Raw genomic sequence first — 72,089 nt, forward strand, 5'->3', positions numbered from 1 at the left:
CTCTCCTTTCCTCCTGAGCCACTGAAGTTTCTACGTGGGGGGCTTAGGGACAGCCATCGTGCTGGAAAGAGGTGCGGCCGGATCGTGGGGATGGTCACCAAGCCGCGTTAGCAGGCAGTCACCGCAGCAGGCTGCTCGGACTCTGCACTCGCTGCACATGACCGGAGGGAGATGCTCCAGCTGCCTGGGCTCCCTGGTGCCCCCACAGCCGTGGCCTGAGTCACGTCCATTTCGGCTGAGCCCCAGGCAAGGCCAGCAGCTTCCGGCGGCTCTGTGCCCTTGGAGAGCAGTGCAGTATCTCTGGGCCTTGCTTCATCTCTCTGTAAAAAGAAGATAATGGTTCCTACTTCCCAGCATTCTGGGAAGCATTCAGGAAGTAATGAGCGAAAAACACGTACCTCAGTGCCTGCGTCATTGTGGATAGCTGATACATGGCTAATTTTACAATTATTGTCATAATTATTTTTTTAAGTGATGATGAAGAAGGTGATGAAGAGGAAGAAAAGGAGGAAGGAGAGAAGTTGGCAGTGGTGATGGTGGTGGTGATGATGATTTTATTGTTGTTTTGGACCCCATATCTTCCTTGGATACCCCTTGCTCTGTCCTTCCAATTCCGCCTGCCTTTTTCTAAAAAGCACATTCTAGATCCCAGTTGCCGGAATTCCCAGGCTTAGGGCATCAGAAAATCGGGGGCCCAGAGATACAAAGAGTAAAAGAGAATGAACAAGAAAATCTTACAGAGAGAGTGCGTGTGTGAGCGAACGCAAGAATTCATTTATTTTCAGCATAATGTTGGTGGGTACAACTTTGAAAAATGAAATCATATTTTGCAGCCTAATATCCCTCTACTTTAAATTGCATAGGAGGGCAGTGTGGCAGCCTCAGGCCGTGGGGCCTGAAAACACCCCTCCTGGCTTCACGGGCTGTGTCCCTCCCTGCACCCAGGCACGGCCTCTGCTCGCCTGCTGGAAGAAAGAAGAGCATGGGGGAAGGCTCTCTGATGGAAGGAAGGATGCAAACTCAAGCTTCAAGGGGCAAGCCAGAGAGACTAGATTAGAGAAAGAGAGAGACAGAGTGTTCCAAGAGAGGGACACAATGGGAAGTCCTGGGTAAGATACTGTCTTTAACCTGAGAGCAAGGGGAAGCCACGGGAAGGTTTCCAGTGGCAGCCCCATGCCAGCACCTTGGTCTGACCTGGCATTTTTAAGGATCACTCTGGCCTCTGGCAGCTGCTTGGAGAAAGGGTTGGAAGGAGCAAGCATGGACTTGGGAAACCAGATACCACATCCCAACTAAAAGTTCATGCTAGAATTCACTTCGGACACTTTTCTGATTTAATAAAAAGAAAGAAAGAAAAGTAAAAGCCCCTTCCTTTCTCTGGGGCCCCCAAATAGGCTGCAGTGCGTGTGGACCTTCCTTGGAACGAAACTCAGGGTCAGTGAAGTCTGCAGCTGCCTCTTGGCACGAGAGCCGGCCGGGGACAAGCAGAGGACAGTAAATGTCAGAGTCAGGCAATTTGCAAAGGCGTTAAATCCCCAGCCCCAGAACTAGCTGCAGCTCAGCGCACATGAATTTCTATAGCCGGAGCAGGCATGAAGTGTGAAGGCAGGTCCCAGGGCAGGTAATCGACGACAGAGATGAGCGAGTTGGAAGGAGAAGAGAAGCAGCCGAGGTTGAAGGTTCATGCTCTGCGCTCGGTACGCACGTGCATCCCCTCGTCTCATCCTCCAGCCCCGGCAAGGAAGAGTTTTCTTCTCCCCTTTTCTAGGTGGGTTAGCTGAGACGGGGCTGACCGCTCCTCCCCAGCGCAGAGAAGTTACCAATGGGACTTCCTTTTAATCAGTCTCTGATGCTCCTATCTTGGCCCCAGGGTTACATTCAGGGTTTCTGTGACGTCCAGGAAAGTGTCCAGCCCGTGCTCCAGGGGCCAGCCCCTGTAGCTCCAAAGAGGAACAGAAAGGACTAAGATTTGGTTAGCACCCACATACGTGATCCCCAAACCACCCGCGCACCTCCTCTCGCTTCACCCACACCAGACGTTCTGACGGAGGCTCTGATACCACTGCTCCAGTGCGAAAAAAGAAGACCCAGATCAGAGACGGGAAGTTCCATGCTCAGGAAACCCAGCTGCTACGCGTGGGCTCGAACCCACGCTCCCTCATTCTGCCTCGGAGCAGAGAGAGCGCAGCCGGTAGGACAGCGCACTGCTGCTAATGTTCACACGGAACGCTGAAGAGTGGCTTCAGGATAAAGGAATTTATCATTTTTATCTTCTCTCACTCTCTCCATATCCAATTTACAAGAAAAAAAAAAAGTCCTCAACTCCTCTTTCCAAGTATAAAGGAAAACCCAAGCACCTCTTGCCACCTGCAGCGCTCATACTCTCACCCAGGCTCCCTTCATCTCTTCCCCCATCTCTATCTCAACAGCCTCCTGACTGGTCCCTCTGCCCCCCTTTGGCCCCACCCTCCACACCCCGCACAGAGCAGCCTGTTAAAATGTAACCAGATCACATCACCCACTTGCTCAGATGCCATCTCACTGAGAGTAAAACCCAAGGCCCTTGCAATAGCCCCGGAGGTCCCAGGTGAGCTGGCCCCTCCCCCATTTCCCACTGGAGCCCATTGTCCCCACCCCCCAACCCCCTCACTCCCTCTCTGCTCCAGTCTGCAAACATGCTCCTGCCTCGGGGCCTTGGCACACAGCCTGCCCGGATGGTCCCAGATCTCCAGGGACCTCACCTCCTTGCATCTCATGGACCTAGACTCAGCTGCCATCTTATCAGGGAGTCCTGCCCTGACCCCCTGTATGAAATAGCCACCTCCTTCCCCATCTTTCACACTCTGCTTTGCTTTGCCCCATCACCCTTGACGAAGCACATATTTACTCCTTGCCTATCGCCCCACACCGCAAGGTAAACGCCATGTGGGAAGAGAGAGGATGGGGCTTTGTTTGGCTCACTGCCAAATCCCTGGGGCCTGGAACAGCACCTGGCACAGAGCGGGTGCTCTGCCAGTGTTTGTCGAATGAATGAATGTTCAAGGTAGAATCAATCATGTGACGAGGACACAAGGTTCCCCCACATTAAAAGGGGGGGGTTGAACGAGTAAGGGAAAAGACAATGTGCGGTGTGCCAGCCTAGCAGTTGCAATGGCATTCAGACTCAGACAAGCCTGGACTGAGCCTCAGACAATTCCTAGCGGGAAGGCCTGGGCAAATCTGACCTCGGGGCCCGCACCTACTCACTGTGGAGAGCGAGGGCACCTGCAGTGCAAGGCCGCCCTGGGGGTGAGTTGCAAGGTGCTTTCCAAGTGCCAGGAACACAATAAGAGAGGATAAGCATTCCATATCCATATTGTTATACCATGTGACCTTCCAGAGGTGGCAAAAGTACCGATTTCCTAAAGTACCATCGAAACCTACAAAACCTTTTTTTCAGAGACGAGATCATGAGTGTACAGAGAGGAAATTCCATCAGGCAGAAAAATCCAGGGATTGGCCTAAATGAATATTTCTCCCCGATGTCATTTTTGACCTTTCCTATTTAAACTCTGAAAATTATGCAATCTGCAGAGCTCCCGGGCGAATCAAGTGGACAGCAGTCACCTCCTCCGTTTTAGCTCAGATTCCAGACTTTGATGGCCTAGAATAACTCAGAAAGCTGTTTTCCCGGAAAAGAAACTGGTCAGCATGCCCGCCGTTTGCAAACGGTATTTGGGCTTGCATGGCCGTGGAAAGCGAGCAGAGGGGAACATGTCCATTGCAGGGCAGTATTTGGATGGATGGTAATTCAGGCCAGAGACTTCCGCGGGGGCAGTCCTGGGAATTCGCAGGTTCCTTCACCTCCCACGTAGACCCCTGAGGTCAGCTTTTACATTTAGGCTGAAAGCCCCGTGCTCGCACTTGTCACCGTAATAGAGGGCCAATTTATCCCATCCTGTTTCTGCTTATTATTATTATTTATTTTCCATTAAAATCATCATTATCTGAGTGGAAAAGCAAGGCACAAAATATTTCATCTCAGATATCATCTCATTCATGTACGTTATATAGGCATGGATTCTCTCTAAATCCTGGAAACATGCTCTTTAAAATATTGAAAGAGGTTAGCTAGTTATTTAGAGCTGATGATGGGCATTTGAATGCTTCCTGCTTTCCTTTTATTCTGTCATGTATTGACATTTCTAAAATTCCTGCAAATTAGCTGTATAATTAAAAAATAATAAACACTTAAGCTACTTTCACTTCCAAGGAAAAAGTTATTACCATCATTACAAATAAAATTGGGCAGTAAACAAGCTGGAATGCTTGAGTTTTCCAAGATTTATGGCAAGGCTGGAGTCTGGTATCTACTGGTAACCACTCTAAGGAGGCCAGCCGGGAAATCAACGAATTAACCAGTTGGTTTCCTAAAAAACAGAGACCGGAAGTTTTTTCGGACCTTTATCACTGTCACCTAAAAGACCTAAACTGATGTGCCAGGTGCTTGGGTGACTGTTCTCACCTTTCCCACTTCGACGGGTATTTATGGAAGTGGGCCCAAGGGCTGTCCCTCTTCGTTTGGCAGAATTATTCCAACTCCCTTAGCATGGAAGGAAAGGGGCAGGAGAGACATGACAGAGACTTGTGGTCACTGCAGGCTATTCCAGTCCAAAGCTTTCTGGCAGTGCTCTGGGAGGGCAGCAGGTCCAAAGTTGCCTTATCCATTCTTTTATTTAATCAATATCCATTGGGGAGCAATCACGGACCTCAGCCCTAAGCCCTGGGTGCCCACCGGTGGCCCAGAGAGACAGCCTTCCCTCACGGAGCACACCATCTGGTGGGGAAGACAGGTGGTAAATGGAGAACAAGCCCCTAAGTAACTAATAATAGAATTGTCTGTGCTGGGTCGAATATGAGCTGGATGCTAAACCATCTAAATCAGGGGGCAGTGACCCACAGCCAGCCTGTGAGCCAAATCCAGCCCACGGATGGTTTTAGCATGACTTGCAAGCTAAGAATGATTCTTTACATTTGTAAAGGGTTGCAAGAAAACAGAAAGAAGGCTACATAGCAGATATCCCAGGTGATCTGCAAACTAAGGTACTTACGGCCCGGTCCTGTGCAGAGGTATGCCCAAGGCTGGAATGGTGGAGAAGGCAACGAGGAGCGATGTATGTAGGCAGAGCGGTCGGGCAGGTCTCTCCCAGAATACAGCATTTAAGCTGAAATCTGAAGGAGCTGGAGCTGGCTGTGTAAATAGCCCCTGGGGTCCAAAAAGGCAGTCATCACATGCAAAGGCCCTGAAGCATGAAGAAAACAAGTATGGCTGGACAGTCATGGTGGAGAGGAAGGAGAGTGGAAGGTGCAAGACACCAGAGAAGTGGGCAGGGGACAGGCCTGCAGACTGGGGTGAGAAGTAACGGGAAGCAGTGGAGAGTTCTGAGCAAAGCAGTGACCTGCTCTGTTTGGATCAATAGATGGTCGATAGGGATAGATACACGATGATCAGATAGATAGATAGATATTGATGATAAATAATAGAGGATTAATTAGCTAGATAAATAGATAATCAGGAGATAGGGAGATACATTCTTTATTTTGAAATAATAATAGACTCACAGGCAGTTACAAAAATAACAGATTGAAACCTGTGAGCCCTTCACCTAGCTTCCCCCAGTAGTGACATTTTATATAATTTTAGTACAATAACAAAACCAAGAAATTGACATTGGTGCAATATACTAGCAAGCAGCTCACAGTTTACATATATTTTTAATCACTCGGGCTGCTCTGGGGAGAACAGATTAGAGGCAGCCAAAGTGAACTGAAGTAGACGGAGTGCAGACTACCACAGTCATCCAAGCACGGAGGAAAATGAATACGAAGAAAATGGACAGCTCTGAGAATTCCACCTACTTCATTCCCAATTCTGTGTCAGTATTTGGTCTCCTTGTGAGTTTTAACCGTTTCACTTGATGGTAAAGCTGAACTAGAGGGAGGCACGTGAGCACCCGGCCCTGAGCCACGATTCCTGCAGGGTGGGGCGTCACCCACACGAGCCCCGACGACTGGCCCTTCTCCATCCTCCAGCGAGATGGGAAGTGGACGAGCACACATCCTCGGGACAGAAGTTGGTCTCAACAAAGCACTTAATGCTATGATGGGTATCACAAACTCCATCCTGCCGATGGGGACACAGGCTGGGTGAAGCAGTGCCAGCGCTGGGACCAGAGTCTAGGACTCAATTCCTAGCTCAGCACTCTCCCCTCTGCCAGGGAGCGGCCACCCCGTCCCACTCCTCCTCCAGGTTTTCCTTTCCCATGCTGTGTGGCCTCGAACCAGGTCACTTACCTTCATATCTCAGTATCTTCATCTGTAAAACAGGAGGGATGCCCTGTCTACGTGGGACATGACTCCCAGGGGTGTGAACTTTCCTGGCAATGTGGGACAGAAATCCTAAAATGAGCTGAGACTCAGCATCAAGGGATTGAGAAAACCTTCTCCACCAAAAGGGGGAAGAGTGAAATGAGACAAAATAAAGTGTCAATGGCTGAGAGATTCCAAACAGAGTCGAGAGGTTATCCTGGAGGTTATTCTTACGCATAACATAGATATGACCTTGTTAGTCAAGATGTAATGGAGAGGCTGGAAGGAACTGCCTGAAAATGCAGAGCTGTGTTCCAGTAGCCATGTTTCCTGAAGATGATTGAATAATGATATAGCTTTCACAATGTGACTGTGTGATTGTGAAAACCTTGTGTCTGATGCTCCTTTTATCTACCTTGTCAACAGATGAGGAGAACATATGGAATAAAAATAAATAATAGGGGGGACAAATGTTAAAATAAATTTAGTTTGAAATGCTAGTGGTCAATGAAAGGGAGGGGTAAGGGGTATGGTATGTATAATTTTTTTTCTGTTTTCGTTTTATTTCGTTTTCTGAATAGATGTAAATGTTCCAAGAAATGATCATGATGATGAATATGCAACTATGTGATGATATTGTGGATTACTGATTACATATGTAGAACGGAATGATCAAAATAAGAATGTTTGCGTTTGGTGGTTTTTTTTTGGTATTTTAACAAAAATTTTTTAATTAAAAAAAAAAACAGGAGGGATGATAACAGTATCCCTTTCAATGAGGTGGCAGGGGGAGTAAATGAATCTGTGCACATAATATCCAAATAAAAATGTCTGGCCCATAAAAAATGCTCAAGAAATTCTCCTTTCGTCCTCTCTGCTGCCCCACTCCCAGGGGTGGCCTTTCTAAATTGAACGACTTCGAGGGCTGCTGAAGGATTTGTGATCTCTGGTCCTGAGAACAGCAGGAGAGAATGCTACCTCCCTACCCCCACCCCAAGTTGTCCAAGGCCTCTATGGCGGGTGGGCTGAGCCAAAATTAAAAATGCAGATTCTTCTTCTCACTTCCACCTCCAATAACTCACTGAAGAGCTTAGATGTGAAGCCCAGGGAATCTGAATTATTTTTCAAAACCTCAGATAATTCTGACAATCAAATTTTTGGAACCACTCAAAAATGCATGCAAAACACCCTACAAAAATTTGACACATAATAAGGGCTCAGTTAATGTTAGCTGCTTTATGATTTAAAGAAACAACCTTGTATACTACCAAGATGGTTAATTGTATAGTGTTTTGAGCCAGGCTGCCTGAATACAAATCCTGGTATGAAGTGCTGTGTGGCCTTGGAAGGGATTCTTAACCTCTCTGAACCTCAGTTTGCATCATCTCTAATAAAGGGATAACAATAATAGGGTTATTATACAGTTTAAACGAGTTAATGGTTGTCAAGTGCTTTACAATGACTGGCATATGGGTACTTTTCTATAAAATACCTCGGGGGCTGAACTTGTAAAGTTCAAGAAATGATGACATGAAATGGTCCGTAATTTGAGGAATTGTGTACAACCACCAAGATTTTGCGAGAAGGCAGAGAAATGTAATTTTTTTTTCGTTTTCTTAGAGAAAGACTCATAAGAAAATCCCATAGAATCTTTGGAGAATTACAAAAACTGTTAAGACCCTGAAGCAAGATTAAGAAGGAAAAAAATCCCAGCAAATGCTCAATGTAGCAAACTGGGGACAGAATTGTGGTTTGTTTTTCATTGTAGCTGGAACCAGAATTAATCAGCTTGACACCAAGTGGCAATGTTGTTCTTTTCCAAAAAGACAGTAGCTCAGCGCATTCCTGGACAAGTGAGTTGATAAGATCCAATGTGCGGGCACCAGTGCAAACACACACACACACATGCATACACACACACTCGCTCACACTCCTCGACTCAAAGTCTAGTGAATTAACCCAAATGAGCTTCCAGAAAAAAAAGAAAATGAACCAACGGAATGGCATAAGTCCAGGCGAAAATCCCTGGAAAATATTAGCACTGGAATCAGACTGGCGTGGAGTGGGCAGGTCTGCAAGGGAACGAGTGTTCACCATTTATCAGTCATGGCTCCTTCTATGTCATCGGGGCCTTACTGCTCAGATTTGATCCATGCTGGTGAATTCCAGAAACAACTTTGGCTTCCTCTCGCTTATGCCTCTGCCTTTCTATCCCAGCTCAGTCCCTATGGACAATCAGAGCCTATTGTCCCTCTTGCCTGGAGAAGATCCCAGGAACCAACCTTCCCCCTGGTTGGCAGTTGCCTCCAGACGATGCAGCTCTACTACTGCAGACTACTCTCACAGCCACAGCCCAAAGCCCTCGGATGCCTGAGCTGCCCAAAGAGCCTCCCCTCTCTGGGTAAAGCATCGCCCTCCCTCACCTCGCCATCACTCCAAGAGGCCAAGAGCTCACATATAACTACAGGGTCTTGCTGCAAAAGCACTTACCAGGTATCGTTGCTGTGATGCTGTGAATCATGAAGAGGTCTGCTGCAAACAGCAGCAGAGGGGGGCACAGGACTTTCCTACAGCTGCTGCAACAAATCACTACAGATCGGGTGACTTGGAAGAACAGAAATGTATTCTCTCGTAGTTCCGGAAGCCTGAAGTTGGAAATCACAGTCACCGGGCTGAAAGCAAGGCGTCCCAGGGCCAGGGCCCCTGCAGAAGCTGCAGGGGAGGATCTCTCCCTTGCCTTTTCCAGCTGCCAGTGTCAACTGGCATTCCTTGGCTTGTGACCATGTCACTCCAGTCTCCAAGACCTGTGTTTTGGTTTGCTAAGTCTGCCAGAATGCAATATGGCAGAAATGGGTTGACTTTTTCAATGGCACTTTATTAGGTGACAAATTTGTAGTTCTAAATCTATGCAAATATCCAAATTAAGGCATCAAGAGGAAGATACCTTCTCTGGGGAAAGGCTGCTGGCATCCAGGGTTCCTCTGTCACATGGGAAGGCACATGCAACATCTGCTGACTCTTCTCTCTTGGGTTCTGGTCTCAATGGCTGTCTCCAAAATGTCTCTGGGAGTTTTCGCTCTCTTAGCCTCATCAAGGACCCCAGTAAAGGGATTAAGACCCACCCTGAATGGGCTGGGTCACATCTCAATCAAACCAGAAGGTCCCACCCACAACAGGTGTGCCCCCACAGAGACGGATTAGAGGAACGTGGCCTTTTCTGGGGCACATAGCTCCAAACCAGCACAGTCAACGTTTTCAAACCTCTCCTGGTCTCTGTCTTCGCATTGCCTCCTCCTCCTCTGTCTGTCGAATCTCTTTCTTCTAAGGACACACGTGAGAGAGCACTTAGGGCCCCCCTGTATACACCAGAATTGTCATAATGTATTCACAGCGGCAGAGACTCTTGTCCTAACTAAGATCCCACTGACAGGTGCCAGGGACTACACCTGACATCTTTGGGGGCCAGTATCCCGCCCACTCCCATGGGTTACCTGGAGCATAAGGAATGCAGAGCGGGCGTCAGGTGTGACTGAGGGAATGTCTATTGAATACCTATTACGTGCTGAGGTTCTCTTCCACCCAACCTCGTGTGCTGCTAAATATCATAATTCTCATAGTGTCAATGATATCGACATTTAAAAAAAAATACAGGCTAGGAAAAGCAGCAGCCTTTGCTGTTCTCGTAGATGAAATGGGGGTTCATCAGCCCGGCCCGGAGCCGCTGTTCTTTCTGCCTGGTCGAGCATCTTCCTGCCTTTCAAAGCCCGCCTTGGGGCCCTTTGCTGGGGTGACAGGTGGGGGGCGCGACCCTGCACCCCAGGCTGGGGGGTGACGCCTCCTCAGGGGTGTCACCTGGCTTCTTCAGTGCTCTCTGGTCCCCGACATGCCATCTGTCTGTCCCAGGAGACCTGGGTTTGCCCGACAGTAGGAACCGCTTGTCATCTGTGTCCCCTGCACCTTGAACGGGCGCTGAGCGAACACTGAATGTTTGTGAAATTACTACAGTGATGAGACTGAGGCTTACAGAGCTTCAAATAATTTGTCTGAGATCACACAGCCAGAGTTTCTCTCCTTACAATAAATGAATCCATTCTCCTTTCTTCTTACAATAAATGAATCTATTTGCCTTTTTTGCTTTTCAAAATTAGACAGTACAAATCAAGTCCTCTTTGCCTCCAAATCTTTTTCTCCTCCCCCAGGGAGACCCAGAGCTCTGCAGGCCACGCCTGCTCATCCTGGTCTGCTATAGTTATTTGACACGCACGTAAATGTGTCCATAAAATAAATAGGATTTTCTGTGATTATTATTTTTTACATAAATGGCATCATACTGAATGCATCCTTCGACGCCGTCTTGTTTTTCACTCAACAATATGCCTTTGCCATCTTTCTTTCCAGCCCATGTAAATGTGTTCCTTTGGATGGCTGTGTTTTGTTCCTTTATATGACAGTGCCACATTCTGTGTGTTCTTCTCCCAATCGGGGAACTTGGGGGCCAGTTCTTCTGCCTCTTTCCACCACACGTCACTCACCAAGGAATTTCCTGGCTTTTACTTCCCCATTCGTTTTGACCCAAGCTGCTTTTCCGTTTCTCAGCTTGTCACTGGGGACCCCGCGCCGCGGCAGACCAGGTTGGCTGCCTTCTCATCTCTAGGGGTTTGTGACAACAGCCCCCAGAGCCGCTGCACTCAGCTGGAGCCCCAGGGCAGTGACAGCCTGGGATAATGGATGTCGCCACCCTGAGAGCCAGCTCAGTCTATCACTTCCCAAATAGCAGCACGCCTTTAATTATATCAGCTTAACTCAGCCCGGGGCTGGGGGACAGGGGGGGCGTTGGCGACAGACAATCTACCTCTCAAAGCAGTGCCTCTTCAAGCTGCGTGGTGCCGCTGGTGCCCTTAATTCCATTTGTCACCCGCTTGGCAGCTGTCACCCTGTGATGGAGCTGGGGCGGCTGACATCAGGCTTTTAGGCGAAACCGCCAGGTTTTTGCGTTTCGTTATTTGAGCCTATTGATGTCTGACAGCAAAACTAGGGATTCTTAAGCTCTCGGGATCAGAGTTTAAAACAGGGGGAGCCGAAGAGAGAGAGAACTCAGTTTTATTGGCCACCCGCTACTGGGTTTCACAGGCGCCAGAGCTCTGTCATGCTTTTGTGGAGATCAAGTTTCATTAACTCACGGGGTGAGATGAATGAGAGCTGGGTGCCTGGCACAGACTGTGGGCTCTGTAAGTGCAAGTTCCTGCAGTAATATCGGTTTGAACAATAATGTGAATCTTCACAATAAACCCTTGTTTCACCCCTGGACCCTCAAACTTAGCATAGTGCCTGGCACATAATAGCTGCTCAATAAAACCTACAGGATAAATGAATGATTGAATTGATGGGTACGATTATGTCCATTTGCGGTGGGTGTCAGTCTTTTTTTTTGGCTACCCAGCACCTGAAGCTCCTTCCTTAGCATGGAGCCTTTTCCCCACTGTTTGAGTCTGAGCCCATGTACCACTTTAGAAGATGAAAATGCACCAAAGCACACTTTCTCAGGCCTCGGGGACTGCCAGGCTCTGCCAATCAGTGGCACCTGCTCCAGAATGGATTTGGAGCTATGGACACCAAGAAATGGGGCCAAGTGAAACCCATTTTGACAAATGCGGCAGTGGTGGCAGCTTGTTCCGATTCCCAGGGTCATCGAGGTGAGGTGTTCAGGCTATTGGCACCCCCAACAGCCACGGCTGGTGGCATGGACCACACAGCTTCTAGGGCTGATTTCAGCAGTGATGGGTCTGCAGGGCTCTGAGCTGGACTCTCTGGCCCTCTGGTGATCCTGTGAGCTTCCTTGCAACAACCACGGTTAGCTCTTGTGGCTTACAACCAATGTTCCTGACCATCTCACCACTTACAGATGAAAGTGATGCCGGGAAGGCAAAGCGACTTGCCCACACTCATGCAGCTAAGTGTCAGTACTGGGTTACAGGCCTGGACCTCTGAAAAGAAGTGCATTCTGATTAAACTGCTTGGCTGCAGAAGACGCAAATCAAATGGCTGGTTGCAGGAGCCGCTGGTCCATCCCACCATTGGCATGCATGCATGCCATGTAGTTATGCACAAGCAGGTACTTGGGGGTTCGCTGTGCAGACCTCTTTGTGGATGCTTTGCACAGAAGCCAGCTTGGCCATCTGGACCGCCAAGTCCTGGTCAAAAGGAGAAACTCGTTTGCCTTGCATTAATCAGAAGAATCCCTCAAACTCAGGCAGAATGGGATCAATTCTTAATTGGGCTCAAGTCAGATAATTACTCATCTGCCCATGAAATTCATTTTAGCTTATTAAATGAGGCTTCGAAAATAGCACTGCCATGGAGAGTGGCCAACTGTGTGGGCCATTTGTCTGCAGGAGAAGCACATTGGCCTGAAACCTGGATCCTTTCTAGCCCAGTACCCTCCCTTTCCAGCTGAACAACTCGGGCAAGCCACCCAACCTCTCTGAACTTGCAGTTTCCTTATAATTAAACCAGTGATAATTACATCTACCTCATGGTATTGTGGGGGTCTAAATGAGATATTTATGTAAAATACTCAGCACGATGGCTCAGCCCAGAGAAGGTGCTCAGCAAAGGATATAAGAAGGTTCCTCTTAGGAAAGATTCCAAGAGGTCAAATTACTGAGCAAAACCACACAGCCAGCAGTGAAATGGTGACTGAGTGTAGAATTCTCGCCTGTCATGCCAGAGATCTGGGTTTGATTCCCGAATCCTGCCCATGCCAAAAAAAAAAATGCACATGGAACAATTTTACGAGTTCTTGGTTTACATACCAACTTCTTTTCCCTAAAGGATTCCATCAGTTTCTACAGCCAGCAACAATTTATAAAAGTACCCATTTTGTAAAGGATGTTAATCAGATCCTTGCCAGTTGACAAGGGTTGCTGTCAATTGGAGCCAAAAACATAGGCTATGGAACATCAGGAACCAAAAACATAGGCTATGGGACAAACGAACTTGAGTGATTCATAGGCTCATAACAGATTCACACAAACGGTCACTTTCAACCGAAGTGCTATGAGCAGGGCACTTGTCAGAAGATTCTTCTTGCAATGGCACATGCAGGAAGCATCATTGTGCTTCTGCAAAGACTTCGGTAACTTTTAAAGTTGCAGGGGACCTTGCAGGCTTAATCCGACATCTCATTCAGTGCAGGCATTACTGAAGCTGTGGTCTGCACAGGGGAAGGAAGCCAAGTATTGGGAAGACAGAATGCTATTAGGGAGAGTACATGGCAGGTGTTGAAGTTGCCTTTGTTTGAATTCCCAGAGCAAAAAGCTTCACAGAAGCAGGAAAAACAGAAGTAGGAAGAAGCAGGATGAATTCTGCAGCTGTAGTAAGTCTGGTGTTTTTGTTTTCTCAAGAATGGAAAAGACGACCTTTCACCTGCGCTTTGAAAGTTAGAAACTGCAAATGATTTGCAACAGAAAGCCGTGGCTTTATGCAGCTCGTTATGCTTTCTCTCATGATCTGGATGATTCATAAAACGTTTTTTGAAAACATTGGTGGCAGATCTGTGTTCAACTTGTGGCCCCCTCATTTACTACCTGGGTGTCCTGACTGCACCCCCACCCCTTAGTCAGAAGCCTCCATTATTGGATTTCCTACTCAGCTGGCTTCACTCGCTGTCATTACCTGCAGATGGACATTTGAGCTGCAGTCCTCATCTCAGGACACCAGGAATTGGCCACCTTTTTATATTCTGCTAAGTCTGCTAGTTGGAAGAAAACTATTCTAGGTGTCCAGAGCCCCGGCTTCTTTGTCCAAGGGAGAGCAGCACTCCCAATTTCCTTGTGTACATGTGATTTGAAACTTGAAATCTTACCATCCGTGGAAGTTGTGGACCAGCCCATGCTTCAGAGACACGAAAGGTGCATCTGCTTTCACTTGATCCAAATGTGTAAAGAGACATGTGATATTCCAGGGGCCCCTGTTAATCCAATGGAGAGCAAACATAACCCCCAATGTAATTTGTTTAGCAGCTTCGTTGCGGGAGACACCGTGACTTTGGAACATTAAGAGTTTTTAACATCCCCCCTTGGAGAAGCTGTTCACTGTTAACCAATGTTAAGTCCTTCAGCAGTGAGCTCTGGCCGGGAAATCTGTCCCCGCTGTGGGAGAAAGGAGCCAAGCGTTCAGCTGAGCAGCGCCTCATGAATAATCGTCATTTCTTCTGAAAAAGAAAAACAATCTAATTTAGCTGCCGTTGTGGTTCGACGATGCACACCGCGGTTCCTTGAACCAGTTGTTCCTACCTGGCGGGGGAAGAGCCCCCTTCTCTGGGAGACTGATTCTGAGTGATTTATGGCTGTTGAACCACAAACTCTAATGTTCCAGCTTTGGAAATATCACTTGTAGCAGGGTAAAGATTGGAAAAGGATGATCTGATTGCAAACTTCTAATTAATGTATATTTTATTTATGCTTATGATGCCTGAAATATTAATGGAGGCAAATGAATGCATAATTGATATGCTCCATGGAAACGTGTATTGTTGTGCACCTACAGAAAGCCCCAGATGTCCTTCTTTCAGAGATGTGAGAAGCATCCTGCAGCTACTTGCAACTTTTGAATGCTTCGTGTTGCTAGAAGTCTTAAAATCTCCGTGCACTCTGGCAGCTGGTATCAGAAGAAAAATATCCCATTTCACCATTTCTTTGCGGAAGGAGGTAGAGCCACGAGGGACCCAGTATATACAGAATGCCTAATACATGGCAGGCATTTTTTGCAGAGTGTTTTGTTCAACCCTTGTGACAATATCAACCCTATTTTATAGATGAAGAACCAGGATGAAGCAAGGTAAAGAGGCATCCCCAAGGTCACCTACTGAAGGGGTAGCAAAGCTAAAATTAGAAAATCTCCTCCTTTTACACCACAGTCATGGTTGCAGCAGGCAAGATCCCTTAATAAATGCTGAAAGGAGGGTGTGGAAATGAATCCTGGCTCATCACTCCCTAGCAGTAGAATGTCAGCAAGCCACCTAAGTGCTCTTTGGTGCCTCAGTTTTCCTATAAAATTGAGATGATAGCAGTATGTACCTCACTGGACTGTTCTGGGGACTGAATGAGCAACACCCATGAAATGTCAGCATGTAAAAAGCATGTGATAAACTTTAGGTACTACCCTCATGATTACTTTGCACAAGACACTGAACTAGACACTGAATTAGGGAATGACCCCTGCCTGCAGCAAAAAACAGACTGGTGGGGTAGGCTAACATATACATGGATTATTACACTACAGGTTAATAACAAAATTAAGACTAAGGGGAACACAGAAGAGAAAGAGGAGCTTCTCAGGGATGGATGCATGAAGGTGCTGATTTTTAAACCTGGGTGTTGAGGAGTAAGAGTTTGCCAAGTGGAGAAAAGAAGGACAGTGTTCTAGTTTGCTAGCTGCTGGAATGTGATATACCAGAAACTGAATGGTTTTTAAAAGGAGAATTTATTAAGTTGTAAGTTTTACAGTTCTAAGGCTGTGAGAATGTCCAAATTAAAGCAAGCCTATAAAAATGTGCAAATTAAGGCACCAACAAGAGGTTACCATCACTCAAGAAAGGACGATGAAGTTCAGGCTTCCTCTCCAGGCCCCTGGCTTTATGAAGCTCCCCAGGAGCGTTCTCCTACTTTATCTCCAAAGGTCGCTGGCTGGTGAACTCGGTGGCTCTCTCGTCATTCTCAAAAGGGACTCTCTCCAAAATGCCTCCTCTTTTAAAAGATTCCAATAAACTAATCAAGACCCACATGGAATGGGTGGAGTCAAAACTCCTTCTATTCAAAAGTTAATACCCACAATTGGGTGAGTCACATTTTCGTGGAGATAGCCTAATCAGCTTTCCAACCTATAGTACTGAGTAGGGATTAGATGAAACGGTTGCTCCCACAAGATTGATTAAGATTAAAGCACAGCTTTTCTAGGGTACATACATCCTTTCAAATCAGCACAGACATGGTGGTCAGAGATTACAGACCATGCAGAAGCATGAGGGTGCGATCTGAGAAGAGCAGGGATGCTAACATAGTTGGACCAGAGATTACGTTGCCGGTGAGGGAGTGGAGAGGCTAGTAAAGAGGACTGGAGCAGTGAAATAGCTGTAGCAGTCACACAGTTAGCACCCTTCTTCTGCTCTCCAACAATGCACCTCTGCCACCTCCAGTTGCCTCAGCATCAGTGTCTCCCCAAGTCTTGAGGTTACCTTTTGGCTTTAGACTATTTCATAAAGAAGGCTCAAATGGTCCCAAGCAAACCCTGTTGAACACAGAATGAGCAATCAGACTTCTCCAAACCATCTTTCAAATAAAGCCATCCAATTCTCCAATTCTATTCTTTTTGTTCCTGGCTGTGATCCATTCTTGTCTTATAAACACTCAGGAATGAAAGGGGAGAACTTCAAAAATGGACCAGTAGATTCATTTAGGTCATGCCCCTTGTTTCAAATTCTTCTTTAAAGAATATCAAATTATGTCCCATACATCCCTGAAAGATGTATCGGATGGAAAGGCAAGTGAGGATGATGATGATGATGATATGTTGATGAAGAAAGAGAGAAAGAGGAGAAGGAGAGGTGCAAGGGAGAGGAAGAGAGGGAAGGAAGAGGGGAAAAGAAATGAGACAAACAGCATTTTTAAACATTCAAGTGACAAAGTGATTCTTTGCCTTTAAGAAAAAATCAGCCCCCTTGGGGGGTGAAATAGCAGCCAGATAAATAGTTGAGTTTGTTGGTTTCTCAAAACCCAGATTGAATGCTGAACAAGGACTGAACACTTATCCAAAGTCCCGGAGGCTTCATTAGAGAGTTTTCTTATCTGGCCTTGGGGCAACAGGATGCCCAAGGTTCAACCTGAGGGTTGAAAATTCACAAAGACCCCTAATGGGAGAACAGGTAAGAAAAGAGGGGGAGGCAACCTCACCTTCATGGGTAGGTCCCATGGGCTCAGCCAGGAGCCTGCTGCATAATGTACATTGCCTTATTTAACCATCCAGAAAAACCCTACAACTTCAGGATCAATTCTTCCTGCTCATGAAGGATGTAAGGTTTAGAGGACCTGACGTCCCCAAGGCCACCTGGCTATAAGGAGAGGGTGGTGAGGACTGGACTGGAACAGCCCAATGCTTTTCTGATTTCAGCTTGAGGCTTTTCCCACGTTGCCAAGCAGGCACCCTGGTGGGGACCTCAAGGCTGTAGTCAAACGCCCTGATCATCAAGTATCAGAGAGAGTGATGGATTATACTGGGCTTCCCTCACAGTCAACGAGAGACTTTAGAAGCCCAACAAATGGATCCTGAGCCAGGCACCAACCTCAGGGACTGACAGCCCCACCCTGTGCTGCAGGGCTCAGCTTGCCATCCTCTTCCATCAGACCCTCCATCCTAGATGGAGAGCTTTCTCTTTGAAGGCAACGACGATGTGCTTTGTCACCACTGTGTTCTCAGTGCTTGGCAAAAAGCCTTACCTATCATAGAAGATAAATAAAATGAAACCAGATGAGTAAGTAAAGCAAGATCCTGAATCCCAAATATTTTATTCTATTCATTGGAGTTCGAATGCCACAAAGAATTTATCTGTGATCCTTCCTTTTCTTGTTAATGTGTGACCCATGTGTCCATAGTCACTGGGCATCTGCGATGTGCGAGGCACGGGGCTGGGTGCCGGAGAGTCAGCACTTGGTACAAACTGGCTTCTGCCTTCACGAAGCTCACATTTGGGTGGGAGGGGAATCACCAGCTGCACTACCAACTACCTCATTACGATTCGGGGGTGCGGCAAATGCTACGAAGGTGAATTTCAGAATGCCGACAGTCATGGTGTTGGGAGGTCAGGGAAGGCATCTATGTGAGATGATACTGGAACTGAAATTTTTTTTAAAAAGACAAGTGTTTTGGTTTGCTAAAGCTGCCAGAATGCAATATGCTGGAAATGGGCTGGCTTTTACAAAGGGGATTTATTAAATTACAAATTTACAGTTCTAAGGCCATGAAAATTCTGAATTAAGGCATCAGGAGGACGACACCCTCTCTGAAGAAAGGCAGCCGGCACCTGGGGTTCCTCTGTCCCATGGGAAGGCACATGGCAGCATTTGCTGGTCCTTCTCTCCTGGATTCTGGTTTCCAGGTGGCCTCTCAACTCCTGCACGTCCTTCTTGTTTCTCCTACAGTGTCTTCTTTCTCTCGTCTCTCTGTGTCCTGAGGATCTTAGCATCTCTCCAAAATGTCTCCGCATTTATTTTATTCTCTCATAAAGGACTCTAGCAAGGGGATTAAGACCCACTTTGAATGGACTGTGTCACATCTCCATGGAAACAACCTAAGCAAAATTTCCCATCCACAACGAGCCTGCACCCACAGGGGTGGATTAATAGAACAGGCTTGTCTGGGGTACATGACAGAGTCAAACCAGCACACTCCACCCTCTGGACCACAAAAAGATATGTTCCTTCCATACGCACAATACATTAATTCCATCACCACATCACAAAAGCTTAAATCATTTCAGTAGCAATATTAAGTACAGTCTCATCAAAATCAATTAAAGGTGTGCTTTGTCTTAAGACAATATTCTCCTCTGGCTGTGGACCTTTGGAACTGAGAACAAGTTATCTGCTTCCAATATGCAAAGGAGAGGCAATCATAGGATAAATGTTCCCACTTCCATAAGGGGAAATTTGAAGGAAAACAGGGGTTAAAGTTCCCAAACAGTTCTGAAAACCTGTAGGACAAAGCTCTGTTAGACTTAAAAGTCTGAGAGTCATCTACAGAAAGACATTTTGTCCTCAGGGCTTGAGAGAGTGGCAGTCCTACCCTCTCCAAGGATTTACATAGTGACCCTGCTCTCTCCAAGCACTGAAGTGAGGGTTTGCTTTGGGGAGACCACCATGTTCTCAGCTCCACCATCTGCAAGCATTGGGGTGGCACCCAGACTCTGCCATCTCTGGGGCACATAATCAACCCCTACAGAAAAATGGGGTGGTGGCCAGGCTCTCTCCGTTCTCAGGTAATGTGCTCCACCCTCTCTGAGGCCTGAGGTGGCAGCATTCTTCCAGAACAATGGAGCAGAAGACTCATCCTCTGCAAACCTCACCCTCTCTATGTGCATGGATGGGTTCATTCTCCTGGCTTGAGGTTTCTTTGCCCCAGAATTCAGTTTCCATGAATCTGTCTTTAAAGTTGTTTTTCCTTCAGTCTGTCCCTTTTAGTCCAACCTAGCAGTGCTCTTGTTTATACAGGTCCTGCAACAAATTTGTCCATTTCTCATGCAACACACAGGGGTCCCATCCATCAGGCAAAAGGATTTTTCACAAATCCTTTATACAAAACTCCATTTTTTATCTTGCCACCCACTTACATGGCTGATTAATTCTATCCTCACATGGAGCACTATTCTCTAGGGACTTGCTTTCCAGAAACTTAGAATTTTCCAAGCCATCCATTTCTGGCTTCTTGGTACCCAAGAGTTCAGTTCTCAGCTTATCCCTTTCCTCTCACATTTTGCTATAGGCTGCGAGGAGTAGCCAAGGTGCATTTTCCGCATTTAGTTTGGAAATTTCCACAGCTAGATATCCAAGTTCATTGCTTTCAAATTCCATCTTCCATCCAACACCAGACCTCAATTTTGCCAAATTCTCTGCCACTTAAAAAAAAAAGGATCACCTTTCTTCCAGTTGGCAATGACACAGTCATCAATTCTGTCTAAGCCCTCAATGGAAGTGTTTTCAGAGTCCATATTTCTACCAATAGTCTCTTGAAAGCAATTCAGGCCTTTTCTATCAAGCTTCTCAAAGTTCCCCTTACCAATTTAAAAAGCTGTTACAACATGTTTGGTATTTGCAAACTCAGCGGCACCCCACTTCTCTAGTAGCAAAATCTGTTTTGGTTTGCTAAAGCTGCCGGAATGCACTATACCAGAAATGGATTAACTTTCCCAGTGGGGATTTATTAGGTTACAAATTTACATTGAAGATGTCCAGTGGCATCAAGAGGGACATACCTCGGAGGAGGAAAGGCTGCTGACACCCAGGGTTCCTCTAACACATGGGAAGACACGTGGCAACATCTGCTCATTCTTCTCTCAACCTTCTGGTTTCAAATGGCTCTCTCAGCTCCTTTGCTTCTCTGGAGTGTTTTGTTTCTCACTTCTCTCTGTGTAACTGTGGGTCTTCTCGTAGGATCTCTCCAAAATGCCTCTGCATTTTATTCTGTTACTCCAGCAAGGGGAGTAAGAACCACCTTGAATGAGCTGTGTCACATCGCCATGGAAAGAGCCTAAGCATAAGTTTCCCGCCCACAACAGGTCTGCACCCACAGACATGGATTAAAACAACAGGTGTTTGGAGGGTTCATAACAGATTCAAACCAGCACAATGTGTAAAATATTATTTTAAAAACCCATGTCACCCAAACTGATGTTCTGGCTCCTGAGCAGAAGGGGCCGTAATCATTGTCAATCATGCAGGGGGCTCCTAGCCAATGTTTGTTTCCTTCCCTCTCCTCCCTCCTGCTCTCATCAAGTTCCCAGGTGTGGGGGGACATGTCCAGTGCAGCAGTCAACGGGGTCCTCTCTATCCACCACCCCCCATTCTCCCTCGTGCCTCCAAAGCTTTTTCCTTCCATCAGGAAGACAGTGCTCCATGGAGGACATGCACTGGAGGGTCCCCTCTCCAACTCCCCCACTCCAGGCTCCCTGCAGAGGAGAGTCAGCATCACCATCCCAGCTGCAGCAGCAGCAATGCGGGGCTGTCATCTGCCTTCAGGACAGATGACAGGACAATTTGGTGCAGGACAATTTGCAATTTGTCCTGCAAATTTCAACTTTGACCAGAATGCATTCATCAGGGTGAAAATAAGAAAGTGAGGCCACAGAGGTGTGCAGCCCTAGACTCCTCTCACCCCCCTGGATGGCCTGTGGGCTTCTTTGCTCAGCTCTGCTGCCTGGCGGCAGTGGTCTCCACAATGAGTAATTTCCTCTCAGATGCCATGTCCCACGGCCCCAGGGTTCGAGGTCAGCCTGGTAGAAAGGGACATGCACAGACTCGAAAATCAGGCAGAGCAGGGCAGTGGGGAAAGTCCCAATGTGAACGTGTGGCCTTGAGCAACTATCTTCCCTCCTCCCTACCACCATATTTGATCATGGCATTTATGACGTAGGTGTCCCTCCCTGGGGGTGCAGTGAGCAATGAAGGAGGTAATGTCATAAAGTGTATGTCTCGGTGCTTGGCTCACATTTGACCTAACCATTGCATGTGGTAGTTAGATTCAGGTGCCAACTTGGCCAGGTGAAGACACCTAGTTCTGTTGCATGGACATGAACCAATGGTACGTGAACCTCCTCTGTTGCTGATTTACATCTGCAGTCAGCTAGGAGGCGTGCCTGCTGCAATGAATGATGTTTGATTTAATTGGCGGGTGCATAAGTGAGAAAGCTCAATGTAGCACAGCCCAAGCAGCTCAGCATACCTCATCTCAGCACTCGCAGCTCAGCGCAGGCCTTTGGAGATACAGAAAGAAATCACCCCAAGGAAAGTTGTTGGAACCCAGAGGCCTGGAGAGAAGGCCAGCAGAGATCACCCTGTGCCTTCCCATGTAAGAAAGAACCTCAGTTGAAAGTTAGCTGCTTTTCCTCTGAAGAACTAACAAAATAAATCCCCTTTTATTAAAAGCCAATCCATCTCTAGTGTGTTGCATTCCGGGAGCTAGCAAACTAGAACATTGCACATCTACTGTTGGTTTGGAATAGCTCTTTCCAGACATTTTGTTCTCTTTATTTGCATATGTTTACATATATATTTCTCTGTTTGCCCTCTTTTTCTTACAGAAAACTATTACATATGCATATGTAAATACTATTTTATTTTAAATGTAGAATTTTATATTTAAATATACAATTTAAATACGTGTAGATTATATACAGAATGTATTGGTCTGCAAATTACTACTGTTTACTTAAAACATCACGATTCATTTCCAGTCTGGTGCTTTTACAAAGAAAACTGATAATAAAATATCAAGGAGGTCTTCGGCATCTCTCCATGCTTATACATAAATATCTCCTTTGCTCTCTTTACCTGCTGCCCCCTGTTCCAGAAGGTGGAACATCAAGAGGTGTGGACGGACTTTTAAGTTGTCCCAGTGCCTCACAATGATAAACATGTAGCCATTAGCATCTTCACACAGATTTCCTCCTGCACACATATGAGGAGTCCTCTAGCATGAGTCTTACTGCTCAACAAGGAGACATGAGTCCAGGGCTTCGACTGCCCTTTGCACATTTAGGTGTGGGTTATATTCGCTCTTAGTGTATGAAAAACCGAATCAGTTATAATTATCATTTAAGTTTCTACCTTTTTTTGACTTCTTAGCTTATTTTTATTAATATTATTATTGTTTGAAAAATTTATAAATCATATTGTAGATTTCCTGTATCCTAATAGTGTGTGAAGACATCCTAATCATAGATTTTAGTTTATATTTTGAAATAACTACAGATTTGCAGGCAATGGCAAAAATTCTGTTCAGAGACATACCCTTCATTCTGTTTCTCCCAATAACAGCATCTTGAATAATGCCTATACAATATCACAACAAAGGAATTGATGCGATACAATCCTCAGAGCTTATGCAGCTTTCACCCATTTTACGTGCGCGCAAGTGGTGTGTACGTGTGTGTGTGTGGTTCTGTAGAGTTTGATCACATGTGTAGGTTTCTGTAACCACTACCACAACCAAAAGGCAGTACTTTCCAACACCACAAAGCCCCGTGCTGTTGCTCCTTTATGGTTACACCCACCCTGCCCACCACAGTCTTTAATCCCTGCCATGCCCTAATCCGTTCTCTATCACTATAATTTCGTTATCTCAAGAATGTCATGTAAATGGAGCCACACAGTGTGTAACCATTTGAGACGGGCCTTTTTCACTCAACAGAAATCCTAAGATCTATTCATGTTGTTACATTTATCAATAATCCTCCTCTGATTATTGCTGAGTTGCACTCCATGGTACGGATGTACCGCTGTTCCATTTCCCATTTATGTATTAAAGGACATTTGGGTTGTTTTCAGCATTATAGGGGTCTATTGTCATTGCATCCTCGCCAGCAGCAGGTGTTATCGCGATTTTTTACCGCTTTAGCCATTCTGATAGGAGTATAGTTATATCTCATTGGTTTTAATCTGCATTTTCCTTATGGCTATTGGCTAATAGCATTGAACAGCTTTTCAACAGATGCTTAATTGCCATCTGCGCATCCTCTTCGGAGAAATATCTCTTCAGATTTTTGCCCATTTTCTAATTGGATTGTTTGTTTCTTTATTATCGAGTTTCAAGAGTTCTTTAGAAAAGATTCTGTTCTTAACCTGCCTTCTGGAGTACGAGACGCGCTAACTTAGGGTTCTGATCAGGTGGGCACTTGCTGCAGAAATGGGTAAAGACCACCTTGAACCTCACTTGTTTCTCAATAATGTGTAGTTCAACCACTTTTATATCCCATTTCCAACCAACAGTCCATTGTGAGTATAACTTTAAAACTATTTGATTGGGGAAAAAAATCATTTAAAATGATTTTGAACTATGGTGGTGAAACATCTATGCGTATCCTTCGCCCAAATTTTAATTAGGCTGTTTGCTTTTCGTGGTTGGATTGCAGGAGTTCTTTATATCTTCTGTATATCAAACCCTTATCAGATACACAGTTAGCAGTGGTGTCTGCTGACATGCAAAACTTTTTAATTCTGAAGAAGTCCGTTTCAAAAGGAGTTAAGAAAAAAAAAACGCTCCAGTGGTCAAAACTATGCTGGCAGCCAGCAGTGTACTGCTAAGTGATTGTTCTGCCACCTGCAGACAAACCAGTGACTGTTTCCATCCGCTCTCACTCACTCTCTACATGCTCACCTGATGCGTACTTTCCCTTCGCACATATACAGAAACATACATAATACTTTTACATATTGCTTACAATAAAAATTTGTTATAATCAAAACTCTGGGGTCAGATGGGTTAGAAACAAATCCCACTCTCCACTTAATAACAGTACCAGAGCTATATGGTGGCTTGGCAGGTTGTGGACCAGCTGAAGAGGTGAAGGGATGCTGAAATACGGAACATCCTGTTGCATTCACCGAGTTGTGTAAACTGGCTTGTGATCAGGTCCATCTTGAGTTGCCAATCACTTGACAAGCTGTGTGTGTAGCTGGTCTACCCAAAGGGACATCGTGTCCTAATTCAAAAGGAGGCAGCTTTTCTTGATTTTCTATCCTGTGTTAACTTGCACAAGTTGCTTAACCTCTCTGGGCCTCCTATTTCTCACCTTTAAAATGGGGGATACTACTAGCCTCTATCTCCAAGAGTTGTTGTGAAGCTTCGGTAAAATACTTAGGGTTTACTTCATGTAAAACACTAAGCATTGCATCTGGAACATGGTAAATGCTCAATAAATGTTGTTGTTGTTATTATTATCACTATTAGTTAATGACATGGATGATCTGGCTCACCCGTGAGAACCCGTTTGCAAACCACCAATTGGAGAGTGATGGTTTGGTGTATCACGTGGGATCAGAACAATACAGCTCTTCATTAAACTGCAGCACTTCTGATTTATAGTTGCAAAAGGCTTCAAGGCACACAATGCTCTCCTGATTGTGGGGCTGGAGAGATGAATCAATATGAAGGAGCTGGCAGACTGTCCATCCTGGAGCCAGGCCAGCCTGGCTCCAACATTCTGGGTCAGCTTCCCAGCCCCAGGCTCTCTTCTCCTAGCCTGGTGTGGTTTTTCTTCAAACAGTTTATTTATTTTTTTTTCAATCTCTTGCAAGATGTAGGGTTTTCATTTCTTTTCCTTAAGACAATCCTGTCTTTGCTCTGCCAATATTTTTGCTCACAGAATAATAACTGAGTATCTCAAAGGGACTTCAGAAGCCATCTTGTCCATTTGTTTCCAAACTCCAAGGGCAGAAAAATCTCTTGGGGAACATATTTTAAATGCAGATTCTTGGACTCCATCCCTGGAGCTTCTGAGTCAGTAAATCTAGAGTGGGACCCAGACATTTTGTCTTCCATGTACCTTCAAGTATGTCTAGTGTTTAGCTGGCTTTTCCAACCCCTCTAAGGCTCAGAGAGGGGACACACCTGGCTCAAGGTCACACAGCAAGTGGAAGTAAGGCGGAAACTAGAACACAGGTGTCTGACTTCCATCCAGTGTTGTTTCTCACTGAGGTGCTGCTTCTCTTCCCCACCACATTTTTATTCCTCAATGCAGAACAGCAAGTCCTGTGAGTGGTTTTGTCATTATAAAGACCAACAAATAAGCTCAAGGCCTTAGTTGTATGGCTTCAGATGATTTTGGATGTCCTTGATGCTTTCAAGTCCACCCTTCACCCCCAACCCACGAAACAACCTTGGCTCAGGGTGAAAAATAACTTGACTCCCTGGATTCAACGGCAGGAACCTCATCAATTCCTTCCTATGGATTAGCAGCAAACCCCCCTGTGCTAGTATGAAACTTATGCATATCCCAGAAAAGCCATGTCCTTTAACCCTGATTCGGTTTTGCTGGATGGCATCTTTTGATTTTATCAAATCAAAACAAATCAAATCAAAACAGGGATAAGCTGTTTCCATGGAGATGTGACCCACTCAATTGTGGGTAGGACTTTTTGATTAGATGGTTTCCATGGAAATGTGTCTCCACCTGTTTAAGGTGGGGTGCTTACTGGGGAACTTTAAGAGGGAACCATTTTGGAAAAAGCTCCGGAGACCTTTGGAGATGTAGAGAGAAAGCACCCTTGGGGAAGCCTTTTGAAACAAGAAGCCAGGAGAGAAAGCTGGTAGACATCACCACGTGTCTTCCCAGCTGGCAGAGGTGTTCTAGACGGCATCAGACTTTCTTGAGTGAAGGTAACCTCTTGTTGGTGCCTTAATTTGAACACTTTCATGGCCTTTGAACTGTAAACTTGTAATGCAATAAATTCCCTTTTTAAAAGCCATTCTGTTGCTCGTATATTGAGTTCTGGTTGCCTTCGTTGCATGGCCATTTGTGAAGTCAGTAAGAATTCTTCCAGGGCTCCGAAGTTGATAGCTGTGCTGAGTAAAGTCCAGCGTGGCCACTGGGCTGCCCCCAGGGAGGCATCCACCCACCTGTCAGAGGACTCAGCCACCCTCCCAGACCAGCATTCATCACAACCTCTGTCGGGTCCCCATCCCCCTTTAGGGTTGTTTGAACCTTCTGTTTTCATCGTTAGGCAGCCCTTTCTGTTCTGTCCATAGGGTAAGGGTGCTTACATGCCTGTATTTGGCTTCTGTGCCTGTTGTGACAAACCACAGACTGTATGGCTTAAAACCACAGAAAATGTATCTGAAGCCAGAAGTCAAACATCAGGCCAGGCTGCGCTCCCTCCAGAGGCTCTAGGGGAGAATCTGTCCTCGCCTCTCCCTTCCTCTGGTGGCTGCAGGCTTTCCTTGGCTTGTGGCTGCCTCCCTCCAATCTCTGCCTCCTCCTCATCTTCAGATCTGTGGAAGCTCCGGTGCCTCACTCATAACGACACTCGTCATTGGATTTTGGGCCCACCCAGATAATCCCTGACAAGCTCCTCCTCTCAAAACCCTTAACTTAATCACATCTGCAAGAACTTCTTCCAAATAAGGTGGCAGTCACAGGGGTGTAGGAAGTGGGCGCATTTTTGAGAAGGCACTATTCAGCCCGCTGCAGACCCTACAACCACTAATCATGTAAAATAATAGGAAAACCTCCTCAGTTCAAACTGATTGGATAGGGGGGTCTCTTCTGAAGTGACAGGGGATGAAAGACTGTCTTTAAGGAAATACAGATTCAGTATTTTCAAGCCTTGGCTTGCCTCGTTTAGGACTCTTGGGCGACACTGATTTGTTACAAAGCTGTTCAGTCCAGAAAGATTTTAACAGGAACATAAGAATATACATGAAAATCCACTGGAGTCCTAAAGAGAGTGTGTGCTTGGACCTTCTCCCCTCCCTCTGCATGGTCAGCCGGAACAGCAGAGAGGGCATCTCACTCCCATCCAGAGAGAGCTGCTTCCCTCTTTTGGCCAACGAGCCTTGGCAAACTTCAGCTTGAACCAGTTCCGTCTGTTTGCTCATTCCACCAAGGACGCAGCTTCTGCCGTTATCCCTCCCCTGGGGGACACTTCTGAACCCCAAATGACTAGCGGAGCCAAGGATGATGAGTGCAGGAAGGACATCATGCGGGATGTCACAGTGGGAGTTCAACAGCTGCAGAAGGCAAGCAAGCCCTTCAAAATGCAGGTCCAGGAGGAGAGGGCAAGACCGCAGCTCTTAGAATGCAGGGGAGATCAGCTCCTAAGCATCGTTCCGACTTGGAGAAAGTGACCAACTGGCCATGCATAACCAGCAGCTGGAGTCAACTCTAGCCCAAGGCCTGCCGTTACTGCAGGAGTCTGAGGAGAACCAGTGAAGACTGCCAGTGTGCCATGTGGGATCACCCCTTCCCAGGGGCTGCAGAATCACCCGGACAGCATAACGAGAGGGAGACAGAGTGGGAGGGAGAGAGCAACGGAGAAGAGTTCCAGGGCTCTCACCCAGAGGTTCCATTTCCAGTTATCTGAGCGTTAGACCTTTAAAAAGAAAAGGGAAAGAAAACCTGCTCCTCAGGTGTTTTGACCCAGAATCATATTCTGGAGCCTTTTGCCTTCACGAACCTACTTCAAACGAACAGACGAGAATTGTTGATGTCACCACTGTTTTTCTCTTACTCGAATTTCTTAAGAAATTTGACAAATGTGGCTCATAGTTGAACCCTTCATTGACCCATTCCAGTGATGTTCATGTAAAAAGAAAAATATGGAAATTGTAAAATAAAGACTATGTATCCCAGTAAGCTTGGAGATATTTTCTTAGGTGGCTGAGCCAACTCCACACCTCATTTCACAGAGACACAGAGGCAGCTTAGTGCTCAAGGAGGCAGAGTCTGGAGTAGAGCAGACTTGGTCAGATCTCCACTAGGGCACTTACTCCATGACATTGGACAAGCCACTTTATCTCGCAGAGCCTCAGTTTCCCCATTTGCTAAGCAGACATTGAGAGTAGTACCTACTCCTTAGAGGTTGTGAGGAGTGCATGTCACATTCGTGCCTAGAACCTAGAAGATAAGCACTCAATAAATGTTAGCCATTGTTATTATTATCATCATTCATTGAGATAAATGAAATCATTTTATTGGCTCCCCACTGTCTTCAGGGTTAAGTCAAAGTTCTTTAGCATTTAGCCAATCCCAAAGCAGAACTTCATCAAGAGCTTCTTCTCTAGACACTTTGTCCCTTACCTTCTGGGAATACTGAATTGCTAATGGCCCCCCACAGTCATCGTGCCCATTTTTGCCTCTGGACTGTGAATCATACGGATCTCTCTGCTCAGAATTCCCTCCACTCCACTGCCTCCTTAATTCTCATTTGCCTAATGATCTTCTACTCAGCCTTCAAATGGCAATTTGAATGCTCCTTTCCTTTGAGAAACCTTTTCAATCTGCTGACACTTCCTCCTTTCCACCATCAAGTTTATAATCCTCACCCCCTTCTTAGCTCCACACCTTGTTCCTGCTTGTATTTCTTAACATACCACACTGCGGGTCTAGAAAGGGCCTAGAGAGAGACCAGCAATGCCTTCTGGACTAAAAGGGGGAAAAGAAAGGTAACAAAGTAAGGCATCGGTGTCTAAGAGGATTCAAATGGAGTCCAGAGGCTATTCTGGAGGCTCTTTTTATACAAGCTTTAGCTAGATATCACTGACTGTCATAGTTTGTCATCCCCCAATAAACACCATTCCTGTTAACCCTAAAGAACACCTAGGGTTTTGAGACTCTACAAAAGTTCTATGTATTGAGCTTATTTTCCTAAAACCTTTAACCTCCAGAGGGTTCCTAGTTCAGTAAAGTCCTGAAACCCAGAGGGATCAACCTCTCCAAAAATATCAACTAATTCCATCCTCCTATCTTATAGAGTTGACACTCCTTTCAACATGAAAAAGTTAGAATGGGCAGAGCCCAAAGACCCCTGTCAGTTGGGAGTAGGATCAAAGGAGAAGGAGGAGTTATAACAGAGAAGACAGGATTTAACAAATGAGGATGACAGCTGAATCACTATAATGGTATTTCTTTTAGCTTCCTGTGTTTGGGAGCAGCTGGAAGTAAAAACCTGAAAATGTGGAATGGTAACCCATACCAAACTTTGAAATCTGTTCTGTAATTACTTGTTAAAATGTGCTTTGAAAATTATTGCTTTTTTGTATATATGTTATATTTCACAATTTAAAAAAGTTTTGAAAAAGAAATGAGCTATTAAGCCATGAAAAGACATGAAGAAACTTTAAATGCATGTTGCTATATAAAAAAAAAGCCAGTCCCAAAGGCTCCATGTCATATGATTCCAACTATATGAAGCCTTGGAAAAGGCAAAATTATACAAAAAGTAAAAAAATCAGTTGTTGCCAGGGCAGTGAAACTATACTGTGTGATACTGTAATGGTAGACACTTAACATTAGTATTCATCAAAGCCAGGAGAACTGCATAACATAAAGAGTGAACGCTAATGTAAACAATGGCCTTTAGTTTAAAAGTATCAGTTTTGTTTTGTTGGTTGTAACAAGTTCCCCACATTCACACAGGGAAACCCTGTGCTTGGTGGAGGGGAAAGGCGGTCATTTGAAACTCTCTGTACTTTCTGCCCAATTTTTCTATAAACCTAAAACTTCTTTAAAAAATGAAGTCTGTTAATTTTTAGAAATGCTTTATTTCTAAAAGAACAACCTATGAAGTAGGTACTATTATTATCCCCAGTTCAAAGCGGAAGAAGTTACACCATCAGCCAGGTGGTGTGGCCACCCCAGGCTTTCACAGCTGAGTTAGGGTGAAATCTGCTCCAAGGACAGCTATGGGCCTCTGCATGGACCCACATCAGGGATATCCATGTTCTAGAATGGTCGAGAAATCACCATGTAACCCAGATGCTGAAATCTGGCTGAAAAAAAAAAATGTCTTTACTTTCTTGAGCCCTTCATCTGAAGAGCTGCTGCTTTTTTACTGCAGGCTCTTCCTTGTAAGCAAGATGCAATCTCTCCGATTTATTCAGAAAGGTATTTGCATATTCTGACTGTATTACACTAATTCTTGGTGAATGATCATCCACGTTAGAGACCACGTGGTGGGTCTGATTCAAGACACCTACAGAAAGAGAGCGCGTGCTTCATGGGAAATGCTGCACTGTTCACAGCACATCCTCCTCTTATCAGAGTCTAGTCTTTCTAGCTGTCGTTGAATATTTTACAACTGTAAAATGTAGAGAACTGATGGACATGCGAATTCCATCTTTTTCTGGTAGAGATTCCCCTTATGGGAAAGGTCACCCCTTGATGGAAAACCAGTTTTGCTACCATTTGTGTGTTCATTTCTATCACCGACCTATAAATGTGAATGTTCTCTGTTGCCCTTCTGAGCCTGTTATAATGAATCTCTGGTTTCTTTATGACTTAAATAAAACATTCAACTTGTTCATTTTATATCTAAAAGGGGGGGGTGCTAAAATGTCAGGCACCCAGCCAAAAAATATGGTGAGCAAATCATCAATCCATGCCAACACATGCTTTGAATTTGTACACTTTTACAGTATGCAGCTGTATCAATTAGGTGTTATTTGGTGTTCTAGTTTGCTAGCTGCTGGAATGCAACACACCAGAGACAGATTGGCTTTTAATAAAAGGGGATTTATTTTGTTAGTTCTTCAGAGGAAAGGCAGCTAACTTTCCACTGAGGTTCTTTCTTACATGGGAAGGCAAAGGATGGTCTCTGCTGGCCTTCTCTCCAGGCCTCTGGGTTCCAACAACTTTCCCTGGGGTGACTTCTTTCCTGCATCTCCAAAGGCCTGGGCTGAGCTGTGAGCACTGAGGTGAGGTATGCTGAGCTGCTTGGGCTGCGCTACGTTGCGCTCTCTCATTTAAGCACCAGCCAATTAGGTCAAACATTATTCATTGCAGCAGGCATGCCTCCTAGCCAACTGCAGATGTAATCAGCAACAGATGAGGCTCACGTACCATTGGCTCATGTCCACGCAACAGAACTAGGTATCTTCACCTGGCCAAGTTGACAACTGAATCTAACTACCACACTTGGTAACAAAACTCAGTGGTTTAAAATTATGGTCATTTATTCTCACCCAAGTATCAGTAGGTGGGCTGGGAGTTAGCTAAGCTCAGCTGTGCAGCTCAGCTTCAAGCATGGGTCCAGCTGGGCTTGCCTGCTCGTTGCAGGTTTCACATCTACTCTTGGAGCCCAGGTTGAAGGGCCTGCAGCTACCGTGGGGATGGCAGACATGCAAGAAGACAAGCCCAACCTTGCAAGCACACCTTTATGCTTGTATCAGGGCTGCTGCCATCCCAATGGCTAGAACACCTGGCCAAGACCAAAGTCAAAAAAGTGCACACTATTGGCCATGACTCCGAGCAAACCACATGGGCCAACTTGACACGAACAGGTCCAGGAACTGAACTCTTCCCATGAAGATGGGAGGGAGGGAGTGGATACTTTTGAATAAGAGCTGATCTGCCATAGTGATACTCAAGTCTTCTTTTTTTTTTTTCTTTTTTACAAAAAGGGAATTTAATGAGTTACAAGTTTACAGTTCTAAGGCAATGCAAACACCAAGATTAAGGCACCAACAAAAGGTTTCCTCAATTCAAGGAAGGTCCATGGATTAGGGACATCTTTGTCAGCTGGATGGTCACGTGGCTGGCATCTGACTCTCCAGGTTCTGGCTCGCTTAACATCTCATGCAGACGTCTGCTGGGCTCCAAGCATCTCCAGGCGTCCATGTCTCTGGTCTCCACGTGGCTGCATCTGTGCCAGCTCTGCTGTGAAGTTCCTATCAGCTCTGAGTCTTCTGTTGTTTCACTAGCCTCTGTCATTTCTATCATTTCTGATACTCAAGCCTTCTTATAATTCATCGTCGTTGTCAAATGCTTTAGTCTACATGTAGACACTTCCATTATCTTGTTGAAATAGCCTTACTAATGAACATATAATTATAATATTCTGAACTAACAAGGAATGTGGTTCTCCCTTATCAGTTTCCATTACATCTTTTGTTTTTCTGTGAAATCACTTAGCAGTCTATATTGTAATTAATGTGTGCATAAAATGTCTCTCCAAATGGGCTGCGACAGACACCACTGGTACTGACACAATGCCCATCCTCTCCCCCTTCTCCCTTAACCACCTCCACTATAAATGATAGCGTTGACAAATATGCACAGCCCCAGCCTCCATCAACGCTCAGAGTGGCCATGTGACACAGACAAGCCAATGTAGGATAAGCAGAAGTCTTCAGGGACGTCCTGGGAAGGTCTTTGCTATCCTGTTAAAAGGGAACACCTACATTGGCTTTGTGCCATCTCTCTTCCTTCCCAGCTTGAGTTTAGATGGGATGAGGTTGACAAACATGAAGGAAATACCTAGAGAATCATAAACACGCTGGTTGACATCTTCAGACCAATAAACCAATGCAAGTAGTTGCCTACCTCAAGACTTCATATGAGTCGTTTCGTTCCTTAGAGCCAAAGACTCATAATGCTGCAACTCTCTAGGCCAAGGATTAGCAAATAACTCCACCCCACAGACCAAATCCAGTGCACCACCTATCTCTGTAATTAGTTTCATTGGGGCATAACCATGCCCACTCATCTACATATTGACTATGACTACTTTTCTGCTACAACTGCAGAGAGTTGAGCCGTTATAACAGACGCACTGTCTGATCCTTTACAGAAAATGTTTGCCACCTCCTGCTGCTCAAAGGACAAATACTATTTCTCTGTTTAATATCCCTCCATGTCTAGCATAGTGCCGGGACACAGTAGACATGCAATAAGTATTTGATGTACTAGCAATGATATGAGATGTCACTTATTGAGCACCAACAGTTTGCCAAGTGCTGTGCTCAACACTCTTCATTTATTCTCTTATTTAATCTTCACAACATTCCACTTAGCTAGAACTACTGCCATCTCTACTCTATAAATGAGGAAACTAAATAACTAGCCCGAGGTCATAAAACTAGCGGAGGGCAGAGCCAGCCCTGGCATCCAGGTGTAGCAACCTTCAAAGACAACCTCTGATCCTCAAGCCTCCTCTGCCTCCTAGCTGACCTGCTGAATTGTAGCAGAGATTGTCTTTCACCAGACACTGGGATGAACTTCGTCCTCTTTTTGACACAACCCTCTGTAGATCTGGTTTACAAACAACTTTTTCTCTCGGACTGCTTCGTCACATTTCACTGGAGATAAGAACCTCTTGGAAAATTGAAATCAATAACTCTAAATCACAGAAACTGAGGAATTTTACAGCCACCAAATAAACAGAATATGTTGTAAATCTTCCTTGTGGACTGAGCTGAAAAGAAGTCCATTTCCTAGTTGTCAGGACTTCCCCTATTTCCCTCTGTCAATTCCAAGGTGTGTCCAGACAGAGCACTGATGCTCCTGCCTACCAAATCCTTTTGATAGTAAGATAAGCATCTTGCTTTATCTTTTTTTTTTAAATCTTTCTTGCTCATTGCATGGGTGTTTCCAGGACAACATAACCCATGTAGTCATTGGGGGACTGACACCTGGCACCTCCCCTGGCCTCCCATCTAAGGCCTGTGGCTCAGATGGACACAAATCACTCAGCTGCCTTCTAGGGTGGGAGGAGAAAGCACTGGGTGGACATTTATCACACCAGAGTCTTGTCAACAGCATGATTCAAGGTACATTTCAAAAGATGAGGGACACTTTCAAACTGAGTTACTCTAAACGCCATTGGTGGAAATTCCCCGGGTATCTCTCAGTAGACTAAAAAAGGAAATCAGCCTGGGGGTTAGCTTGAACTTTTATTCAACTCACCAATCAACTCATATTAAGGAAAAGAGAACTAACACTCATTGAGTGCTTACTATGTCTTCTTAACAGTTTGTGCCTTCTTGTTACAGCAAACATAGTTTATGCACCATTTGTCTGGACCCAAGTGCTGGACACATATTAACTCATTTACTTCTAATAACAACTTTAGAAGGAGGAATTATTGTAACCATTATTATTATTATGTAAGAAAACTGGGCATACAGAGAGTATCAGTTATCTACCGCTGCTAAACAAACATTCCCAAACCATATTGGCTAAAAAAAATCAACAATAATGCCTCTAAAATTAAACATTTACTTAGCTTACAATTCTATGCACAGCTAAAGGTTTTTCCAGTCTAGACCAGCTCAGCTCTTCTTGCCTGGTCCCTTTTATGCAATTTTGGTAAGCTTGTAGATTGGTTGATGGCTGGGTGATCTAGGCTGGATGGCCTCACTCACACATCTGGGGGTTGCAAGGCTGTTGGCCAAAGGACAAGCCACCTCTCTCTCTCTCTCATCATCCAGCCAGCTAGCAAAGCAGCAAAAGGGAACATGCCCCAGTGTGCAAACACTTTTCAAGTCTCTGCTTGCATCCCATGCAAGTCACATGGCCAATCTTAGAGACAGTGAGAAAGAGGAATGCTGTGCTGGTTTGACTGTATTTTCTACACCAGAAAAACCTATGTTCTTTTAATCCATCCTTGTGGGCACAGACCTATTGTGAATGGGAACTTTTGCTTAGGTCGTTCACATGGAGATGTGACCCAGCCCATTCAAGGTGGGTCTTAATCCCTTGGCTGGTGTCCTTTATGAGAGGATAAAGGACATTTGGAGAGACCTCAGAGACAGAAACACCTTGTTTGCTGAATCAAGCAAGATCCACAGCATCCCAGAGACATTTTGGAGAGAAGGACCAGCAGACATCACCATGTGACAGAGGAACCCTGGATGCCAGCAGCCTTTCCCCCAGACAAGGTATCTTCCTCTTGATGCTTTAACTTGGACATTTTCATGGCCTTAGAATTGTACATTTGTAACCTAATAAAACCCCAATGAAAAAGCCAACCCACGTTTGGTATATTGCATCAAGACAGCTTTAGCAAACCGAAATAACCACCCAAGGGGGGTGGAGGGTAGAGGTCTGAATACACTGGCGACATTACTGCATCAATCTACCCCAGAGAGGTCATGTCGCTTATCCACGACCTCACAACCAGTGCGTGGCGGGGATAGGATTTTAACCCAGTTCATCCAACTGCATTTGTCAGCATCATACTATTCAACAATACACAGTTTCATTTAATTCATTTGAGAATTAAATGAAATTAAATTCATTTTAATCTGAAGAGAAAGTTATTATTAGCCTTCATTTAGATTTTTTAAAAAAAGAAAAACTGGGGCTCAGCAGGGTTGATTTGCCTTATGTCCCACAGCTTGGAAATAGAGAAATCTGACTCAATTTTTAAAGGCTCCCTTTTGCCGCTGAATCACGCCAATACCCACCTGTGCTTGCTGAATCAACCTGTTTACTGAAGCATCAGCCAGGGACCTCTTCCAGAATGTGCGTTCAGGACTTATGTGCGATTGTCAACTCAGGCTGAAGTCTTCCCTCGCCACTTTTCTCAACAATCACCCCGAAGTTTTATTTCCACTCAGGAAATTAATTTTTACCTAGCAGACTGGTGGGTGCTGTGGGATTCAAAAGAAATGAAAAACACAATTTTTGAGCTCCCGGGATGCTTACAAAGCACACAGTTATGAAACAGCAGATGCCAACAAACAACGAAGTAGGTGGTTGTGTGGACAGATTGAGACAATTACGGGCAACCGGAAGATGAGTTTGAACTGGGGTTAATCAGGGAAGACTCCCCAGAGGAGGTGGGCTGGGGGAAGAGTGGGATTTTGATTGACTAAAAGTAAAAGAATTATCTTTCTTAGAGCTCCACCTGTCTTAGAAAAATGTAGGCACAGGATACATAACAGCTCTTTAGACATGTGTAACAGTAACCAACTCAAGTCAACTCACACCAAAGACTCCAGCTTCTGAATTTAATACGTGGATACAGGATCAAGCAAGATCCACAGCAGCCCAGAGACATTTTGGAGAGAAGGACCAGCAGACAGGGAATCACGCATACACTGAAATTAAGAATTCAAATGCCGTCACAATGCCTTCTGCTTTTTCTCCCTGCTTCGTTATTTCTCTGCAGATAAGCTTCCATTGCTCACCTCCCACACAAGTTCCGGACAGAGTGAATCAGACTGGCCCAGGTTGTCAGGTCTCCTGCCTGGTCCAAGGATGCTCCTGTGCAACAACGTTTCAAAGTGCAGACAGGGCTTCTGGGAGATCCGCCTGTGGGCCAGCGAAGGGGTGAGCATTTCCGACCTGGACAAACACTTCAAGGTGTGTCCACAAAGGATATAAGTTGGAAGGTCAAATGGCTATGGGGCTGACTGAATCTGGGCACTTTTTTTTATTTGAGGGAGGTTAAGAGGGAAGATTGCCAGGTTCTGCCGACATTGTATTCTAGCATTAGTCTAAGTCTCATGAACTATTGTGAGCCTTGAGGGGTTTGTCGTGGAGAGATCTATGAGTGGTGAAATGAAACAATTGAAAATTATAAATTTTTACTGCAAAAGTAACATCTTCATTATGGAGATTTTGGCAGGTGTAGAAAAGTATAAAGAAAATAGTGTCTTATTTAATCCGACCACTGAAAGCGTCCATAATTAATATTTTGGTTGTTATTTCCTTTCCTTTTTGTACTACACACCTACAAAAATATACTGGAATCTGGCACCAGACGGAGATCACTTTCAAGAGCAAATAGTTTAAGTAACCTCAGTGGAAATTACCTAGTAAACTCTGGGGCACACTACCTAAAACTATTATATCATACTTGCATTCACTTGACATTGTTACTTGGGTTTTGGGATAAAATTAGGCAAAATACCTTTAGATGTCATAACTCACGAGTATTTCCTCCAGCCATTTAGTATTCCCTGACATTGTACTATTTCATCTTAAGACTGCCCCATGATGAATTTACCTATCGCCCTTTGGTCATATATTTAAATCATCTCAACTTTTCACTATTACGAATGACCCTGTGGTGAGTATTCTTACATTTTCATCCCTCTCCATCAACCTTTCCTCCAAAGTGGAATTATTGGGTTAAAAGGTGTGAATATTTTTAAGTCTCTTGATAAGCATTGAAATTTTCCCCCCAGGAAAGCTGTGCACACATACCAATGGTGGGTGAGGAGGCTCATTTCATTTCAACCTCCCCAGGAATGAGCATTAACCAAAGGTCAAAGGTGAGCATGGCCAGGCCCACTGTTTTTTTTTCCCAATAGAACAGCTTCAGGCTAAGTTACACTGACCAAGTCCCTCAAGAGTCTCCCCACAGGACCCTGATACGCTAAGTCCATTGGCAGCAACCCCTCTCTACCCTGGATCAGTCTTGCTAAGACTGATTGCTTCTCTGGCACTCTTTTTTTTTTTTCTTTTTTTTTTTTTTATATCTGATCAGTACCTCTTTTTACAGCCGAATTGTTTTTAGCCTTTAACAACTTCAGCTGAGCCTTTACTCCAGCAGAGAAACCTGGGAGCTCTTTGACTTGGCTGTCACAATACATAGCCCTTATCTGCCGTGTATTGATTTCATGATGTAATTCCCAGAGGACTGCCTTTTTCCAAATATCCAGATTAGCTGTCGGGAGGGGCCAGGGGAGCATCTGTTTCCATAACTGTACACTGCCTACCACACGTGTTTCCCTTCCATCCTCATCCCGGCCAAACGAAGTGGGAAAGAAGGGCAGGAAACCCGAGGCTTACCGAGGTGCAGTGGTTTCCCGGTGCAGAGCTCATGGGTAGCCACGCCAGAGTTGACTCTGACATTGTTCTTTCCACACCACCTCCTAAGGGGGCGAGATTGGGTCCAGAGCCACCATTGTGAAAGGCTAGTGCAAGCAGTTAGCTGGGAAGTAGCAGTAGGGGCTTGAGTGAGGGGTAAGAGCTTAAGAAAGGAGAGGAAGTGGTGGTTGAATCTGAAACCTTTTGTGGGAAGAACCGCCACGTAGAGGAGTCCGTGTGCAGTGGGAAAGAATGAAATCTAGGTACAGAGAAAAGGAGAACACAAAGAGCAATGAGACCATCAAACTACTGCATCCAGTTGTCCTCATGTCCAGCACATGTCCCTCTGCTGTTCCCAGTCACATGAGCCAAGTCAGCCTCCAATTGCTCTATGTTAGTTGGAGTAAAATTTCTGTAGCTTCATTACTCCAATAGCCAAAAGACAGAAGCAACCCAAATGTCCATCAACTGACGAATGGATAAACAAAATGTAATAAGTACCCACAGTAGAATATTACTCAGCCGAAAAAAAGGAATGATGTTCTGATACATATGGCAACATGTATCATGTTGAGTGAAATAAGCCAGACCCAAAAAGACAAATATTATATGATCTTACGGATATGAAATAATTAGAATATACAGACTCATTGAGTCGGAACCTAGAAGATAGGTTATCAAGGGGTAGGGTGGGGATAGGGAATAGGGAGACAAGATTTAAAATGTACAGAGTTCCTATCTGGAATAGTAGCAATATTCTGGGAATGGGATGGTAATGATGGTAGTGCAAATTCGTGAACAACAACACTGAAATATACACACACATAAATATATATATATGAAGGTGGTTAAATGGGGAAAACACTAGGTTGGATATATGGTGAAAGAATAAACATTCTTTAGAAATCCATGCAACTGTACTACATGAACAGTAAGCCCTAAGTTAAACCACGAACCATAGTTAATTGTGTAATTTTTAAGATGTGCTTTCATCAGTTATAACAGTACCACACCAAGTCAAGGTGTTAATAATGGGGTGGTATGTGGGAATCCTGTATCTTACGCATAATTGTTCTCTAAACCCACAACTTCTCTAAACAAAAGGATATTCTCCCACTTGCCATGAGAATAACTGAGTCGTTCACCTAGATCACTTCTGTCACCACTCCAGACACGCAGAGAAAATGACAGTGGAGCCCTTAAATTGGAGTAAGGTTTGCTGTCGTCCAGACCTATTTGCCAGCTTAATCTGTCCACCTTACATCTCCCACTACGGAAGAGAACTTTCTGAGCTTCTCCAGTCTGGCCGGCTCCCCAAGTTTCAAAATCTCCATGCCAGAGTTTTGGTTCTTGGCAGTTTTACAAACTTGCTCTCTTGGGATGAGGGAGCAAAGGTCAGGTTTGTAGAGGGTTTTAATCAATAGTGCATGAGCCTGAAGAGCACGCAGGAATCAATAATAGATTTCCACACTCAATTTTATTTTTATTCTCAGAACAGCAGCATCAAAACATTCATTCCAGACTGCAATTGAAAAAAAAGAGACATCTTTTCTTAAAAAAAGTTATTCTTTCCTTTCTTTCACTTTTAATGAAAGGCATAATGAATGTGTTTACCAGATGGAGATGATAAAGAATCAATTGGAAAAACTCATAAAATATGGTGCTTCATTGTTTTTCCCATTTTTGCAAAGAAAGTCAATTGCACTTTCTAGGGTGCCTGTGGGATGACGTGTGAAAAGCAAGAAAAGGGAAGAGAGAGGGTTCAGAGCTAAGAACACAAGTTTCTGGAATTGTGCAGGGAGAAATCCCTCTGTTAACTCATGAAATAGAGTAGATGCCTCAGCATATGACATACAGTAAGTCCACAATAAACCTCTTGCACTATCATCGCTAGATGATTCCAAAGGACAGCCAGTGTGTGAACTACCAGACTAGGTTATGTCTTCAGGCCAGTTACTTTTCAAAAATCACATAACCCCAGATACTCTTTCCCAAAAAAGTAATGACGATTTCAGCACTGAACTTTATGATTGAATGGATGAATAGATAGAGCTGTCATATGGAAATCGTTTATCTCAATGGCTTTAGGGATATTCTTTTGACTTTCAGAAAATATGTTCCAAATGGGAAATGGTGAAAATTATTACATCATCCCTACATTTCATTTATTTATTCCTTAACTCATTCTTTCATGTGTCCAACATTTGTTATGCACTAGACACTTGTGAAATAGCATTGGATGAGACCCAACCCATGACCTCAAACAGATGACAGTCTAGTTGGGTCACATGGAGAAAATTAGGTTAGAACTATAAAGTGATGGGTTAGAACGCAGGGGGAAGTGTGAAATGGAAATAATAGGCACAGGGCATCGGTGGAGAACCGAGAGAAGACCCACCATCCTGGTGAAAGAAAAAGCAGACATAGCTTTGTAAGAAATAGCAAGAAAGAGGATGAGGCTGAAGTGAAGGTGGAGAGGTGAATATGGGAAGGTGCTCAGAGATGAGATTAGTGAGGTTGGAAAGGACTGGGTCAGTGGTGCTCACCCTGACCGCACAGTACAGTTACCGGGAGGGCATTAAAATAAATTACTAATGCTGAGTTTCCACCCCAGACAAGCTAAGTCCGAATCTTTCAAACCCAGACATCAATCTGTTTTGTTTTGTTTTTTAATCTTTCCGAGGGATTCGCGTGAAACATCAATTTGAGGACCACTGTCCAAGACTATGAAGTGTCTTATTACCTATCTAAGGAGGGCAGACAGTGGATTCTAAAAGAGCCTCTGATACTACAGGGATAATTGGATCCAGTCGAGCCTATTTCAACAGCTCTCCAGGCCCATCGATCTTCATTTAACTCTTTCAATCCTGTCAAACAGAAGATCAGTTTTTGAAGGACTTAGGTACCATGATGGTTAAAGGCAGAGCTTGTGGGAAACGGGTCTAAATTCAAGTCCTGGCAACTCCAACTCTCTCCATGTCCCTCTCTTCCCTCATCTATAATAGTTGGTTAGTAATATCTGCCTGCGTCATAGGATTGTTGTAAAATATTTTTGGAGAACTTACTAGCTGCCTAGCTCTTTGATAAGCCCCAGAATTATAAGAGCAAGCAAAAATGGCACAATGCTTCATCTCACGGAACTGACATTGTACGGGGGGAGTCAGATATTAGCCCAGCAGCCACACAGCAATTATGTAATTACAATTACGTAATGACAAAGTGATACATCTACTTTGGAGAAATGCCAGGGACTAAGAAAATGTGTAATAGAAGGTCTTGTCTGAGAAGACAAGGCTGTAGTTCGAAAACTGAAGGTAATTCAGCAAAAAGGATGAAAATGGAGAAAAGAGAGAAGGGGGAAAGGAAAAGATGGTACTGGCAGAGGGAAATATATATATACATGTGTATATACACACACAAGGGCCCCAGAAGGTAAGGCAATAATAAACATAGATGACCTAGCAAGGTTTCAGGTACATTGTAAATGCTTAATAATCAGTTGTTATTCTCGTCTTCATCATTATCATAATCATTAACCATTCCCTCTGAATTTAAACCAGCAAGAAGTAGGGAATGAAAATGGAAGAAGAGATTAACTAGACAAGATATTTTCTAATTTGTAAACTTTCAAGTATTTATGATGTCAAAGATAAAATAAAATGTCCCCCCATGCAGTTTAAGGCAAATGCTTTGTGCTCCAGCTAAATCTCATTTAAGCATGGAATAAACGGCTCAGTCATGAATGGCATGTTAACTATGCAGGAAGCTCTCCTAGTTGAATGCTGAGACAGACTTTTTCTAATGCAAAGAAATGGTGTTTCTAGCCAGCTGCAATGTAAGAGATGGTCAGGGATTGTTATTTTTTCCACCAATATCAAAATGTGCTTAAAACAGGATTGCCTGGTCCACCTCCCTCTCAGTCTCTCCAGGAAGGGCTTGTGTGATGAAGTACAATGATAACCCTTTACAGCTTTCCTTGGTGTCTCTTTTGGGAGGGCACCAGATTAAGCGGTTAACTGCAGCCAGCCATTGCTGCACTCTATTCCAACAGCTGATAACATGCATTTGATCAATTATTTTAATTGATTGTTGCTTAGGGAGCTCCTTGCATCAGGCCGAGCAGCTTTTGTGCTTCCTGCTTACAGATTTTTCTTTTTCTTAATCTTTTGTCTTTTCAGTGTCCCTGGCCTGAATGTGACCTGGAACAAGGATATAATGCAGGGGTGGGGATGTAGCACAGTGGCTGGCTCGCTGTGGACCTGGGTTCCTGCCCCTCCCCCTCCTCCTTAGCTGTTCCCTGGAGAGACCCTCAGCATGCAGTTTCAGGCCCTCGAATCTAAGCCCATAAAGTAACCAGCTGCTTTACACTGGGCACACACCTTACCTCTCAGAGTCTTGGTTTATTTAGCTGGAAACAGACCATGCTGAAGGGTTATTGTTAAATTGTTAAGATCAGTGACAGTGTATCAAAATCAGCTGGTCTTGAGTATTTCATAACAGATATTCCATGTATGGAAGTTATCATTCTCATGATTAGCATATTGGTCTTACTCTGTCTAGTTTCTCTGAATTACTCTGTCCTGCTTTTCTGTTTTGAGTTTTTGTCTCTCTTCCAGCAAAGTATGAAACTTTCCTTGACTTTGAGGAAATGTTATTTTGACCAGGGATATTGTATTAATTAGAACTCATGAGGGCTCGGTTGATTCCACTAGCCCTGAGTTTCTCATCCTTGGCACTAATGACATTCTCTGATGTGGGGGCCTGTCCTGGGCCTTACAGGGTGTTTAGCAGCACCCTAACTTCCACCCTCCAGATGCCAGTAACATGCACTCTCCCAGCTCTGACAACCAAACACATCTCCAGATATTGCCAGATGTCCCCGTTGGGGAGAGGAGGGTAAACGGTCACCCTGATAGAGAACCATTGCCTTATTGGATTCTTAGGAGGATTGTTCCTCCTAAGAGGAATAAATAAAGTTCGGGCCTAATCAGCTGCAGACTTGGCTGGACCCCAGTGCTTAGATGATGTGGTCAAATATCTGCTCCCCACCATCCCCGTCTGTATTCTCCTCTGTTTGGGCTTCATTTTCAGATAGACTCAACCCATGTGCTGCCAAAAATGGCCTCCAGCAACTCCAGGCTCAACAGAGCCAGTTTCACAACACTAATGCTAAGAAAGTAACTATTTTCCCAATAGTTCCAGAAAAAAATTTTCTGGCCATAATTCTTGGAGAATTGACTTTGCTCGTGTGACCATCCTTAAACCTATCTCTGTGGCAAGGGATGCAGTGCTCGGATCGGCCAGGCCTGAGTCACAGCCTACACCTGGGAAGGGGACAGGTGAGTCCCCAGAGGAAAAGTGGGGTGCCCTTACCTGAAGATGGGGTCATGGAGATACACACAAAACCCACCCATGTTTACTAACTATCGGCATTTTTCTTTTTTTTTTCCGTTGACATCAACTCTCTTCCTCATAAATCAATGATTGACAGAAGAGCTTTGATGAGCTTCTCAGCTGATACCCTCTTCACAGACTCACCCATAACTCATCCAGCCCTTGTCTCCACAAGGGAAGACACGAGGGCTCCGTCATCACGCAGCAAAAGCGTTTATTTCGACCTGCACGGAAGAACAAGTGTCAGCAAGGGAGATAATTGCAGCCCAGTCATGTGGCTTCCAATCATCCTGTCAAAACATATTAAAGCCCTCTGGGCAGCACTGGGAATTTAAGGTAAATCAGCAACCCTTCTTCCTTCACCGATTTCTAACCTCCTTCAAACACAGATATACTCCTTACCTTGACTTTTTCAGTGACTTACATCACCAACAACAGCCCCACCATCACCATTTCCACTGACCATTTACTAGGCAGCTGAGCTTGGGGAGGTTAAAAAAAACAGGTACGTGCACCTCCCCTCCTACACCTACATCCATAACAGACATCGCTAATCAATCAGGCACCTATGCTCACATCCATCACAGACGTCACCAATCAATCAGGCACTTGCTCCTCAGGAACTTGGGCTGGATCTCGGCGTACTTCTCAACTCAGCAGCTGTTATGGAAGAAAAGAAGGTGGTACAGGAAGTGAAACCATCTGCCCTTTCAGATTTAGACGATATACCTGTTTATGTTTGTACCTAACACACAGCAATCTTTGCAACCCACCACATCAGGCATTATTGCCCCATCTCACAGGAGAGGACTAAGGCTCAGAGAGGTTCAGAAGTTTGGTCGCTATCACACAGCAGCCAAATGGCCCATGGTTTATCTTCCTCCTCCTCCTCCTCCACCACTATCACCATCTCCTCCTCATCCTCCACCTCCTCCTCCTCCTTCCCCATCCACATGAAACACATCTAACTGTCCAAAACTGCCAGCTCCTCAGAAGCATGGGGCAGAGGGAGAGCTCGCAGCTCTGCAGCCGGCTGGCTCTGAAGGCTCCGGGGGACTCAGCCACTCAGCATGGACAACCAGCCACAGCCAGAGGAGTTCTGGAGGCCATGAGAAGCTGCTACTTTACCAGCAGCGCTTGCCCTGCCCTTCTCATGGAAAGCGCAATGATAGTATTTTGTACCTGTGGAGTTGCCACAATTCTCAGGGTCGGTGTCCTGGTAAAGTTGGCAGCAGCAGAGAGCCAGAGCAAATTGCACATGCAGGCTGTAACCTGCCAGCGATGGAGGGGAGCGGAAGCAGCTGCAAGGAGGATCCGATGCCAATTCTCTCGCAGAGCCGGGACGCAGAGGAGCCGGCCGAGGGGAGGGGAGGGGAGGAACACCTGTTGGAGGGACAACAAACCAAATAATAATAACAATAACCGGCTGAAGCTACAACCTGCCTCTTCTTTCTCAGAAACTGCTCTGAATTCCCTTTTTCCTCTCCTCCTTCCTGCCACCTTTCATACTAAATATACACCCTTACCTTTCTGACAGGCTGCATAGATACAGAAGGTAAGAATATGAGCTTCGGGACGGGATCCCAGATCAGCAACTTGCTGCCTGAGTAACCTCAAGAAAGTGTTTTAGCTTCTCTGCGCCTCCCTTTCCGTATCCACATAGTGATATCTGAGAGTCATCCCCAGAGAACCTCTTTTGTTGCTCATATGTGGCCTCTCTTTCAAAGCCAACTTGGCAGGTGAACTCACTGCCTTCCCCCCCACCATGCGGGACATGACTCCCAGGGGCGTGACTCTCCCTGGCAACGTGGGAGGATGCCACTGGGGGATGAGACTGGCCCTGGCATCAGGGGACTGTGAACGTCTTCTTGACCAAAAAGGAGAAGATAAATGAAACAAAATCAAGTTTCAGCAACTGAGAGATTTCAAATAGAGTGGAGTAGTCATTTTGGAAGTTATTCTTAGGCATTATATAGATATCTTTTTTTTTAGTTTTTAGTGTTTTAGAATAGCTAGAAGGAAATACCTAAAACTGTTGAACTGTGTTCCAGTAGCCTTGATTCTTAAAGACGATTGCGTAACTATATAGCTTTTACAGTGTGACTGTGTGAGTGTGAAAATCATGTGACTGACACTCCCTTTAACTAGTGTATGGACAGATGAGTAAAAAAAAAAAATGACAAAAAATAAATAAATAATAGGTGGGGATAAAGTGCATAGGATGCTTTGGGTGTTCTTTTTCATTTTTATTTTTATTTTTATTCTTGTACGTATTTCTTGGAGTAATGAAAATGTTCAAAAATTGATTGTGGTGATGAATGCAGAACTATGTGATGACACTGTGAACTCCTGATTGTACCCTTTGGATGACTATAGCATATGTGAATATATCTCAATGAAATTGCATAAACACGTTTGTTTTTTTTAAAGAACATATGTGAAGGCCAATGCCCGTGTTGGGTTATCTTGTGCCTTTCTGGCTTCTGGTCCATTTTGCAACAAGGCAAAAATCCCATGGAATCTCAAGATTGAAAACAAACCAAATAATAATAATAAATGATAACAACTCGCTGTAGCTACAGCCTGCCTCTTCTTTTTCAGACACTGTTCTGAATTCCCTCTTCTTCCTCTCCTCCTTCCTGCCACCTTTCACAATAAATTACACCCTAACCCTTCTGACAGGCTGCGTAGCTGCAGCGGGTAAGAATATGAGCTCAGGACTGGATCCCAGATCAGCAACTTGCTGCCTGAGTAAGCTCCAAAGCAGAGGGAGAACTGGCTAAGGCTGAGCCTGTTCCCCTTCCCATCCCAGAGGTTTGACATCCACTCACACACCCCCGCTCAGATTTGAATTCTGCAGCTGCACTTACAATAGCTCAATGTGCTGAGCTCCAGATACTGTGTTTTAGTAGCCTGGCATTAGCTTGTGGCCTTGCTAATGCACACAGATTCTTTTACAGTGGGAAAAATATTCTCCCTGGGCTTAGGCTAGTTGTTTCTAGCAAATGACTCAAGGATAAATATTAGCAGCAAGACAGAGGGACTGGGCAGACGCGGGACTTACAGATGGCCTCCTGCTCCAAAGCCCACTGCAAGGTGCACTTCAATTAACCTGGTCGCTCCAGACTGACTCGGGGCTCCGTCCCATCGGGGGCGAGACATGCGTCCGGTCTCCTGGGGCAGCCCCTCAGTAATTAGTGTGGAAGTTCTATGCTCAGTTAATTTAATGAGCACTAACCGTCTGCTCACGTCTGCTCCTACGAAAGCAGAGGCCTCTGTCCTCTCCTCTCGGCATCCCAGCTTCCCTTCCCGGAGGCAAAGGTGAATGATTTTTCTTCCACCCTGGTGAGCCCCAATGCTTCGTCAGACCCCATCAGCTGGGCAGGCACAGCTGTGAGCCACCCCTAAATGTCGGCTGGGAAACACGTCCTCAACTCTTTCCGGAAGTGGAGTTGGCTTCCCTGGAAAGTCCTTCTCGGAGGGCACTGGGCTAGGCATGAGGACTTGGTCATTTCCCCTAAACGGCCGCAGGTGCACTTCATGGGGTGCAGTGGCCACAAATCTTTTTTCGGAATTCTCTCCAACAGTCTCCACCACCAAGAGGATTCCCTGGAGTTTAAAACTCTGAACACAGAAGGTACGTAGTTCTTTTTCCTATGGTTTCTGTCACTAGACCTTCATGGAAAGAATCAGAGAATTCTCTGGAACATAGGTAATATATAAATTACAGAGATGCAGCCGAGAAGAGAGAGAAGATCGCGAATGCTGGAGTCATATAGACATGTCTGTGTTTAAATTCCAACTCTGCCATATACTGGCTAAGTGGCCTTGAAAAGCTATTTAAACACTCTGTGCCTCAGATTCTTCATCTCTAACAAGGGGAAAGTAATTACAACCTCAAGAGCTCCTGTAATTAGACGAGAAAGCAGAGTGCAGGGCTCCAGCCCAGCTTGGGACACATGGCGAGTCCTCTCCACCAGGGATTAGGAAATCCCACCAGCGAGTCTGCTTTGAAGACCCACAGACCTGCACAAGGGCTTGTCTTTCATTCCATCCTACTGGTTTTAGGATGTCCCTAACCATCCCCAACGTCCTTCTCACCTGGAGCATTTTATGGCCCTGATAGGGACCTACATTGCTTCCTGCTTTGTAAAAGTTTTTGTTTTTTTTCTTAAATCATACTTTCAAAAGCCAGATGCCTCTCCTGACTCCAGAGAAATGGAAATCATCAGGGAAGATGCACAGTGCATGATACAAAGAAGCTATGATCCTGCAGGGGACGGCCCCAAAGCCCCCCAGGTTGTGCATGTGTGAAGGAGGAGCTCTGAATCCAAGTGAAACTGGCTCACAAGGTTCTCATTTGAAGCACATTGAGACATCACACTCTCCAAACACCGGAAGAGGGTGTGAAAGCTCCCCAGGTATTAGGAGGCAACTGGGTTGTGGTCTTTTCAGAGTTTCTGGGGAATCCTTGGGATCCACTCCAGTGAGAAGAAACGTCTTGGCACATCACAAGCTGGGAGCTGACATGCCCCCTCCCAAGCCATTTATTATCTTACTCACATCTTCTGAAACTTAGAATCAATCAGTTTCTGGGAAACTCCCCATCAGAGCTTGGCAGAGCCTGAGAGTCTCCTCAGTTCTTTGTGCTGGGATGCAGAGGACGAGGTCGTTGTGTCTCTGGTTCCAGGGAAATAGGGTGGCAGATGTCAAACCCTCTCTGGGCCCATCCACCCCAGTTTCATGAGTGGAAAATGATGGATGTCAGCAAATAGGAACACACTGTACTGCTGAGGCCATGAGGCCACCATTGCTGAGTCTCGTCCTGAAAAAGGGGAGACAGCCTTTCCCATGCCTGTGCTGTCCCTATGAAAATGTCATCCCAGGAAATAAAAACCTAGAGAAAGTCTTACTTGGAATATCTAAAAAACTGTCATGTGAACGCTGGAGCTGATCTGTTCCACATTGATAAAAAAAAGTAGAAACGTGATTAATGAGTGTAATTTATATGAAAGGACTTTGGCTTGATTTTAGGGAGAAGAACATAATGAAGTGGCCCAAAAGAGGACTCAGAGTTAATGCGTCAATTAATTCATTTGACAAATACATTCACAGAAAACCCATATCAGGCACAGCCTGCAATAGTGGGGCCATACCGGTGATCCGAAATGGGCATATTTCCCGTAGTCTCACTCCCCCTCTTTCCTCCCTTCCTTCATTCATCAACACTTTAAGTCCTTACTATTGCCAAGAACTGTATGGGGTAGAGAAGCCCCAGGAGGTAGTAAAAATTATAGATGGACAATTACAAAAGCAGTGTGGGAAACAGCTAGCATGCATAGAGTGCTTGCATGGGCCAAGTGCCATGAATTAGCTCATCTAACCCTCGCAGCAAACCACATTGCTTGGTGGAATTATGGGCCTCATCTTACAGGTGCAGACATCGAGGTTGAGAAGGCTAAGAAACCTGTCCGAGATCACAAAGCAAGAAAGGGAGAGATGTACACAAAAACCCACCGAGTCTGATTCCAGTGCTCGCATTTTTAAACACAACACATCAATGCACATATATCTACAGTGGGTTGTGCCAACGCCTCCAAATGCCCTGATGTGTAGCATTTGCCAATTACTATGCCATGAAAACTCCCACCATGGCCAATTTGAAAGTATCAGTGGTCTAAGAACTGACTCAAAGAATTTCCTAAAATTTAACAATTGGTCCTTGTGAGCTGGTGTGAGTAGACTTCAGCATATTACTAGGGATTAAGTGCGAAATATGGGGAGTTTCAAAGGAGAAGACCACTGTTTTAGTTTGCTAATGCTTCCCAAATGCAGAGTACCAGAAATGGGTTGGCTTTTATAAAGGGGATTTATAAAGTTACAAGTTAATTCTAAGGACTTAAAAATGTCCAAACTAAGGCATCCAGAGAAAGATACCTTGACTCTGAAGAAAGGCCAATGTTTGTCACCTGGGAAGACACGTGGTTGGCATCTGCTGGTCCTTGTTCCCAGTTTCATTGCTTCCAGCTTCTGATGACAGTGGTTTCTTCCCTAAGCATCTGTGGGCCTTCACTTAACTGCTCCGGGACAAAACTCAGGGTTCTGGCTTGCTTAGCATCTCGTGGGAAGGCATATGGTGATGTCAGATGGGCTCTGCATCTCCAAAGGTCGGTAACTAGGTATCTGCTCTCTCTGTTGGTACCCAAAGTATCTCTCAATGTCTGCATCTGTGTCAGCTCTGAAGCAACTGTGTTTCTCCAAAATGTCTCCCTTTTTAAAGAACTCCAGTAAGCTAAACAAGACCCACTTGAATGGGTGAGTCACATCTCCATCTAATCAAAAGGTCACACCCACAATTGGGTATGCCACGTCTCCATGGAAGTAATCTAATCCAAAGGCTCCATTCTCAACTATAGGTCTGGCCCCACAAGATTCGATCAGGATTGAAAGAAAATGGCTTTTCTGGGGTACATAACAGTTTCAAACTAGCATACCCAGTTAACTCAGTTTGGTGGCATTAGTGGCAAACTCATAAACTCCTTCCACTTAAGGCCCTGAGCAGCCCATTTTCCATCTTTTTTGGTTGTTCAATAATACCTTGAATTCTCTGAAATGCCCTAGCATCCTTCCAACAAATTGCCTCTTGCTCAAGCTAATGCAGGGGGGGGACTTTATTATTGAAAAATAAAAGGATTTTATTAATACAGAAGACCTCACCACTGAGGTCTTTTCTTACAGGAATCAGGGGAATGATCTTCAGTGGTGCATTAATGGGGTGTTGGCATCCATTAAATGCAGCTTCCATGGATAGACACTCTCAGTTCTGATAGCTCAAGGAGCTGTATTCCAGAACAATGGAAATCATCACCATATAAAAGGAAACTCCACAGGGAGACCCCCAGGGGAACTTAAGCATTTGGTTTATGCAGCACTAACTGCTTGGTGGAAGGGCTAAAGTGGCATCATGTCTACAGATGCCATCAATGGAAGTTGAACAAGTTAGTGCCAACTGAAGCCATGCCATTGAAAGAGGTGAATTAGCTCTGAAATTACAACAGAAACCGGTAAGAAGGTATGTTCACTTTAAGGGAAAAGGCTTACAAAAGACTTGTAAGAAATTCAGCTAAAGAGGAAAGCAAGAAATGAGTGTCCTCTCTGAGGGCTAGCTGAGATTTGCAAGCAGGTACATCCGAGCTTGAATCTTAGCTGTCCCCAAGCTCTATGACCTTGGGCAAATTACCTTATGTCTTCGAGCTTCAAGCTCCACATGTAAAACATGATAAATAATTCAGTGTGGCTCTGAGAAATAAAAGTAAAATATGCGGATCATTGAGTGCTGTGCTGGCCCATAATTAAAGTTCAAGAAGCGGTAATTAGTGCTGTCAAGAGTGACGATGAAAATGACAATGATGCTGATTACAGCTCAAGTGCCAGCTCATCCAGAAAGCCTTTCCTGACCACTCAACCCCTGACCAATTACCTAACATTTGGTGAGAATCCTGATTTAATGCTCACCTCTACAATTCAATGGATAAGTGCCTGTCTTCTCAGGAGCAAGGACTTTGCTTCTGTTTTGTGTTGTGGTAAAAGCACAAGATTTGAAATCAAGCTGAATTTCAGAGAAGTTTAGTTATATGCCCAAGATCACACAGCTAATAAGTGATGGAGTTAAGTTTAAAAATGGATTTGGCAATGGCAGCTCAATATTGCATATGGAATTTATACTACTGAATTAGTTACTTGAAACTGGTTAAAATGGGAAATTTTAACTGTGTTATAATAAAAAGTTAAAAAATAAAGTAAAATAAAAAGTCCATCTATCCATGCTTTTAACATTTACTTTTCTTTCCTCCCTATTATAGTCACATCTAGTAATTAAACTCAACGTGATGCTCTTAGAACTCATTTGTTGTTGGCATGGGGTCAAGGACTCTTGCAATATAACTGGTTGGCTTTGGTCCCGGTTCCACCACCTACAAACTGTGTGGCCTTAAGCTAGTTACTGGACCTCTCTGAGCCTCAATTCCCTTACCTACCTAAAAAGGAGGATATCCCAGATTCAAAGGGCTGTCGCAATGAGTAAAATGAGGTGTCACATATAAGATGGCCAGCCTTCTTGGTGGCCTCCATCTGGAAGTCCCCAGAACAATGTGGAACTCAGGGAGGCCTCTGAGGGGTAAAGGGAGGTGAGATGGCCTCTACCCCTCCACTCCTTCTTCACTTCCGACACCCCTCACATGCCCTTGCCTAACAGCAGGCTGTGCCCCAGCTCCCAGGCTGCCCTCCCCACGCTCTCAGTTCCCACGGGAAAAAGGCCAGGCCCTGAATTCAGACACCTGCGCTTGCAGAAGCTGCCTGTGGGTCCTTCCGCAGGTTATTCACCCTGTGTTGACATTTCTAGAATGTGAATGATAAACAAAGTAGAAAAAAACAGTCTGGCAGTGCTTGGCACATGATAGTCACACAGTACATGCTGTATTCTCAGATGTTTGAGTCCTACAGCATGGGGCAGGATCCTCTTTGCAAAAAGTCCTCTCCCCCCTCTCCCCAACCCCACCTTTCTCTCTGCCTGACTCTGTTTTTCTCTGTCTATGGGTGCAATTACCTCTAGTAATAGATAGTCTCTTTCTATCTATCTCTTTAACTGTCTCTGTCTTTTTCTCAGACTGTCTCATCATGAGTAGTCTCAGTCTCTCTCTTTAAATCGTTCCCCCTCTCTTCCCTCCCTCCCTCTCTCTCTCTCTCTCTCTCTCTCTCTCTCTCTCTCTCTCTCTCTCTCTCTCTCTCTCTCTCTCTCTCTCTCTCTTTCTCTATCTCCCTCTCATTCTCTCTCTCTCCCCTTTTCTCTCACCTTTTTCTTTCAGTGTGTCAATTCTCCAATTCTCTCTCTCTTTATATTTCTTGTACCTTCTCTGTCTCTGAACCACAATCATTAAAAGCCTACCCCTGGATCAACCGGTCTGGATTTGCAGACTGGCTCCACACTTAAACTTTGTGAACTCAGGCAATCTATTTGGCCTCTCTAGAGCTCATTTTCTCACTTAAAAGGTAAGATAAATAGCAGGATTTCCTGCTAGAGTTGTTCTGAAGAATAAATGAGCTAACGCAGCTGGAGCGTCTGTCCAGGACAGAGCGAACGCCCAATAAATGCTCTTCACTTTCTCACCTACTCCTGATCTCCTCTGATCCCTGGGCCTTTCTCCTTCTATCTTAGGTGTATTCTTTCTGATTCTATGTCTGTTTGCGTGTGTTTTTCTCTGGCTGACTTGTTCCCTCCCTCCCTCCCTCTTTCTCTTCACCTCCATCCTTTCTTTCTTCACTCTGTTCTTTCCTCCCCTCCTTTCCCTCCCTCTATCTCTCTCTTGCTTTCTTTCTGGACAGATTCATTGAATCTCCTCTCCTAAATTTGGTGAGTCATATCAGGCTCCTGATCAGATTGTTGATGCCAGGTCATCCACAAAAAAGTAATTTAGAAGTGGCCCTTTGTGGCAGTGAGGACATAAGGATGGTTTGGGCGCCCTTGCCAGGTGACTCAGGGGACGGGCCAGCAGGAGGAATGCCTGGGGCTGCTGCCGAGAGCCCCAATAACTGGCCGCTGTGTGTCACTGCAAGACAAACGGTGCCCTTCCACTCGCTGGGAAATTAACAGCAGGGAGCACGGATCACAAGCTCTCCAAAGGGAGCAGACTGTTCAACGATCACTCATCTGAACTTCCATTTTTAACTCAAAACACAGATTTGGTTGCCAATAGAAGTCTATGAAGAATTAATTAGGGAACTTCATAAACAGTCAAAACTCATAAATTTGTCACTGTCAGGAAGAATCATTTCCCCCCCCAACAGTCATGAAGTGTGGCTGTCAGAAGACAGAAAGAAAGGAAAACACTCACAGAAGCAGACCTGCTGTCTCTTTTCCTTTCCCTAGTTTGAGGAAAGAAAGTTGTCAGGGGCCTGGAGAATTCAGAAGGAGAAACTGGCCGTGTTCTAGCCATGAGGTCCATGGGGGCAAGGGCCGCCACGATGGTTGTGTCCAGTGCTTGGTACCTGGTACTCAGTAGGAGCTAAAAGCATTTCCTAGATTGACTAAAGATCCAAATGGAGGCAGTTGGCAGGCCAGTCTTCTGGAATTGGCTATGACTTCTCTGCATTGCTCTCCACAGTTCTCTGATTTACAGGCAATGAAACAGTGGCAGCATCTTCCTATTCTTAGCATTCTCAGCCATTCCTACCCAGTTATTTACTGTAGCAACTCCAGGAATAAGAAAGAGCATGGTTTTGGAACTCCAAAGGGCATAGTTCCATCTTAATTTCTATTGACCTCAGTTTCCTCACATGTAACATGAAGCTAATGATTGCATCTACATCCTAGAGTTGTTGTGGAGATTAAATGATAAATTAATTTGAAGACAGTCTTTAGTTCTTGCTATTACTAGCAGTAAGACGTTAAGGGGACCATCAGGAGGGTCATGCTTTGGTTTCATCCAACTTCCAGATAGCTCAAGAAAAAAAATGAAACTTACCTTCCCCCTGGCTCTGAGTTGAATCCACTCTTTAAACTGCTTGACCTAAAAGATGCTTTGCAAACCTGACCTTTTAGCTGCAATGAACCAGGGAGAGCAGAGATCCAGGTATAAGTCTCCTCTCTGCCCTTAGCTGGCTGCATGTTGGGACCTCAGGCAGTCCTTGCCCTCTCCACTCCTCACTTAGGAGTGGGCTGGGTCACAGTCCCCAAGTCACCGTCTTTCCTATAATTCTAGCTATATGATTGTTCAAGGTGCGGAAAAGGTCTGCAAAGTTTTGTGCACTTCCAATAGAGTATAAAGCTTTCACTTCCAGTAGAGTGGTACCCACCTTGAACTTGAATGTTTAATTTTTGGAGCTCTCCATGGTAGACCTGCTGCAGAGGTCTACCTGGGAGAGAAACAAAAAAGGCTGGTTCTGAGTAAACTCATGAAAAGCCTTATCTTTTTAAGTCCTCAATCTGCTCCAGGTTGTCACCGAAAGAAAACCATGTGACACCAATCACAACCACACACGAAGCCCAGCAGATGGAGCCAAGAATTCCTTCACCTTTCCTTTCAAAACGCCTTTCAGTGCAATCGGAGTCCAACTCTGGGAGCTTTTCTCTCCTCTATTTCTCCCTCTTCTTGTCCTCTCCCTTACTCATACTTTCGGTCTTTTTTGTTCCTCTGCCAGGTTCTCGCTCTAGCATGAAGGAACAGCTCAAAGTTCTCAGCTTCTGAGCATCATATCTAATTCTTTCGTCTGTCTGAAGAAGAAGCTTCAGACCTTTCATTTGTCATTCTTGTACTAATGAAATGCCCATCCCTTTATTCTCTCTAAAGACTGCCTCGCCACTAGGAATAAATTTGAAGATAAATTTTAGAGAACTCCAGAATGTGTTAGAGAACACAAACACTGATTGGGTTTGAATCCCTGATTTTCCACTTATTGGCTGTGTGACCTTAGTAAAGTTACTTAATCTCTCTGCGCTTCTGTTTAGTTTTGTTTTTTAATCTGTGAAGTGGGAATGACAACTTCCTACCTCGTAGGGTTGTCGTGAGGATAAAATGAGCTACTGCATTAAGTCTGAGAACAGTGTCTAGAATTCAAGTGGGGTGTGTGCTTAACTGTTTTTATTCAGAGGTAAACTTCCATAAAAGTGGATGGAGTTGGGCAAGAAAGTTAACTGAGCATGTGAAGAAAATATTCATCTATTATCATTTCCTTTTTAATCTATATCTTTACATTTATTTTGTAAAACACATAATATAGTAATACAATAATGCATGCTTGTAATTTATAAATATATAAACCTACAAATATTGAGGGGGTGTGCTCAGAACAGTTTACGGATTGAGTACACAACCAAAATCCTTAGAAGACCGTTGCTCAATAAACAAAGTATCCTTTCTTTAGCAACATAACTGGTAGAATGATATTTTCAGAACATATCTTCTTCTTGTTGATACTCATCCCTTCTCTGAGCATAAAGTAGTTGTCATTCTTATACTAATGAAATGTCCATCCCTTTATTCTCTCTGAGGACTGCCTCCCCGCCAAAAATTAATTTGAAGATAAATTTTAGTTCCTGTTACTACTACTATGAGAAGCTGAGGGGATCATCCATAGGACCATGTTTTGGTTTCAGGAAGGGGAAAATGAAAGAATGAAGGGGGACACATATCCGGCTACTAATAAATTTTTACATTCACCAAAACACAACAATAAAAACAGTGTGTGAGAGAGAGAATGAGCAAGCACTGGGGACATTTGTGACATAATAAATCAGTAATTAAGCCTCCTGTACAATTTGTTGTTGTTTCCTTCTCTTGCTCATTAGCACCCACCTCCAAACTCTGGTTTTCATTGATAGATGCCTCACTTCACTTTCTACTACTTTTGTTATGCGTTCTCAGTGAGAGGGGGCCTTTTCCTGAGTCTGCCTTTTTATGCTAATGTCCACTGCATGTCTGACTTGAGATATTGACCTCCAACTCTTGGGGCCAACTGTGGTCCCAGAGATTCAGGGAAATTGTGGATCCTTGCACTGGAAATAGCTTTACGTATCTTGTCCTATCTTCTTGGTATCACTGGTAGGGATTTCTTAAACCCCACTGCCAATGTCCAGAATTGTGTCATCTTGACTTTCTCCATAGAAGTTTGTACCAAAGCACAAACACCTGCCTCTTTCACATCTGCCTTTCTTATACTAACTGGAGTTAAGGGAAATAAAGGGGACCACTCATGAGGTCGTGAGCTCCCCGTCCCTAAAGTAGAGTCCCTGCACTACCCACATTTGGGTCCAGATCATTCTTTGTAGAGGGTGGGGGTCTGCCCTGTGCATTGTAGGACATTTAGCAGCACCCCTGGCCTCTCCCACTAGAGCATAGAACCCTCCCCAGTTGTGACAACAAAAATGCCTCCAGACCTTGCTAAAAATGTTCCCTGGGGGGGGAGACGCAATCGTCCCTGTTGAGAACCCCTACCTTAAGGGTCATCAAGCGGGAGGACAAAACCCACCTCGAGGGGACAGGGATTGCAGTAAGAAGATTCCTGGGCTAGAAGGGAACTAGAATTAGACCTGTGAAGTTCCCGGATACTCAAGCATCCTGCAACGTCATAAAGCGGTTTTTAGTTCAGTGGTGTCGGTAAGGCAGGGGAGGAGAAGGGAAAGAGGCAGGAACGGGGGATGCTTAGAAGTCAGGCCAAATGGATTGGGGTCCCCCAAGGCATCACCTGAGGCTGTTCCCACTCCCTTCCTCCCACATGCAATCCCGGAAGGGGTTCAGTGGGATGGAGCAAGGGAAGCGAGGGATTGACTTAGGAGTAGGAGATTCATACCAACATGAGCATGCGGCAAGTGCCAGGTGGCTGAGTCTTCCCAAATTGCCCTGAGGCACGTGTTGCCCTTTCATCCTAAGGAGCTGAGCATCTCTCCGGAGCTTCACACCCACTGCCCCGCTGGCTGTGTGTGCTCACAGCCCTGAGCACCAGAGTTACTCACTCTGCTCACGCCCTCTCCCTTCTGCTTGGGGAGGCTCAGCCTCCTCCCCTAAGGGCTTGATGGATCACAGGAGATGTGGAGAAGAGGGGACAGCCTTCCCTCAGCCCCCCCCACCAGCAGAATCCTCGTCGATCTCTTCCAGCCCAAGATAATGGGTGCAGACAGACAGACACACTCCATCACTTTAATATGAAATGAAGTGCAGCCTAGGAGGCACGTACAGATTGCAAAGCTAATGTAAACTGCTACTGACTCTTTCTCTTATTATTAAATAACCATCTCACTAGAGCCTGGGGATTGAGGTTCTTTTTTTTAGGCCAGCCCCAGCTCTGAAACTGATGCAGCCAAGATAATTAGACCTCACCTTCAAAAGCGCATGCTGCCTGTCTCCCCGAAAGGTTTGCGGTTGGATTTCTTGACCTTCCCATTAAAACAGCTCTCACGCTTAGCTGGGTCATATTTCAGTTTAATTGTCCTGCCCACGACACACTCGCTGTCCCACATGTCGGAAACAAAATGAATTAGAAGTTTCCTCTTCTGCCTCATAAAGTCTTTCTCCTCCCTTGTGCTATGTTTAGTGCTTGTGTGGGCACTTGGCTGATGCCAAATACAACTTATGGCTCTAATTCCTGTTTGGATGAGACAGTTGCTTCTCTAAGGGCGAAGCCCAGGGGTGAAAGAACTTGCTGAAATGCTTATTCCGTTGTCGACCTCCCCTCCTCTGGACTGCTAGAGCTTGTTCCATCCTGCAGATGAGCGAGCCCCTCCCACCTGGATGCGGTGTCCTTCCTTGGAAGTACTGGACGCAGAATCAGGCGACTGCAGCTCAGCAGCACCCACTGCCCCGCCCAGAGACACCACACGCTGAGCCTGGTTTGGGCACCTCCACCGTGAATGTCACCGCCCGGCCCTCGAGGGTTTAGTGAGTCTGGCGGGGAAGCCAACCAATAGATGGATATCATACCACGACATGAGAATAAAAATAAGAATGATGCAGAAGTGGCAGCTGTCATTGCTGGAGCCTCCCTATGGGGTGGTATCTTGCAACAAGAAGGGATGGAGCTCAGGCTCCAGGATCAGACTGCCCGAGTTGGATTTCCATCTGGGCTCTGACTAGTGGTGTCAGTTTGGAGAAATCACTTCATGTCTCCTAGCTTCCGGGTGAGGTTTCTTGGACCAGCCATATAACCCTCTGGCCCTCAGTTTCCTCATCTGTAGAATGGAAGCAGCACCGGTACCTCCTCTCAGGGCTGTGCTGAGGATTAAATGCATCAGTACATACAATGCCGCAAATGCTCAATAGGTCAGCTGTGCTTAGCTCAGTAACTCTAGGAGGTAGGTCTTGTTACAAGTCTTCATTTTACAGACAGATGAGGAAACTGAGGCTTCAATCGGCTGTGTCACTTCACCAAGATCCCACATCTAGATTGCCCCAAATATTGTACACCCAGGTCTGTATGACACCTAAGCCCTGCAATGGACCAAAGTTCAATAGCCAGAAATTAAAGATCGTTTGGAGAGAACAAGGGCAGGGCCTTGAAGGGGGCAGCTTGGGTCCTACAGTATGAAGACAAGGGAAAAGGTCTGGGGGCCATGAGGAGGGTGGAGGAGACTCAGCGCACCTGCCCTGCAGCCTTCCCTTCTCTGCTCCCTTCATCTCTATGACTCACATCTTCCTTTGTTTCTGCTTCAAACTCTCCACCTGAAGGTCTAATTGGCACTACAATCTTAAAATGGCCAATCCCAGACCAGGGAATTCTAACCACACCTCCCCCAGCTCATCCCACCTCTGACACGGCACCGCCGCGTCTCCACCACTCAACCCCAAGCCTGTGCACCATCTTGGTTCCTCTCGTGCTCATCCGCAGAACACGGCAACTCCACCTTCCAACAACTGACCGGCTCATGTTGCTCCTCTCCACTTCCCCTGCCTTCATCCTGATCCAAGCCGCCATAATCCTCATCCCTCACCTGCAGATGGCTGCAGGAGCCCTCCCAGGTTGCCCCTCTACCAAAGAATAAAGGACATTTCAAAATACAAGTCAGAACATGTTATTCTCCAGTCAGAAAGCTTCTAATGGCCTCCCTCTACACAGATAATAAAACCCAGACTCTCTCCCTCCCAAACCTCAGTCTCATCCCCTCCTCCTTCCTGGTGCTCACTCACCCTGCGTCAGCCTTGCCCCCACGCCCACATCCCCCAAGGCACCTCTGCACTCACTGCTCCTTCAGCCTTAAATGCTCTCCCTCTGCTGTCTAGCTGTCCATTTCCTTCTTGTCACTGGATCTTTGCTCAAAAATTACAACCTCTGAGCTTCCTCCCTGGCCACCCACTGTCCCTCTGACCCAGCCATCTATTTTTATTCTTGCACAACACCTATTGCCAACTAATATGTTTCCTGTTTTTGTTTCTCCCAGCTAGAAATGTAATTTTACTTTGATGAAAAGAGAGCCCTTGTTCATTTTGTGGCTGTATCCTCAATACCTCGAACACAATCCGGCCTAGAGTAGGGAGGCAATAAATATTTATACTATAAATGCATAAATGAATGTTTCATTCTCCTTCCCTCCCATCTCTAGCTTTTCATCTCTTAGATTCGGTTTCAGAATAAGGATACCTGGCATGTAGTGTCTCCTGCTTAGTCATTTGTAACCAGTAGGTAAAATCCTAGAACTCTTAAAGTATAATGAAGAATTCTAAACTCTGAAATGTAACATGTGGATGGCTCCTTTGAAATGTTTACCAGCCTCATGAAAATGGCTCCTTATTTCCATGAATACAAATGAAGAAGGGTACTTCGACAATTACCTTCAAAGAAGACTCAGGTTGGTAATCCCCATCAGATTCTCTCTGCTCAGTCTCCAATGTGCACCCCTAAATTCACTTCATTAGTTTTAATTATCCCTGCCATGAACAAGCGAAGGCTTTAGAGCTATTTTAGAAATGGAATTAGCAAACTTGGAGACTGGATAACCTTCTCCAAGATGTTTAGCTGTAATTGTTCTCGTGTTGAGTCGAAACAAAAGGAGCACCAGCTTATCCATTTGCTGAATTGATATCGCCTCTTGGGGAAGATGCCGTTTGATGAGTTCCTCCATATTTCTGGATTCAGGGAGATCGAATCTGTCTAGATTGACGTTAGCTCTGGCTGAGCTGCTCCTGCCTTCTTCCATGAGATGATTCAACTCCAGGACATTTTTCTCTCTCTTTCTCTTGCTCTCTCACACACATGCACACACACACACACACACACACTCAAACCACACCACCACCACCACCACCTGCACCAACAGCAGAAAAACACTGCCTAAAACTCACACCCGTGTATTCACATACCACCACAAGACCCACAAGACCCACATGCCCAGCCTGGTCACTTCCTACTGGCCCTACTGCCTGGACCACTCTCAGTGCCTCCTTCTGTCTCCAGGTCTCTGCTCCATTTCCTTTCTTCACTCAGCAATTATCACGCAGCTGATAAATGGCATGTCAGATCATATCACTCCCCAAACCCTTCACCGCTCCTCTTCACATGTGGATGAAAACCTCAAGCTGGTAACACATCCCAGAAAACCCTAGTTGATCTCTCCCCTGCGTGCCTTTCTGACCTCATCTTGTGTTCCTCACCCCACTCTGCCACCCTTGCCTCTTGCCTATTTCTAGAACCCACCCACTCCACTGCTGCCTCAGCACCTCGGTTCTTCTCTTCCATTGGCCCAGAACCCTCTTGGGGCAAATATCCACATGCTCTCTCACTTCATACTGGTCTTTTTTCAAGCACCACCTCCTCCGAGAAGGCTTCCCTGACCACCCTCTCTAAAGTACTATCTGCACTCCTCTTTATTCCTTTACCCTGCTTTTTATTCCCTAGTGCCATCGCCTAGTGACACTATATTATCAAATATTTGTAGATTGTGACAGCAGGAGGAATGGAGTAAGGAAAGCAAAACCTAGATTTATCACATAGACAGACAGAAGCCCAAAGCTATCCCTCTGCAGAAATTTCCACTAAGTTGAATGAAAATACTGGCGGAAATCCAGCCAAAAGAATGCTGTCAGCACAGACACAGAGATATATAGCTCATGAAGAAATAATAAGAGATATCGATCATGAATGTCAGACCCTCTGCTAGACAAATCACATTCATTGTGCCAAATCCTGATAATAATAATTCAAGAAATGAGGAAACTGAGGCTCAGAAAGATTCGGTATCTTTCCAAGGGTCACCTCACTGGGAAGTGACCAAGCCTGTGTTCAGATCTGACTCACCTCATTTCAACTGCTTTGTGCCAGGTAGAGGTGCAGTCAACCTGCTTCCATTACCTTCACTGCCTTCCCTGTTAGGTTCTGCCCCTTCTGAGCAGGACACCCTAAGAGGAAAATTGAAAGTGCACGTACGTCGTTTCACCCATCACTAACTGCTGTACGCTCCCCAAATAGAAACATTTTGTACGTGTTTGCAAAATGCCAATTTGCTTTAGAGCCTTTTATTTTTAGGAAAAGAGAGTGCTGCGATTTGTGAGAACTGAGATGCGGTTATCGTTGATTTTTGTCAGGCTCCTAAACTCCCACTAATTACAGGTCTTGATTTCTCTCTGGTCTTCCCGATGCTGGATGCAAAGGAATAAACAAAACTTTGAGAAGCCACCAGGAACCTTGTTGAGGGAGAAGCTACAGACTCTATGAAAAAAAAACACACGCAAGAGACTTACAAGAGCTTGAATAGCGAAGTCTCAGGGTACTACAGTAGGATGCATTTCCTGTGCATTTATAGAGTGCCTACTATGGGCTGCTTTGGAAGGTATAGAAATGATAACATCCAGACTGTGTTCTTAAGGAGATTAGACAGGATCCCATTCAGCAGACCCGAAAAGTAATTCAGGTCGCTCAGAGAGGAGGGGCCGCCCTTCACCCATTAGGCAGACTCAAGCAGTTGGTTTCCTTATCCGTAGGCTTGGAGGGACAAACCTGGGTTTGAGACAGACCAAGGCTGAGCCCAGTTCTGTTGTTCCCTTGCCAGAGGTGTGGCATTCCACATGCTGAATGACCCTCCAAGCTTCAGTTCCCCTGCACATAAAATCAGTACAGGGAGGATTAAGTGAGATAATGATGCAAAGAGCCCTGCAAGGTGCTGGCCCATTGCAGATCCATGATCCATGGTAGCTCTTGGGAGCAGATGTGGAAGGAAAGAGAGGGACAGAGAGAGGGGGGAAAGGAGGGCAGATAGGAGGGAGAAAGGGAAGAAAGGAGGGTTTCTATGTCAAGATTCAAGCATATAAAGGAATGACTCTTAAAATGATCTGACACGCCTGTTTTAGCTAAGACCTCAGCTTTGGAGGAAACTGACAAGAAGCCAATTTCAGGAAATCATTGAGCCAGGAATAAAATGCACATTGGCAGGAAGGCTTCAGAATCTACTTGTACTTTCCAGTCAAGAAAGGTCCAAGCATCCCTCATCCATCCTTCCAATACCCACCTCCCTGTGCATCACTCTTCACACATGCAATCTCCCTCGAGGGATTGCTCCGAAATGTCGTGGTACATGCACGGCTAAATTATCACTCACAAACACCAAAACAGGAGCTCCAATTTGGCAAATGTATCAGCTGTCTTAACAATGGCCAACTCTTTAATCCAGAAATCCTCCTCCTAGGAAAGATCATAAGGAAATATTCTGAAACAAAAAGTTTTTGTGTACAATGTTATTTGCAATGTTGGGGACAGGAAACAACCCAACTGTCCAATAAATTTGGCACTGGTTAAACAAATAAATAAACATTAATATGATGAAGGCGATGCAATCATTAAAATTACGTTTATAAGCAATTTTACTAATGTGGGGAGGTACTTACTCAATTGTATGTGCTGTATTCTCAACTATGTGGAGAAAAGAAATTTTAAAAATACTGGAGAGAATACGCTGGAGTGACCACCTTTTTGTACTGAGAGTATTTAAGAATGATTTTTTTTTTGGCTTTGTAATATGTTTCATATTTTCCAGAGTTTACACCGTGGCATGATAGGGATTTCTCTCACCTCATTTCATTTTTATTAAATAAGTTTGTTTGCACTGCTCTTCTAGAATCACAGCTTTCTTCAAACGAGGATAAGAGGCTAGGGGTTGAATGGAGATAACACAGAGAATCTCCTACAGTTATGATCAACTGGAATTGTGCTGAAATTGTCAGTCTTAACAACAAAAGGCTGTCTTAGTTTTCTAAGACTGCCATATCAAAATAAGGCATACTGGGTGGCCTAAAACAACAGAAACTTACTGTCTCACGGTTCTGGAGGTTGAAACTCTAACTCGAGGTGCCTGCAACGCCAGGCTTTCTCTGAAGTCTGTGGGGTTTTAGGGGTGACTTGTCATCTCGGGTTAGGGCCCTTCCTAATCCAGTCTGGCCTCATCTGAACTGAAAGCAGCTCCAAAGATCTCATTTCCAAGCAGCATCACCATCATAAGACCGAGGGTCAGGTATTGAACATATCTTTCTTTCTTTATGGGAGGGGGGGCAGGGGCGGGAAATACATGCTCTGTCTTAAACTTATTTACTTAAACTCACCTGGAGAGATTATCGCCAGCTTTGCATCCCCAGCACAGCACCTGAAGAATCTCAGATTTCCACCCCTCCCCAACCAGGGAAAAATTGGGTGGAACTCAACACCTGAGATTCTGGCCAAGGGTTGAGAGGGAGAAGTGGGAGCTGAGGAAAAGACCAGAGGAAATAAAAAACCAAGGGAACCATCAGAGAGAGAGAACAGGGGAAAGAAGATCACAGAAAAAGAGTTAGAAACTCACCTACAACAGGAGCCAAGCAGCTGACAGGGCCGTGGGTAAGAGGCAATAGGGAATAGTGGGAACTGCGGCAAGATGGAGTGGGCAGAGCTCATTGAATGCAGCCAGTTAAGTCAGTTTCAGGCTGCTGCTCCCACCTATGAATGCAAGCCCAGCTTTGCCAGAATTTTCCTATCTTTCAAGTCAAAACCCCATATTTTCATGGAAAGCTTCGTGTTTTCAAATAGCGACAAATACTTAAAATTTTGACCCCCATTTTTTAAACTGTGAAATACATATAATAAAATTATTCCAAGTTGGTTCTTTCTGGTTGTTCAACACATGGACATTGTTACTTTCCTCCAATTTTATAATTAAGAACAAATAACCAAAGACAAAGTTTTAAAACCCCCACTATGCAGGTCAAATAAAATATCAGCAAGCCATTTCAGCCTGCATTCTACCAGTTTTCAATCAACGCCATAAGGTAAAGACTCTCTTTTAAGTCGAAGATAGATTTTGCGTGTTATGATGTGCAATTATAAGGGAAGACAGAAAACAGATGTTTTTTCTTATTTTCACTATCCTTTCCGTTTTTTTCACCGCCCCACTTTTTCAAAAAGACAATGAGCATCCTTTGAAAATCAGATAACAATCCATGGCTAGACAACGGTGGCGGGGGCAAGGCATGGGCTTGGCAAGGCCCCTCTCCCAGTCTGGGCAATGAACGTCTCCTCCTTCCTGTCGACCCTCAGCCTTCCAGACCGAGCATAGCTGTGCTGTTTAAATGACACATCCCAAATTAATGTGTTTGACAAAGGAAAACAGGTGTGAGGCATGTCAGATCACGGAGATGGTTATGTCGTCACTGTCTTTATAAATCATCCCCGGTTCTCCGGAGACAATGCCAGGTTAATTCGTGGGTGCCTTCCATTCGGACGGCAGAGAGGAGAACAAATCACCTTTCTGCGGGAGAGTTCGGTTAGGCAGATCGGACCCTTACATGTGCAACACGAGAGCATCACAATTCATTCGTGTGGCTGCCTCAATCCACAGGTTGTCACCTGGTAACCAAGGGAAAATGAAAACTGGGCCATCTCGGCATCCCAAAATCGGCTAGTGACACCCGGCTGCTCCTACTGAGAGTGAATCCAGGCCATAGACCGTGGTTCTGGGGCCCTCCCATCCCAGCGCAGTTGGTCCGGAGATTCTGCTAATGGTTCCCTAATTAATGGTAATCAGCAATATTAACCATGGGTGGATGCCCACTCAGTACCTAGTAATTGATCTGCATTTCCACTTATTTGTAAATCTTTAAATGCATATTGGCAGTCTCATACATGCTGGTGAAGAATTTGAGCTTCAGTGGGTCAAATGGCTTTCGCGAAGCCACGGACCAGGGATCTGAATGGGATTTGAAAGGGAATTCTGCTCCCATTATCCCCTGATGTGAGAATGTCTGGCAAATGGCAGAGAAGGTTTTCCAGACATTTGTTGCTTGTTTCCCAGAAGATCACATCCTTCCGTTTGCGTCTGAAGAGAAAAAAAGCAGCTTAAAAATATTGCTTCAAACAGAACTAAAGAGGCGGGCCACGGTGGCTCAGCAGGCAGAGTTCTTGCCTGCCATGTGGGAGACCCTTGTTCACTTCCCGGTGCCTGCCCATGCAAAAAAAAAAAGGAACTAAAGGATGCCATAGAAAGATGAAGCTCTCGAGCCAGCCAGGTCAAGAATCACATCCAAGCTCAGCAACTTCCTGGCAAATTCCTAAAACTCTTGGGGCTTCCATTATCCCCTCTGGTGAGGCTCTCCATTGTCCAAGAAAAGGGTCTTGCACAGCATTTGACACATAGTTGCTGCTCAAAATACGTGAGGTCAATAGGATTATTTTTCCTGAAAGGAGACCAGCAGAGCTGTTTCCCACAGTATGGGAGCCCAAGATTAGTCTCCGAAACCGTAGCAGACCCCTGGCAAAAATGCCAACTTCACACCTTCCTCTCCCTTCTTCTGATACGAGGGAAGAAAACCTCTAAAACCTTGCTGCTCAGATGGTGGCCCGTGGAGAGTGGCATTGGCATCACCCAGAACTCTGTTGAAAATTCAGAATTGTGGCCCCGCCCCAGAGCTGCTGAATCAAATCTGCATTTTAAACAGATCCCCAGGTTAAAACACGCACATCAGATTTCAGAAGCACGAGGCAGGCTTGCACTGTATAGATTTCAGAATAAATCTGGAGGGCCATGGGGTCAGTCGCTCCTGGTCAGGGGTGGCAGGTGTACCAGGGAGAAAGCGAAGAAGGGAGAGTTGGCGTCATCTCGGTAAAAGCATCAGAAAGTGCTGTAATAGAAGTGCGTACTCTCTGGAGCATCTTGACACATTCACTTGTTATCATACATCGAAATCCAGGGGGAGAGTTCCCTGAGCCAGCCTACCACGTTGGTTATGATCACACGCACACTCACACACATACACCTTGCTTGGTTGTGGGCACACACACTCACACACAGATACCTTGGTTGGTTATGGTCACACACACTCCTACACTCATACACACTTACATATACCCTGGTTGGTTACGGTCACACACATATACATTGGCTGGTTATGGGCAAACACACACTCACACTCACACATGTACAGTGGTTGTTACGGACACACTCACACTCACAGATACACTTTCATTGCAGCTTGAAATTCTTTATGGCACTTTTTGCAATATAACCAAATAAATATTAGTGTCATTATTTATTTAATATCTGGCTATCTTACTAGACAGTAATCTTCTTTCAGGTGGGGGCTGTATCTGTGTTTGACACCATTTATGGCCAGCCTCTAGGAAAAACGTACAGCACAGTAAATGCACAATATACTTCTTGAGGGAAAGAGAAAGAATGAATACTCAAACAGCTTACAATATACATCATCAAATGATAGGCATCAAATCACTTTTTAAACTCTTAACTAAATTCCATTTGAATTGGATTTCTCTGTTCTTGGAAGGAATTAGGCTCCATTACTACAAAACATTAAGAGAATTTCTTTAATGTCAGATATATGAGCCTGGGCATAAGCCAGCTACAATTTTTCTTACACTGTTATAACACCGAAAATAACTCAGAGAAATTTGTGAAAATTTCAAGGACAGCATAGGAGGGTTTTCGAAGAGCCCTTTATAAAAACAAGCAGTGTTACAGAGGATTTGTGGCATTTGTTAAATCAACTTTTTTAGAAGTCTAATTTTCTTGTGCGAAAATGCTTAAATTTTGAGTATAACAGTTTGATAATTTGGACAAATTTATATATATAATTATGTCCCCAGTGCACTAATCAAAATATAGAACATTCCCATCATCCTAGAAAATTGTCATGTGTCCCTTTGAAATGAAACCCCAATGCTCCACCTCAACTAATCACCAGAGGTTAGTTTTACTATGAAATCATACACTGTGTACTTTTTGGTATAAGGCTTCTTTCACTCGGCATGCTTTGAGATCCGTCCATTTCATTGTCTGAGGCCCAGTAGTTTGTTCCTTTAACTACAGGGTACTATTATTTCAGAATGTGTTTATCCATTCTCCTGTTAATGGGTGTTCTAGTTGGCTAGCTGATGGAATGCAATATACCAGAAACAGAATGGCTTTTAAAATGGGGAATTTAATAAGTTGCTAGCTGATGGAATGCAATATACCAGAAACAGAATGGCTTTTAAAATGGGGAATTTAATAAGTTGCTAGTTTACAGTTCTAAGGTAGAGAAAATGTCCCAGTTAAAACAAGTCTATAGAAACGTCCAATCTAAGGCATCCAGGGAAAGATACCTTGGTTCAAGAAGGCCGATAAAGTGAGAAGGCACATGGCAAACACAGTCAGAGTTTTTCTATCATCTGGAACGGCACATGGTGAACACGGCATCATCTGCTAGCTTCTTCTCCTGGCTTCCTGTTTCATGAAGCTCCCCGGGAGGCATTTTCCTTCTTCATCTCCAAAGGTCACTGGCTCATGAACACTCTGCTTCATGGTGTTGCAGCATTCTCTGCTCTCTCTGAGTGTCTTTCATTCTCCAAAATGTTTCCTCTTTTATAGGACTTCAGAAACTAATCAAGACCCACTCAAATGGGTGGAGACACGCCTCTACCTAATCCAGTTTAACAACCCCTCTTGATTAAATCACATCTCCAGGGAGATGAGCTGATTACAGTTTCAAACATACAGTATTGAATAGGGATTAGAAGAAATGACTGCCTTTGCAAACTGGCATTAGGATTAAAACATGGCTTTTCTAGGGTATATACATCATTTCAAACAAGCACAATGGGTACTTGAGTTGTTTCCAGTTTTTGACTATTAAAGCTGCTATGAGCATTCCTGTACAAATCTGTTGTGGGCTTATATTTCATTCTCTTGGATAAATAGCTGAGAGTATAAATCACTGCATTTTATAAAAGCTTATGTTTAGCCTTTTACCTAATTGATAAACATTTTTCCCAAGTGGTTGTAACATTTTACATTTCCACCAGAAATACATGAAAGTTCAAGTTACTCTACACCCTTACCAGTCCTTGGAATGATCAGTCTTTTAAATCTTTGACATACTAATAAATCTGGATCTCAGGTTTTAATTTGCATATTTCCAACAATTCATGATGTTGAGTGTCTTTCCATGTACTTATTGACTATTTGTGTATTTTTTTAGTGACGTGTCTTTTCAAGTCTTTTGCCCATTTTTAATTGGGTTGTTTGGCTTCTGATTAAGTTGTAAGGATTCTTTATACATTCTGAACACCTTTTTCAGATATATGCTTTGCAAATATTTTCTCCTTTTTTCATGTCCAATCTGAAGAAATCTTTGCCTAGCCCAAGGACACAAAGATTTTTCTCTATGTTTTTTTTCTTAATCTTTTATAGTTTTACTTTTACATTTAGATCTATGGTGCCTTTAAAGTAAAATGCTGTGTATAGTCTGAAGTAGGGGTTGAGGTTCACATGTTTTTTCCTCGAACTATTCTGTTTTTCCATCTCCACGTATTGAAAAGTTATTCCCACACCTCTAGTGAACATGAATTTTGTTGTCGAAATCAATTGGTCATTGATTTCGACACATGGTCACTTGATTACCATGGCTTTGTAATGTATTGGAATCAGATGCCGTAATTTTCCTAATTTTGCTCTTCTTTTTCTAAATTGTTTTGGCAGTCATAGATCTTTTGTACTTTTTTAGAGCCTGGTTGAGTTTTGATTGGGATTATGTTGAATATTTAGATCAGTTTTGAAAGAACAAACATGATCATTTTCTTAGTTATCTGTGGCCGCATAACAATTTATCCTAAAACTTTAAGCAGAATTTATTATCTCACAGTTTCTAAGCGTCAATAATTTCCCCTTAGTCAACCAACATAATTAGTGAAAATGGAGTCTGTGTGCTCTTGGCCACCATTCTATGCTCCCACTAAATATGGTGTGTCCCAGTGAAGCAGAATCGGAGAGGAAACTGCAGATCCCTGATCTCCTTTCCACCTCTGGAAGAGTTAACAGACAACTGCAAATCCTTGGTTTCCTGTCCACCTCTTAAAAGAGTTAATGCACAACTGAAAGTCCTGTGTTTCTTTTCTAGCTCCAGAGGAAGTAATACAAACAGCAAACTTTAACTGCAAACTGTTTGGAACAAAAATATCCCCTAAGCTTCCAAATCTCCCAAAACCATCAAAACCATGGGCCTGAAGCAAACTTACTTAATAACAGAAAGTCTGGGGTTGTAAAGATTGTTCAACATTTGTTCAAATATAAGTTTTGGATACATGACAGGCTGGCCACAAGCATCAACAGTTATCTCTTCCTGAAACAATGCCAGCCCTGTAAGCACCTGGTTAATACAAACCATGTTAGCCCTTAATGTTCAAAGGTCACTATGGGAACCTGCACAAAGAAGACGCCTGCCTGGTATTCAGAAGTTACTATGGAAACCTGCCGCCAGTAAAACCTTCCTATAAAGCAAGCTAATCCACTCCACTCAGTGCATGTTTCTCCCTCGAACACATCCGCATTATCTCTTTAATGTGCACTCTCTCTCTCTCTTCCTCTTTAATAAATTTTATCACTTATTCCTACTGGCCCTCTCATTTGTGTCAGTTGTTTTAGCGGTGAGATCTCCGAGCCTGGAACAGGGCTCAGCTGGCATCATTACCAGCAGGGCACCAGTGACAGCAGGAAAGAAGGAAATCTGACACCTTGGTCTGGAAAGTTTGCTTACACCAATATTCAATTATGGTCTGAGAATACCCCACGGGGGAGTCAGAATGCGGGTCAATTTGACTCTAAAGTGACTCCAAATATGAGGAAGAAGAGGAGGAGGAGGAGAAGGAAAAAGCAAAGAAAGAGATCCTGCCGACAACCAAGCAAGCCTGATGTGAAACAATGGAAAAGCCACTTGCCTGCAGGCTCAACTGCAGTTCCACCATTTACTGGCTGTGGAGCATTAGGTAGAGTATGTCACTTTTCTGAGCCTCTGCTTTATAAACTGAAATAGAAATAAAAATGGTTTCTGATACAGCATCTGTTAAATCACTCAGAGGCTTTAGATGCCCAAGGAAGATCTCTTTAAGGATTTAAAACTTGAGCAAGACCTGACAGATGAGACAAAACCAGTCACACAAAAACCACATACAGGAATATCCCAGGCAGGTGATACAGCAAGTGCAAAGGCACTGGGGCAAAAAAAAAAAGATCTGCTATTCAAAGAACAAAAGGTGGTGTTGCCGGAGCATAGAAAGTAGGAGGAAGGGGGCAGGAAATTAGCTTGGGGGCAGGATCAGATCTTGCAGGACTTTTGGAGATAGTAAGGAATTTGAGTTTCATCCAAAATGGAATGGGTAATTTGGGGAGGCTTTAAGTAAGGCAATGATATAGTTTGACTTATCCCAGAGCAGCTCAGAGGGAATTGTTTCAATAATGCCTGCAGAAGTGCACAGCATAAAAACTCAGTAAACAGTAGCCATTTGTGTTCTCTCGTGGTTGTCATTATGATCTTGTCCCGCACACAAGTTCCCACTGAAAGGGCTCACTTCCCTGAAGCTGGAGGAAAGTTCCAGGCAGGCCAGCAACACCCAGCCCCCATAGCTGGGACGGCTGGCTCAGAAGCAGAGCCATCTGATGCAGCTGAGCTTGGTAAAGCTCCCCGCTTGCTGATGTGGTTGTGAGGTTTAGTGATGAGGGAGCCCCGTGGACCTGGCTTTGGTGCAGTACCTGCTGCAGGGCTGTGCCTGGATTCCCGCTGTCCAGAGGAGGAACTGATGCCCCCTGCTTATACTCACGTGGCTGTTTTTACTGCTGAGAAAAGCCCGGCTATGGCCCTGCAGGAACTTCTAATGAGGGTGGGACCGTGGAAGCATCCACCCTTTTGCCACAGGTGCCTCAAGCGTCAGTGCCAGGAGGTCCCTGCCCCTCATCTGATCCTAACACTAGAAATAAACCACTTGCTGTGCATCGCTGCGTTCCAGGAACAGCGGGAGGTACTGGCATCGCCTCTCTCAAACCCTCAACCACCCTTCCAGGAAGGCATTTCTTTTCTCCATTTCACAGGGAGGAGGCCAAGAGCTAGACAGCCTAAGTGGTCTGCCTAAGGTCATCCAGCGACTAGGATTTGAACCTAGGTGCTTTTTTCTTTTTTTTTTCATTTTTAAGCGGTTTTATTCACATATCATGCAATCCAACCTGAGTGTATAGATACGCCTTTGCCACCATACTCTATCTGAAGACATTTCCTTTTCTTCCACAAATAACCCATATCTTACCCCCACGCGCTCCACTTGTTGACATTTATGTTGACCTAATGCCTTTGTTACAGTGGAAGCAGATTAGGACATCACTGAAGACTATAGACCCTAGTTTGCATTGATTGTACTTTTTCTCATTTACTATTTTCAACACCCTGCAATACTGGCATTCATTTGTTCTCCCTCGTGTGAACCTAGGTACCTTTTTTTAGTTATGTAATATAACATATATACAAAGCCAAGAAAGAAAACAAGCAGTGGTTTTCAAAACACTCCTCAACACGTAGTTACAAGACAGATCCCAGAGTTTGTCATGAGCTACCACACCATCATCTCAGATTTTTCCTTCTAGCTGCTCCAGAACATTGAAAACTAGAAGGAACGAATGTTTTTTTATCATCGCCATCGACTCTTTTTCCTTTTTTTTTGTGAAAAACAACATATACACCCAAAAAAGCACTAAATTTCAAAGCACAGAGCAAAAATTAATTGTAGA

At 44.7% G+C, this 72,089-nt stretch overlaps 1 long non-coding RNA gene across 1 annotated transcript; it reads left to right on the forward strand.

The window, feature by feature from the left end:
- Positions 1-35,172: 35,172 nt before the first annotated feature.
- On the forward strand, positions 35,173-44,035 carry LOC143666802 (uncharacterized). The gene is made up of 4 exons (XR_013167734.1): positions 35,173-35,268; positions 36,504-36,664; positions 43,346-43,488; positions 43,641-44,035. It is a non-coding gene; the product is annotated as an uncharacterized LOC143666802 (long non-coding RNA).
- The last annotated feature ends 28,054 nt before the right edge of the window (positions 44,036-72,089 follow it).

The sequence above is a fragment of the Tamandua tetradactyla genome, chromosome 23, assembly GCF_023851605.1.
Source record: "Tamandua tetradactyla isolate mTamTet1 chromosome 23, mTamTet1.pri, whole genome shotgun sequence".
In the NCBI taxonomy this organism is placed as follows: domain Eukaryota; kingdom Metazoa; phylum Chordata; class Mammalia; order Pilosa; family Myrmecophagidae; genus Tamandua; species Tamandua tetradactyla.